Source organism: Anser anser, assembly GCF_964211835.1.
Source record: "Anser anser genome assembly, chromosome: 31".
Lineage (NCBI taxonomy): Eukaryota > Metazoa > Chordata > Aves > Anseriformes > Anatidae > Anser > Anser anser.
Genome location: NC_139752.1, coordinates 897991 through 965672, shown reverse-complemented (window position 1 = coordinate 965672; position 67682 = coordinate 897991). Strand labels below are relative to the sequence as shown.

General features: G+C 55.5%; 6 protein-coding genes across 9 annotated transcripts in view; 3 read left to right on the top strand and 3 right to left on the bottom strand.

The window, feature by feature from the left end:
• RPS5 (ribosomal protein S5) overlaps positions 1 to 945 on the top strand; it is a 2112-nt gene extending 1167 nt beyond the window's left edge. Inside the window, exons 2-6 of the mRNA XM_083814624.1 lie at positions 1 to 16; positions 108 to 317; positions 394 to 522; positions 638 to 736; positions 830 to 945. The exon at positions 1 to 16 is cut by the window's left edge and continues 90 nt beyond it. Of these exons, the coding sequence (XP_083670750.1) occupies positions 1 to 16; positions 108 to 317; positions 394 to 522; positions 638 to 736; positions 830 to 898 (523 nt within the window). The 3' untranslated portion in view covers positions 899 to 945. The remainder of the gene's footprint in view (positions 17 to 107; positions 318 to 393; positions 523 to 637; positions 737 to 829) is intronic.
• Positions 946 to 1369: 424 nt separating this feature from the next.
• RNF225 (ring finger protein 225) lies at positions 1370 to 3081 on the top strand. The gene is made up of 2 exons (XM_083814625.1): positions 1370 to 1584; positions 1787 to 3081. The coding sequence occupies exon 2, from the start codon at positions 1800 to 1802 to the stop codon at positions 2373 to 2375; it is 576 nt and encodes a 191-aa protein (XP_083670751.1). The 5' UTR covers positions 1370 to 1584; positions 1787 to 1799; the 3' UTR covers positions 2376 to 3081.
• Positions 3082 to 3200: 119 nt separating this feature from the next.
• Positions 3201 to 14212, bottom strand: GABBR1 (gamma-aminobutyric acid type B receptor subunit 1). Its single transcript, XM_083814611.1, is given in 19 exon segments — positions 3201 to 4272; positions 4798 to 4941; positions 5094 to 5222; positions 5303 to 5430; positions 5671 to 5764; positions 6024 to 6131; positions 6211 to 6327; positions 6877 to 7009; positions 7287 to 7437; positions 7547 to 7624; positions 8625 to 8688; positions 8893 to 9135; positions 9248 to 9439; positions 9989 to 10054; positions 10373 to 10474; positions 10920 to 11090; positions 11645 to 11779; positions 13284 to 13336; positions 13339 to 14212. Coding segments are annotated over 19 exon segments (2427 nt in total). The 5' UTR covers positions 13409 to 14212; the 3' UTR covers positions 3201 to 4023.
• A 13347-nt stretch (positions 14213 to 27559) lies between these two features.
• On the top strand, positions 27560 to 34182 carry LOC310888165 (uncharacterized protein). Its single transcript, XM_083814612.1, has 4 exons — positions 27560 to 27781; positions 27966 to 28763; positions 29370 to 31859; positions 32481 to 34182. The coding sequence occupies exons 1-3, from the start codon at positions 27736 to 27738 to the stop codon at positions 30188 to 30190; spliced, it is 1665 nt and encodes a 554-aa protein (XP_083670738.1). The 5' UTR covers positions 27560 to 27735; the 3' UTR covers positions 30191 to 31859; positions 32481 to 34182.
• A 1488-nt stretch (positions 34183 to 35670) lies between these two features.
• Positions 35671 to 43007, bottom strand: LOC310888166 (uncharacterized protein). 4 transcript variants are annotated; one of them, XR_014575844.1, is made up of 4 exons: positions 42728 to 43007; positions 40784 to 42527; positions 37772 to 38113; positions 35671 to 36862 (listed from the first exon to the last, which is right to left on the bottom strand). XR_014575844.1 is itself a non-coding variant. In XM_083814613.1 (2 exons), the coding sequence occupies exons 1-2, from the start codon at positions 42768 to 42770 to the stop codon at positions 40906 to 40908; spliced, it is 1665 nt and encodes a 554-aa protein (XP_083670739.1). In that variant the 5' UTR covers positions 42771 to 43007; the 3' UTR covers positions 39272 to 40905. The 4 variants fall into 4 exon arrangements, 1 of the variants encoding a protein (XP_083670739.1); XR_014575845.1 differs by having other exon boundaries at positions 35671 to 36792; XR_014575846.1 differs by lacking the exons at positions 35671 to 36862; positions 37772 to 38113 and adding an exon at positions 39272 to 40087.
• Positions 43008 to 65167: 22160 nt separating this feature from the next.
• On the bottom strand, positions 65168 to 67196 carry LOC310888182 (olfactory receptor 14C36-like; the record flags this gene model as incomplete). The annotated part of the gene is made up of 1 exon (XM_083814632.1): positions 65168 to 67196. Exon 1 carries the CDS (start codon positions 66092 to 66094, stop codon positions 65168 to 65170), a length of 927 nt encoding a protein of 308 aa, XP_083670758.1. The 5' UTR covers positions 66095 to 67196.
• Between the last annotated feature and the right edge of the window lie 486 nt (positions 67197 to 67682).

The window sequence follows — 67682 nt, the reverse complement described above, 5'->3', positions numbered from 1 at the left end:
CGACATCTCCCTCCAGGTAGTTTGGGGGGGGCGGGGGTTACACCTTGGGGGGTCCCCTGTGGTGTGTCAGGAAGGCGTCTGACCCCCCCCCCCCCTCCCCACTGCAGGACTACATCGCTGTCAAGGAGAAGTACGCCAAGTACCTGCCCCACAGCGCCGGGCGCTATGCGGCCAAGCGCTTCCGCAAGGCCCAGTGCCCCATCGTCGAGCGCCTCACCAACTCCATGATGATGCACGGCCGCAACAACGGCAAGAAGCTGATGACCGTGCGCATCGTCAAGCACGCCTTCGAGATCATCCACCTGCTCACCGGGGAGGTGCGGGGCTGCTGGGTTTTGGGCCGGGACGGGTTATAGGAGTGCAGTGGCTAATTTTTACCCCCCCACCCCGCAGAACCCCCTGCAAGTCCTGGTGAACGCCATCATCAACAGCGGCCCCCGCGAGGACTCGACCCGCATCGGCCGCGCCGGCACCGTGCGGAGACAGGCTGTGGATGTGTCCCCGCTGCGCCGCGTCAACCAGGTGCCCCCTTTTGTGGAAACCCTGAGCTGTGGGGACCCCCGCCCCCCCTCCTTGTGCCTGCATTGTCACTGTCCCTGATGTCCCCCCTTTTCCTCCCCCCCCCCCCCCCCCGCAGGCCATCTGGCTGCTGTGCACGGGTGCCCGCGAGGCCGCTTTCCGCAACATCAAGACCATCGCGGAGTGCCTGGCCGACGAGCTCATCAACGCTGCCAAGGTGAGGGAAGGGGACGGGGCCGTCACCAGGCGGTGGCAGGACGTCCTCACTGTCCCGACATGTCGTGACTTCTCACATTTCCCCCCCCGCCAGGGCTCTTCCAACTCGTACGCCATCAAGAAGAAGGACGAACTGGAGCGTGTGGCCAAGTCCAACCGTTAAAGAGCCGCCGTTGTCATGCCCGAAATAAAGTTGGCTTCTACTTTGTGCCCCTCCGCTCCTCCCTGTGTCGTGGGGATGGGGGGGGGGGGTGCTGTTTGTGTTTTGTTTTTTTTTTTTTGTCCTCTTCCACACACAAAAGGGGTGCCTGGGGGGGCTCCTTTTTGGTGCTGAACCCCAGCAGAGCATGGGGGTGTCCCGTAAGGTCCCCCGTGTCCGCTAGCCACCCAGTTGTCCCCAGCTCACCTTGGCACCTCGTAGCGTTGGGATTTCCTTATTCCTAGACACGATTGGGGGTTGGTGGCTGTGTCCCCGTGCCCAGAATTCCCTCTGTGCCCCGTTTTTCCCTTGATTCCACGGCAGGGGGTGGAGGAAACAGCGCTGAGGGAAGGCGGAAGACATAAAACCAGGACAGGGACAGGGGGTGACAGAGACAGCAGGCTTTCCCGTGAGGAAACCAGTCCCTTGGGGTGACAAAGTGGTGCGGGACAGCTGCCAAAACCCACAGGTCGCACCCAAAACCAGGTGTGGTGCCGACCGGGACCTGCAGGGCCACCGTGGCTGTTGGGACCGTTCCCCTGGTGGCAGGGTGACGCGGGAGGCGTGCCGCTGTCCCTTCTGGTCTGGCTGCACCGAGCTGAGCGGGCGTGTGCTGCGTCCCCCACGGGGGCTGGCACCCCTGGGGGCAGGTGAGGAGGGGCTGCGGGGGGGGGAGGTGTTGGGTATTTTTGTGTTTTTTCGGGATCTGTTGGCACCCCAAATTGAGTCTGGGGTATTTTTGGGGTGATGCCCTCCCTGGGTATTTTTGGTCCCTGACCCTGTGTCCTCACGTCCTTATTGCCACCTTGTAACCCCCCCCCTCCCCCTCCCGGCTGTTTCCCCCCTCTCCAGGGACGTCGCTGCCATGCCGAGCCCCCCGGGAGACCCTGAGGGGCCCCCTCGGGACTGTGTCATCTGCTTCGCCCCCTACGACCGCCTCTTCAAGCTGCCCAAAGCGCTGGCCTGCGGCCACGTCTTCTGCCTCGAGTGCTTGGCCAGGGTCAGCATTGCAGCCCCCGGCGCCCCCTTGCTCTGCCCTGTCTGCCGACGCCCTACAGCCGTGCCCCCCCGCCGCGGGCCCCCCGCTTTGCCCACCTGCTCCGACCTCCTGCCCCCCGACCTCCCCGCCACCCCCGGTGGCTTCGTCCGCTTCGATCGCCCCAAGGGGCTCCTGCTCTACGCCCCCCATCCTGGCCGGCTGCCCACGGTGACCCTCAGCCTGGAGGTGGGGGGGTCCGAGCCTCCCCCAGCCCCTCCGGGGGGGCAGAGTGGGGTGCGGTGGCCCCTCTTCAAGGCGGTGGCCGTCGCCGTTGCCCTGATGGTGGCGGGGGGCTTGGTGCTCTGCGGGATCTTCCTCTTCTTCCTCCTGCCCGCGGCATGCGAGGGGGGCAGCCCGGTGACAAACAGCACCTGGGGGCAACCAGGGTGGCCCCCCTACTAACGGGAACCCCCCTGTGGCGACATCAGCAGCCCCCTCCCCATTTTATGGGGCGGGGATGTCTTGGGGTTCCCCCCTTGGTGGGGATGGGTTCCTTGCAGACCCCCCCCCCCAAACTCATACTCTTGGCCAAATGTGGCTCTGGGTTTTTTTTGGGGGGGGCACCTCAAGATTTGGGGATGTGGGGGGGAGGGGGGACAACACACCAGCCCCCTTTCCCCTTTATTAAATTTTTTTCCCCAATACCGCGTCCTGATGCCTCTTCTGTAACAGCAGTGAGTGTGATCCCAAGGCCACCTCCCCCCAAAAAACAAAGCCAGGACCTTCTGTTTGTAAGGGGCGGGGGGCAACCAGGAGCTGCAAATCACCAGTTTGGCTTAAATTGAGGAGGGGGACGCCCAAATCTGTGCCGTGTGGGGGGTGTTTTAGGGCCAGGAGGGTGGCAGGGTGCCCAATTTCCACCTCCCACTGTGCCTGGCAGCGCCGCCAACTCCCCGGTCCCTATCGGAGCCGTCCCCGGCGCGGCTGTGTGTATTTTGGGGGCGGGAGGGGTGAACCCGAACCAAAATAAAAGCAAAAAACAAATAAGAGGGGAGGGGAACCTCCATTTTAGGGGGGGGGGTGGCACGGTGCTAGCCGTCACCTTGAGGGTTTGTGCCCTGTGAGGGCGGTATCGGTTCTGGGATCAACCGCATCCCTCTGCTTTATCATCACCCCAAATCCCAAGGGGCAGAGGGCTTAGGGACATTTTGGGGAGGGTCTCGGGGGGGGGGAGAGGGGGGGCACATGGAGGTGTCAGGATATTTTAAGGCTCAGCAATGCAACAGAGACCATGAGAAGAACCAGGGTCCGGTTGTCCACTACAGTGCGACCGTACATCCGAGGAACCAGACCCCGCCGTGCGCAACGTCCCACGGGACCGAGACCCCCCCCCACAGTGCGTTGGGGGGAGGGGGGTGCAGACCCTATTAGGAGGGTGGGCATGGACACCCCCCCCCCACCTCCCCTTGCTCGTGCCATGACCCGCCACGCCGGTCGCTACAAGCGGAGGAAGTCGCGCGCTATGCCTACGAGTAACTACGCTCAGTCGTAAGCTACAACCCGACGGAAAAAGTAGAGGGGAGGGAAGCCACTGCCTCCACATCCCCCCGAGGGGGGGGGCATGGTGCTGCCTCTCCCCACCTCGATTCCGGCCCTGGGTGGCGATGGGAGGGGGTCGGACGGACAGACAGATGCCTGCTGCCCCGCCAGCCTCGCCGGGAGGCTGCGTCATGCGTTGGCGGGGGAGGCTGGGGAGGGGGAGGAGGAGGAGGGTGATGAGGCCGCTGGACCAGGAGGGGAGCAGGGGATGCTTGGAGGGGGAAAGCGCGGTGGTGTAACCCATTCTGCGCCCACCCCTCCCCTAATTAATGAACCGCACTCCCCCTTCCCCATAATTTTGCCTCCTGACCACAAACGGAGGCAGGCAGCAAGCGGGGGCCGCAACTGCCCGGGGTTAAGACAAAAGGGAAAAATGCCTTAAAAACAATAACAATTATAAGGCCAAGAGGCTCCGCCCTCCCTCCCCAGCCCCACCCTGCTTAGCCCAGCCCTGTTTGGCCGCACCCTTCTTAGCCCCACATCCCAGCTCTTAGCCTCGCCCCCCGGAGGGTCACTTGTAGAGGAGGTGGACCCGGCTGCCGTCGCAGTTGCCCCGTCCCAGTTTGTCGGCTTGCTCCGAGACCAGGCAGCGCACCAGGGGCAGGCTGGGCTGGTAGAAGGGCGCCGGGGCTGGGGCGGCCCCTAGCCCCGGGGCAAAATGGTTGTCGGCCTCCCGGGATGGGTTGGAGGAGCGGCGGCGGGAGCGGAGCTGCTGGCGGTCCTGGAGCTGCTGGCGGAGCTCAGACACCCGCTCCTCCTTCTGCAGGGGGGGAAAAGGGGGGGCGGGTCAGGACTTGGTAAACAGCCCCTGACCCTAAGGGATGGGGGGAGCACCCCAGGGGTGATGCACCGTGGGTGGGTGCAGCTGTAGGGTGGCAAAACCCCGACATAATACATTTAGGAGGTGTCCAACCTTTATGGGGTATCCAACTGTTATGGGGTATCCCCAACACCATGACATTTTTATGGGGTGTCCCACCTTTCTGGAGCATTCAACCTCTATGCGGAGTCCCCAGCACCCCAATACTACAACACCTTTATGGGGTGTCCCACCTTTATGGGGTATTCAGCCTTTACGGGGCATTCAACCTGTACAGGGAATCCCCAACACCCCCATGCTATGACATCTTTATGGGGTGTCCCACCTTTATGGGGCATTCAACCTTTATGGGATGTCCCCAACACTCCAATGCTACAAAACCCCTAACGAGGTGACCCAACACCCCGATGCTACAACACCCGTGGGGTGCTGCACATCCCCCAATGCATTTTGGGGTGCACTCACCTCGGCGATGATCTTCTCCAGCTCCCGGTTCTCCTTCTCCAGCAGCCGGGACTTCTCTTCCTCGTTGTTGTTGGTGGAGGAGCCCGTCTTCATCGTGTCCTGCTGCTCCGACTGCCACTCGCCCCGGGTGATGAGACGCCGCATCTGTGGGGCCCCCGACTTTCAGATCCTCACCCCAAAACCTAACACCCTCATCCTACGGCCAGAGGAGGAACCTCACAAGATGGCCGTCCCCTCTCTGGTGGTCTTTTGGAGGAAACCCCAGACCCCCCCAGTGCCCCCGTCCTCGCTGGCACCTTGGGCACAAAGAGGACGACCAAGGTGATGTAGGAGGAGAAGACAACAGCCAACGAGGCAAAGGCGAAGGCCGCATCCTGCTGGCTGCTGAGGATCATGGTGACGGGCGCGGTGATGAGGCAGAGGACCTGCGGGTGATATTTTGGGGGTCACCCCATGAGATATGGGGCGAAAGGACCCCCCCACGGCCCTTCTTCCCCAAGCTTACCGCCACATTGTAGATGGCCATGCCCACGGCACGGTGGTCGTTGATCTTCTCGGTGGACACACTCTTGGTCTCATATGCCAGAAAGATGCCCAGCAGCAGGAGCAGCCCCTTGAAGCCATAAAATATCCCTGGCCAGGGGGAATACAGGGTAAAAAGGGGGGGGGGGGTCACACATCGGTGTTCAAACAGGGAATGGGGGACCCCCCTACCTGCCCCCCATTGGGCCTCCTTTAGGACCTCTACAATGCTCTTGCGCCCCCAACCCTCCTTGTACCCCCAGTCTTGCTTGGAACCCCTTCCCCCTACCATCACCAAATTCCTGCCTGCCCCCCCCCCCCCAAACCTCTCCCCGACGCCCCCGTGCCCACCGAGCCACGTGTTCATCTTGGTGGAGCTGCAGTGCTCCAGCTGGGGCAGGATGGAGACGTCCGTGTCCGTCTTGGGCTCCTCCTTGGTGAACTCCTGGGGTGGCAAGGGCGGGAGGGGGCACATGGGTGGGGAAGCCTTTGCTGTGGGACCCCCTCTGCACCTCCCAGCAGCATCCCGATGCCATCGCTCCCCCTCCAGTGCTGTGAACTTCCCTCCAGCAGTGTCCTGGTGCTGTGAGCATCCCCCCCGCCACCGCGAGCATCCCCCCAACAATACCCCGCTGCTTTGAGCATCCACCCGCTGCCGTGAACACCCCCCCAGCAGTGCCCTCAGCACCCCCCCACCCCCCCACCTCAATGGTGCGGTGCAGGGGGTCTACGATCTGCCAGATGATCAGCGTCACCACGTCCAGCCCCACGAGCAGCCCCACGGTGGCATACAGCTTCCATGGCTCCAGGGTCTGCTTTGGGGGCACAGGGGCACACAGGGTAAGCATAGCACCACGGCAATCCCCCCCCCCTCCTCCAGACCCCACTCACCTTCCGCTTCTCCTTCTTCTCCTCCTTCTTGGTGAAGACGGTGTGGACCCACCAGATCTTGGTGAACATGCTGCCGTAAGCCAGGCTGAACCCCAGCCCGAGCAGCCACAGCCGGGCCTGCGGAGGGTGTGCGGTGACCCCATTGCCTGGCTGTGCTTAGACAGTGTCCTCCCCTTCCAGCTGTCCCCATCCCATGGTTGTAGCCACAACCATTCCCCCTCCAGCTGTGCCCATCCCATGGTTCCATTTCTGACCATTCCCCCTTCAACTGTCCCTATCCCATGGTTGTGTCCCTGGTTAACCCCCCTTCCAGCTGTCCCCATCCCACAGTCGTATGCCAGCCATTCTCTCTCCAACTGTGCCCATCCCATGGTTCTACCCCTGGTTATTCCCCTTCCAGCTGTCCCCATCCTCTGGTTCTATCTCCAACCATTCCCTCTCCAACTGACCCCATTCCATGGCTGCATCCCCGCTTATTCCCCTTCCAGCTGTCCCCATCCCATGGTTCTATCTCCAACAGTTCCTCTTCCAGCTGTCCCCATCCCACAGTTGTACCCAAAACTCCCCCTCCAGCTGTCCCAATCCCATAACTGTACCCACAACCATTCCCCCTCCATCTGTCCCCCTCCCCTGGCCATCCCTCTCCACCTGTCCCTGAGCCCCTACCTGGCAGACAAAGGGGAAGAGCCCCGGCCCAATGTGGTATCCATCCAGCCCCAGGGGGAAGACGGCAGCAAGTGCTAGTGTGCAGCCCACGGCTGTCATGTTGTTCAGGTAGGGCTGGGAGTTCTGGATGTACCTGGAAGACACACACAATGGGGACACGGGTGTCACGATCGTGCCGAGCTGACCCCAACAGGACACGAGAAACTGAGGCATGAAGGGAGGTCAATGGATGCTGGGCACTGTGTACTACAGCCTCAGCATCACCCGAAGCAACACAGGAAGATGAGATTCCTACCAAGAGCAACCTCCCGTTGCCGTAGGAAGCACATGAGAGCACCCAAACGCCGGGAAAACGGTGACATTTGGGCTGATTCTCGGCCATCGGCCTTGGGGTAGGGGGTGTCACTGACCGGACGTGCCCATTGTAGATGTTGAAGGCCAAGCAGATGATGGCCAAGAGGATGCCCAGCGAAGCCAGCACTGAGACGGAGATGAAGAGCTTCTGGGACAGGAACCGAAAGGTGGTGATGACCTTGGTGTAGTCAGCTGGTGGAGCACCTCCTGCAGAGCCCATGGCACAATTAGGGGGCACGGAGGGGCCCTTCCCCATGGCAGGAGCCCCATGGGTGCCCCCCCAAGCCCCCCCACATCCTCTCACCACCCCTCTCACCGATCCACTTGTCGTTGTTGTACCAGGACAGGTTGTCCTTGGTGCTGTCGTAGTAGCCGATCTTCTTGTAGACACCTCCTGCAAGGGCAGTGGGGGTGGGTCAGGCGGGAGGTGCAACGACCCCATTGGGATCGTTGACGTTGGAAGGCACCCCTGGATCCACCTGGCCCACCCAGAGCTGGGTGCTCGGGACTATGTGCTGGTGGCTTTTGAAGATGAGGATGGAGACCCAATAACTTCTCTGGGGTGCCAGTGCTTGGTCACCTGCACCATGGCAGAGTGTTTCCTGATGTTCAGCTGGAGCATCCTGTCATCCTTCCGTGACTCTCTCCAGTGTGGCCAGGTCTCTCTTGTACTGGGGAGCCCAGAATTGGACCCAGTACCACAGGTGTGGCCGACCAGTACTGATCAGACTGGAAGGATCACCTCCCTTGACCTGCTGACAATGCTTCACCTACTGCAGTCCAGGACACCGTTACCCTTGCTTGCAGCAAGGGCACATCACTGGCTCCTGTTCCACTTGGTGTCCCCACCAGGTCCCAGGACATACTGATGACTGACCTCCACCTGGACTTGGTGCCACTGATCACCACCCTCTGGATGGTTCAGCCAGCTCCCAATCCACCTCACCATCTGCCCATCCATCAACAGCTTCTCTAGGATCCTATGACAGTGCTGAAAGCCTTCCTAAAGTCCACCTGGACAATATCCATCGCTCTCCCTTCAACTACCAGAGCAGCAGGAGGTGGTCAAGTTGGCCAAGCATGACATCCCCTTGTTGAATCCACGCTGACCGCTCCTGGTGACCTTCTTTGTCCTTTCCTGTCCCCCCTACCTCCTGACCACCTCCCTCCATCACACGCATGAGCGGTTGCATGCTAAGGCTTTGTGTCCTGTTGGCCAAAAGGGTTGTTGTGGTGTCCAACCTGGGGCACCAGTTCGTTGTTGTATGATATTTTTTGTGCCAACAAAAGGGTTTGTTGTGTGCAACAGATGCAACGTTGCCTGCTACGAGCATCTCGTGATAAAGGGAACACATGGGACATGGTGACCGTGTTGCACACCTGCGTTCACTCACCTTGAAGCTGCTCGATGAGTGTCCAGGCCATGCGGGACCCGCTGGCATCAAAGACAACGTGGCCCTGTGGGACAAGCATCAGGACACGGACCTGTCAGGCAGCAGGACCATGCGCCCAGCGGGTGCTAGGAGGCAAAGTTTTCACCCATCTGGCACTTTTTGGGGGTGTTTCAGGGGACACCCTCAAAGGTTAAGGAGCTGGGGACATGGGACACCTTGGTGGGGAGAAGGTGGACAGGGTTGGGGGGTGCTCTGGGGTGTAACGCACCGAGACGCCCTCAAAAGCGGAGGAGTTGAGGGCCCGGTAGATCTCATCAGTGATGTTCTTGTTGTTGTAGTTGAAGTCCTCCAGGCGCAGCCCCTTCTTGACCAGCTCCGCTGAGGTCTTGTTGAGGGCCAGGGCCAGTGCCCAGATGGCATCGTAGGCCAGCGGTGCCTCCTGGAAGCCGCCCGTCTCCTCTGGGTTCTTGCCCAGCCTCTTCTGCAGCTTCTCGATGAACTCCTGAGACGTCTGTGACAGGGACAAGGAGGTGGCCATGTGGCAGGTGCGATGGAGAAGACCCTTGCGGTCCAAGCTATCTGCCTGCCCTCCCCGCTGGGATGTGTCCCCCCCAGCCCCGTACCATGTTGGAGATACTGCGGGTGTTCTCCGGGTTGAGCATGACAATCTCGGTTGTGACGTGCCCCTCCACGGCCTCAGCCATCTCCGCCTCGGTGCAGTTGATGGCCGGGTCCTTGATGCGGAACCAGTTGTCGGCATACCAGCCGATGAGGAACCAGACGTACTTCTTGCCGTACAGCTTCTCCTTGTAGACCTGGGCAGGCCGCGGGGCAGCTGCTTTCATCCCGTCACCCTTTGCTCATCTAGCACCCTTCTTCCCACCTCGTTCATCCATCCAGACATCAGTCCATACACACCCTCTCCGTCCAACCAGACCTTTGTCCATCCTGACCTTTGTCCATCCATCCTGATGTTTGTCCATCTATACCTCTGCCCATCATTCCAGACCTCTGACCATCCACACCCCATCCATCCATCCAGACCTTCGTCCACCCACTCTTCACCCTATGCCTCCACTCAATCATCTCTCTTCCCACCATCCCACTTGCCCACCCACCCATTTGTCCACCCATCTGTCTGTCCACCTGTCCTACCACACTCACATCTCCCCACGCTTCCACCCATCCATCCCACCACCACCTTTCTGCCCTCTCACCCACGCGCCCCACTGCCCTTTTCTCCATCCCACCATCCATCACCCTACATCCACCCTCCTCCACTCCACGTGCTCTCCATCCTCCCTCACGCCCCACTGGTGCCTGCCCCACTGGTGTCCCCCCCTTTCCACCCATGCGCCCCTCACCTCGCAGAAGACCTTACGCGCCTCCGTCTCGTAGAAGAGTCCCACAATGATACGGGCATCCTGGCGCTGCAGGGAGACAACTCACCCTGGGGTGGGACTTCTGCTCCCGGGGCTTATGCAAACCCAACCCCACCCACCCTCATTTGCATAACTTTGCATAGGAAGGTGTAGCTGGCAGTTAAAACTCAGTGTTGCCCGTCATGGACATGGCTCCTCATCCGGGTGGAGGAGATGCAGGTTCACAACCCCACCTTGACCTGGATGCTTGGGCATCCTGGGGTGGCTCTGCTCCCTTTTTGGGGTTCGGGGCATGACTCCAGAAGCACCCTGGTGGTTTCGGGCACCGGAAGGAGGACTTTGGGGATGCAGGCAAGGTGGGCTCACCTTGAGGTTGCGCACAGGTGCGGCGGGGTCAGAGAAGAAGCTCTGGCGGAAGGTGATCTCCAGGCCGGCTTCCTTCACCCGCTGGTCCAGGTCATCAAGGGTCTGGCGGGGGGGCCGGCAGGGTGGGGAGCAGGCAGACAGGGGGCAGGCAGATGGGGTGGGGGGGGGGTCAGAAGGGAAAGAGAGTGCAGAGTGAGCCCGGGGAGGGCGGAGGGGCACCAAGCAAGGGATTGGGGTTAGGTTGGGTTGGGTCGGGTCAGGTCAGGTCAAGTTGAGTTGGGTCGAGTTCGGTCAGGTCAGGCCGAGTCGGGATGAGTTGGGTCAGGCCGAGTTGGGATGAGTTGGGTCAGGCCGAGTCGCGATGAGTTGGGTCAGGCCGAGTCGGGATGAGTTGGATGGGGTCGGGTTGTGTTGGGTTGGGTCAGGTCACGAACCATGGGGCCATCAGGATGGGGGCAAGCAGCGGTGCAGCAGATTTTGGGGATGTTGTGGAGGGCGTGGCAGCAGGGTCGAAGCAGGTTTGAGGGGGGGTCTCCAGCATGCGTACCGAGGTGAAGACCTCCGTGGTCTGCTGGATGGTGGCGATCTTGGTCCAGCCCCACTTCTTGAAGAGCTGGACGCGCGTGGGGTTGTGCAGAGTGGCCGAGGGGTGGGTACGGAAGAAAGTGGGGAAGCGCTGGCGGTTGGAGAGGGCAGGGGAGCTTGAGCCGTAGGAGAGCTGTGAGGGGAGGGGGGAGAGTAGAGGGGGGTCGTGAGACCCCCAAAAAGTCAAAAGCAACAAGCACACACGAAGCAACAACCAGAAGGCAACAAGCACACACATAACAACCTGAAAGCAACAAGCACATATACAAAAACAAGCTGAAAGCAACAACTGTGCACACAGCAACACCCCAAAAGCAACAACACGTGTAGCAACAACCCAAAAGCAACAACCACACACACAGCAACAACCCAAAAGCAACAACCATGCACGTAAGAGCAACCTGACAGCAAGAAGCACACGCAGAGCAACAATCACGCACATAGCAGCACTCGCACACATCCTTGGCAGGCAGTGGCTGCAGCCGTGCATGCAATACAACAACGCGTTGCTGCGTGCAATGCGACACACGTGCATGACCACTGCTGAGCACCAGTGCAACCACGCCACATCCGTCCCCAGCAGCATCGGGGAGATCAGCACCCTGTGTTTCCCCCCGCCAGGACCCCATGTTTCCCCCCCCAGGACCCCAGGTGTGCCCCCCCAGGACCCTGGGTGTTGCCCCTCACCACAATCAGGTTCCACATGCGGGCGGCTTCGGCCACAAGTGTGGAGACGCTGCTGCAGCCGGGCATGAGGATGATCTTGATGGGATCATTGTAGAGCAGCTCGTAGAGGTACTTGGTGGCCTGGCCTGGGTCACACTGGGGGGGGGGGGGGGCGGGGCACAAGGATCAAGCAGCTGCTGGACCCCACCCCCCTTCCTCACCGCCTGTTTTTCCCATCCCAGTTCCCCCAGTTTAACCCATCCCATCGCCCCCATTCCCCTCCTGGTGGTGGGGTTGGATCCGCTTCCCCATTGACCCTATATAAAAGGGAAGGGGGGAGGGGGGGTCCAGGTTCCCACGGGGGGGGCCCCCTGATGCTCCGGCTCTGTCCCTGGGGGGGCTGTGAATAATTCAGGGCACGGAGGCGCTGTTGCCACGGCAACCCAGCGGCAGACCCAGCAGCATCTGCTGCCGTGGCAACCGGGCTGGACCAGCGGGGGGGGGGGGGGGGGGGGGGGGGCAGGGGGGGGAAGATGCAGGAAAAAGGGGGAGGGGGATGGGGACAGAAAGGGGGAACGGGGGGGTGCAGGACAGACGGACACTGGGATAAGGGACAGATGGATGGGGTTGGGGACGTGAGAGGGACCCCCACTGCTTCCCCTTGCTAGGGGGCAGGTTTATGCCCGTGGCCCCCCCAGCACATCCAAGCCTCCCACCAGTGCCCCAAATACCCTGGCCTCATCCTAGCCGCCTGCCCAACCCTTGCCTCAGTCCCTCTGCCCTTGCCCTGTATATCTGTGGTGTCATTGCCACCCTGCTCCATATATCTGCCCCCCCCCCCCCCCCCATTTATCTGCCTCGTCCTTGTCGCCCTGCCATATATATTCTGTCCCATCTCAGTCACCCCATCCCATGTCCCTGCCCTATAGCTCTGCCCCATCCTGGCCACCCTGCCCCGTGTCCCTGCCCCATCCTGCTGTCCCTATAACCTGCCCTATAGCTTTGCCCCCAACCCTGCCACCCCCTGCTGTCCCCATTCCTGTCCCTCACCATGTCCCCTGTCCCCCCCACTGTCCCCATCCCCATCCCTTTCCCCACTGCCCCTCACCATGTCCATATCCCCATCCCAACTGCCTCACCATGTCCTTTATCCCCCAACTGCTCCCCATCTCCACCCCACCACGTCCCTGTCCCCACCACCCCCAGCATGTCTTTTACCCTCCCTCTGCTCCCATCCCCACCATCCCCTGCTGCCCCCCATCCCCACCACCCCTCACCACGTCCCCATCCCTGTCCCCATCCCATTGCCCCTCACCCTGTCCCCATCCCCACTGCCCCCCATGTCCCTGTCTCCTCACCCCTCACCATGTCCCCCATCTCTGTCCCCATCCCCATTGCCCCTCACCATGTCCCCATCCCTGTCCCTATCCCCATCACCCCTCTCCATGTTTCCATTCCCACTCCCCCCCATTGCCCCCACCATGTCCCCATCCCCGTCCCCACTGCCCCTCACCCCCTCCCCATCCCCACTGCCCCCAATCCCCATTGCCCCATCCCCATTGCCCCATCCCCACCACCCCTCCCCACATCCCCATCCCCACTTCCCCCCACCCCCCCCCATACCGCCCTACCCCCCCTACCCCCACCGCCCCCTCCCCACCTTGCTGTCGTGGTGGATGAGGCGCAGCTCGTAGTCGGGCAGGATGTCCCTCGGCTGTTGACGTCCTCCAGCGCCATGCGGACGGCGGGCAGGCACGCTTGCCCCCCCGGCCACCCCCCGCTCATGGGGAAGAGCGCCCCGACGTGCACGGCCTTCTTGCCTGTCCCCCCCGGCGGGGCGCGACACCAGCAGGGCGCTGAGCACCAGCAGCCAGCGCGGAGAGCCGGGGGGGGCCGCGGGGACACTCGCCATGGCGGGTCAGGGCGAGGGGGGAGGCAGGCTGGCCATGGCGGGGGGTGCTGGGGGAGGCGGATGGCAGCGGCGGTGGGGGGGGGACGGAGGCACCGGAGGAATGGCAAAGAGGGTTTTGGGGGGGGGGGAGAGTGGAGGGGTGGCAAGGGAAGAGGGGTGGAGAGGGGAAAGAAGGAAGGATGGAGCGGGGAGGAGGGTGCAGAGCAGAAAGGAGGGTGCAGAGCAGAGAAGGATGCAAAGCAGAAAAGAGGATGCAAAGCAGGAAAGGAGGATGCAAAGCAAAAAAGGGGATGGATGCAAAGCAGAAAAGGAGGATGGATGCAAAGCAGAAAAGAATGCAAAGCAGGAAAGGAGGGTGCAAAGCCGAAAAGGAGGATAGATGCAAAGCTGAAAAGGATGCAAAGCAAAAAGGAGGATGGATGCAAAGCAGAAAAGGAGGATGCAAGGCAAAACGGAGGAGGCAAAGCAGAAAAAGAGGACGGTTGCAAAGCAGAAAGGATACAAAACAGAAAGGAGGATGGATGCAAAGCCGAAAAGGGGGATGCCAAACAGAAAAACGGAAGGCTGGAGGGCAGGGGGACGAAAGGACGGGGGAGGACAGAGGGATGGAGGCTGGAGAGCGGCGAGGCAGACGGAGGCGAGCGGAAGGACGGACGGACGGAGGGGCTGGGGGTGCCGGGGGGGGGGGGGGGGGCTGGAGGGAAAAAAAAGGGACGGGGAGCGGAGAGGCAGAGGGACGGAGCCGGAGGGACGGAGGAAAGCGGGGATGGAGGATGCTGGGGGGGGGGGGGGGCGGGAGGCGGGGGCGGATGGGTGATGGAGGACGGGGAGGGAGGGAGATGAGGCGGAGGCTGCGGGGGGCGCAGAGGGAGGCTGGGAGAAGGAGGAGGAGGCGGAGAGGGGCGGCTCCCGCCCCTTCGCCCCCCTTTGCAGGGCGGGGGGGGCTTCGGGGGGGGGGTTCCATAGGGATGGGGGGGGCTCCCGATTCCCCGGCCCCCCCCCCGGATGAGGAGAGGGGTACGTGGGGGGAGAGGGGGCCCTGAGGATGTTGCCCCCCCCGGTGCCACGAAGCCCTGGGGAGCTGCTGGGGGGCTGGGGTTGCCCCCACCCAGGGCAGAGGGGACCCGGGGTTTGGGGGGAGGGGGGGGGCACACGGGGCCATACTCACCTGAGAGAGGGCGACGAACTGTGGGGGAGGGGGAACTGAGTCACAGAGAGACCCCCCCATGGGGACCAGGACTCCCCAGGGACATGAACCCCCACCCCAGAGACCCCCCAACCCCATGGGCACCCCATGGGGTCCTGAACCCCCACCACAGAGACCCCACAGGGACCTGAACCCCTACTGCAGAGACCCCCAAAGCCCAGGGGCACCCCATAAGGACCTGAATCCCCATCCCAAAGACCCTGCAGGGGCCTTATCCCGTACTGTAGAGACCCCATAAGGACCTTAACCTCCATCCCAGAGAAACCCAACCCCACAGGCACTCCGCAGGGACCTGAACCCCCATCCCAGAGACCCCATAGGGGCCTGAACCCCTACTGCAGAGACCCCCCAAAGCCCATGGACACCCAAAGGGACCTGAATCCCCATCTCAAAGACCCTACAGGGACCTGAACCCTCACCTCAGAGGCCCCTCAACCCCATAGGCACCTCACAGAGACCTGAACTTCCACCCCAGAGACCCCTCAAACCCCATGAACACCCCACAGGGTCCTGGAACCCCATCCCAGAATCCCCACAGACACCTGAACCCCCACCCCAGAGATCCCCAAACCCCATGGACACTCACGCTCGCAGACGGGTTTCGGGGTGCTCCAACGCCCCAGCTTGGTGCAGTTGCTGCGGGCGCTGCCCAGCAGGCGGAACCCGGGGTTGCAGCTGTACTCGGTCCACGTCCCCTCCACCGGCACCCGCTCCATCGCCCGTGCCACCGCCTGCCCGTTCTCCAGGCTCAGGTGCATTTTGGGGCAAGTCCGCACTAAAACAGGGGTGCAAAGCCTCAGCCCCGTGTCTTTTCCCCATAAAAACCCTGATTCTTTTTTTTTTCTTTGGGGGGTGGAGGCTCACAGCAGCGGCTGGGGTGTCCCATGGCGGTCCAGGTGCCGTTGCGCTGGCACTTGCGCACCTTGGGCCCCACGATCTCACGGTCAGGGCGGCAGACGTACTCAATCTCATAGTCGAAGGGGAGGAAGCGGACGCTCTGGACCTCCTCCGGGGTCAGCCCCCGGTAGCGGATGCCCCCGTCCCGCGGCGGGTGGATGATCTCGCAGCCTGCGGCGGGGACGAGACGGAGGACGCGGCCGAGGAGGCGGCAGGGACGCGGCGGAGGAGGATGCGGCGGAGGAGGACGTGGTAGGGACGTGCTGGAGGACATGGTGGAGGACGCGGTGGGGATGTAGTGGGGGACATGGTGGAGGAGGACATGGTAGGGAAGTATTGGAGGACGTGGTGGAGGATGTGGTAGAAGAGAACATGTCGGGTATGTAGTGGGGGACATGGTAGAGGAGGACGTGGTGAGGATGTGCGTGAGGACATGGTTGAAGAGGACATGGTAGGGATGTGCTGGAGCACGTGGTGGGGATGTAGTGGGGGACATGGTGGAGGACACAGTGGAGGAGGACATGGCAAGGATGTGCTGGAGGACACGGTGGAGGATGTGGTAGAGGAGGACATGGTAGGGAAGTACTGGAAGACATGGTGGAGGATGCGGTGGGGATGTAGTGGGGACATGGTGGAGGAGGACGTAGTGAGGATGTGCTGGAGCAAATGGTTGATGAGGACATGGTAGGGATGTGCTGGAGGACGTGGTGGGGATGTAGTGGGGGACACGGTGGAGGACACAGTGGAGGACATGATGGGGATGTGCTGGAGGACGTGGTAGAAGTGGACATGGTAGGGAAGTACTGGAGGACATGGTAGAGGACGACATGGTGGGGATATGCTGGAGGACATGGTGGAGGACGTGGTGGAGGAGGACATGGTAGGGATGTAGCGGAGGATGTGGTGGAGGATGTGGTAGGGACGTACTGGAGGACATGGTGGAGGACGCGGTGGGGATGTAGTGGGGGACATGGTGGAGGACATGGTAGAAGAGGACATGGTTGTGATGTGCTGGAGGACGCGGTGGAGGAGGACGTGGTTGGGATATGGAGGAGGACAGGGTGGAGGACACGGCAGAGGACACAGCAAAGGAAGACACGGTCGGGATGTGGTGGAGGACGTGGTGGGGACGTGGAGGAGGACACATTGGAGGATGTGGTTGAAGACCCGGTGGGGGACACCATGGAGGTTACTGGGGACATTGTAGGGACACTGTGGAGGACGTGGTAGAGGACACCATGGGGATGTGGTGGAGGACGTGGTAGAGGACGTGGCGGAGGACACCATGGGCACGTGGTAGAGGATGTGGTGGGCACACCACGGGGATTGTTGGGAATACGGCGGGGACATGCTGGAGACGTGATGGAGGCAGTGGAGGACGCAGCGGTGGAGGACGCAGCAGAGGACACGTTGGCCTCCCACCTACCTTCAGTCAGGTTGACGCGTACAGCCGCCTGGCTGCGCGCCGCACTCAGCGCCAGCAGCACCAGCAGCACCTGCAGGGGCAGTGGCCCCACACTTAGGGGGCACATATGGGGCCGGGGGGGGGATATAGGGGGATATAGGGGGGCACGTGGGGACACCGTGGGCATCCGTGTCCCCCACCTCCCCCCAGGTCGGCCGCTCGGGCCCCTTACCCTGCCGTGGGGCAGGATCCATCCCGTCCCCTCCATGCTGGCCACCGGTGGGGACGTCACCGCTGCTGTCACCTGCGAGGACAGCCCCTATAGAGCCTGCCCCACACATTCCGCAGCCCCTGTAGAGCACTCCCCCCCTGCCTTGAGACCCTTATGTAGGGTACATCCCCTATAGGGTAACATCCCCTATATAGGGTATGTCCCACCCGCCCTTCATCCCCTATAAATTATGCCCCACATGCCCTGCATCCCCTATATACAGTGCCACCCTATAGATTACACCTTGCATGCCCTGCATCCCCTATAAATTATGCCCCTTGTGCTCTACAACCCCTATATATTACATCCCCTCTACAGCATCCCCACATGCCCTGCATCCCTTATAGAGCACACCCCCTATAGAGCACACCCCCTATAGAGCACACCCCCTATAGAGCACACCCCACGTGCCCTGCATCCCCTAGAGAGCGCTCCCCATAAGCCTTTGTATCCCCTATATAAAGTACCTCAACTACAAATCACACCCTACACGCCCCGTGTCCCCTACAGGTTATATACCCTACAACAGAGCACGCCCCATGTGCCCCGCGTCCCCTATGCAGAGAGCATCCCCTATAGGGCACACCACGCCGCACATGCCCGCAGACAAAACAGATCGTCCCCTATGGAGCACGCCCTGCTGCGCGCGTGCGCACGCACAAGCGCAGCGTCCCCTGTAGAGCGCCGCCCCGGGGCACGCACGCGCTGAGCCCCTATAGAGCATGCCCCGGGGCTCTATAAGGGCTGCAGCCACACGCAGCATCCCCTACGGAGAGCCTACGGCACACGCAGGCTCTCCCCAACCTATAGGTACCCATACACGTGGCCCTATAGGTCCCCAAGGGCTGCTGGTGCACCCCACAAATCCTAGAGGTGCACGTGCAAAGTGCAAACTGCAGCCTGCCTGTGCATGGTGCAAGCTGCAGCCTCTTTGTACGTGGGAAGTGCAAGCTGCACCCTGTGTGCATGTGCAAAGTGCAAACTGCACCCTGCTTATGTATGCAAAGTGCAAGCTGCACCCCACTTGCACGTGCAGAGTGCAAGGTGCACCCCCTTTGCACATGCAGAGTGCAAGGTGCACCCTGCTTGCACATGCATGGTGCAAGATGCACCCCCTTTGTACAAGCATGGTGCAAGCTGCACCCCACGTGCACATGCACTGTGCAAGCTGTACCCCACTTGCACATGCATAGTGCAAGCTGCACCCCTCTTGCACATGCACTGTGCAAGCTGCACCCCATTAATGCACGGTCAGTGCAAGCTATACCTCACTTGCACATGCAAGGTGCACACCACACCCCGTTTGCACACACACAGTGCACACCACACCCCGCTTGCACACACACCCTGCGCACCACACCCCGCTTGCACACGCAGGTCGTACCCCGCCTCCACGTGCACGCGCCTGTGCAAGCTGCACCCGCACCGGCTCCTCCCTGCGTGCAGTGCGGTGCAAGCCCCACCCGGGCAACCGCCCCGCTTGCACGCCCGCTTTGCACGCCCGGCCTGCACAAAGGAGCCTGCCCTGAAGCTGGGGGTGTGATGCCTGAGGGGGGGGGGGGGGGCTTCCCCTGAGCGTCCCGTCCCCCCCCCCAGCAGCATCGCTAGGCCCTGGGGTAATTAAGCCGGGCACTAATGAGGGCTGACGCTAACTAAGCCAGTTGCTTGGATACTGCTGAGCTCAGGCCCTGCAGGCCCCCCCTCCCCGGACCCTCGGTCACCCCCCCCTTTATTGTCGTCCCCCCCCCCCCGGGTGGGGGGGGTCCTGGGATAGGGGGGGCTAAAATTGGGGGGGAGGTCTATGAAAATGGCGGGGGTCCTGGATGGGGGGGCTGAATATGGGGGGGGGCTGAAAATAGAAGCGGGGGGGTCTTCGAAAAAGGGGGGGGGTCCTGAAAATGGGGGGGGCCTGGAAAAGGGAGGGGGCTCTGGAAATAGGGGGGGGGTCTCTGAAATAGAGGGGGAGGGTCCCTGGATGTCGGGGGGGGTCCCTGAAAAAGGGGGGCTCTTTAAAAATAGGGGGGGTCCCTGGATGTGGGAGGGAGTTGGATGGGGGGGGGCTGAATAAAGGGAGGGGGTCCTGAAAATGGGGGGGGGTCCTGGATATACCGGGGGGGCTTGGATACAGGGAGGGGGTCCCAGGCCTGGAGGGGGGTCAGAGGCCGCAGAATAGGTGAGAGTTTATTGGGGGGGGGGGGGGTCCCGGTTTGGGGGGGGCACAGGAAGGGGGGGGTGTCCAAGCTGGATTGGAGGGGGGGCAGCACACAATGGGGTGCAAGGCTCCAGGAAGGCGGGGGGGGGGGGGGGATCCCAGCCTGGGGGGCTTCGCTTACAAAGGGTTTTTTTGAGGGGGGGGGAATTGGGGTGTGTGTAATGCGGGGAGCCCCCCCGTGCCCCCCCCCCCCCTTTTTTACCCCCTCCCATGGCCTTACCTGGGTCGTCCGGGCTGGCGGAGCCGGAGCGGAGCCTGTGCAAGGTATGGGGGGGGAGGGGGGGGGAGGCACGGAAATTGGGGTGGGGGGGGCGGGAGGTTTTGGGGGGGTCGAGAGATTTGGGGAGGGGGTGGCGAAAATTTGGGGGGGGGGAAATTGGGGTGGGGGATTTGGGGAGGGGGGGAATTTGGGGCGGGGGAATTTGGGGGGTTGGAAATGGGGGGGGGAAATTCGGGTGGGGGGTGCGAATTTGGGGGGTTTGGGAATTTGGGGGGGGGGGGCGCCTGAAATTGGAGGGGTGAAAATTTGGGGAGGGGGGTGCGAATTTGGAGGGGGGGGGTTAAATTGGGGGGGGGGGATTTAGGGGAGGGGAGCGGCAATTTGGGGAGGGTCCGGAGATTTTCTGGGTGGGGGCGGTCCGGAATCGCGGGGGGGGGCCGGGGGAGGGGGTCCGGGAGCTTGGCTCGAGGGTGGGGGGGGGGGGTCACGGGGGGCCGGAGGAGCCCCCCCGGAGGCCGGGGCAGGAGCGGGGCTGCCGCGGCTCCCGGCGGCGCGGGGGCGGTGCCCGGGGGGGGCCCAGGTGGGCGGGGGCGGGAGGGGGGCGGAGCCTGCGGGGGGGCGGGGCCGAGGGGTCCGGGGGGGGGGAGGACACCGGACCCCCCCCCGCCCCCCCAAGCCCCCCCCCGGCAGCCGCAGCAGCGGCCGGAGGCGGAGCGGGGGGGGGGCGTTTTGGGGGGGCTTCGTGGGGATGGGGGCTGGGGGGGGGGGGGCTGCGTGTCCGTGGGGTTGCGTGGGGGGGTGGGGTGGGGGGGGGGTTTGGGGGGGCTGCGTGGGGTGTCGGGGGCTGCGTTTGGGGGCGTCCGAGGAGGGGGGGGTTGGGGGTGGGGGTGGGGGTGTGCGTGGGGGGGTTGCGGGGGTGTGAGGGGGGGGGCGCTGGGTGTGCTCGTGGGGCCGTGGCGCCGTGGGGCTGTGCGCGGTCACATGCGTGTGCCACGGCCACGTGTGCGCGGGGTCACGCGGGTGCGGGCGTGTGTCACGCGTTCCTTGCACACGCGCTGAGGTGCACGCACCCCACCTCCTTGCACAAGTCCTTGGCCCATGATTCCCTGCACACGCTCTCAGCGCCTTGCACACCTGCCCAGCTCCTTGCACACGTACTCAGCACCTTGCACACACACCCACCTCCTTGCACAGGTACTCAGGGCCTTGCACACTCTCCCAGCTCCTTGCACACTCACCCAGCCCCTTGCACAAGCACTCAGCACCTTGCAATCTCACCCAGCTCCTTGCACTCATATGCAGGGCCTTGCACATGTACTCAGGGCCTAGCACACTCACCCAGCCCCTTGCACACGTACTCAGGGCCTAGCACACTCACCCAGCTCCTTGCACACCCACCCAGCTCCTTGCACACGTGCCCAGCTCCCAATCCCCACACATTCCCCCCCCCCCTGCTGTCCCTGACACACGCGCTCATCCCCATTAACCCGGGGGGGGGGGGCACATCCTGCCCACGGGATGACGCAGCCGGGGAGCTGAACCCTGCTGGCCCCACACTTGGGGGGGGGGCACCCACCTTCCCCCAGTCCTGGCTGTGGGTGCAGGATGTGGCCGGGTGCAGCCGCGGGGGGGGGGGGGGGGCGGTGCTGTTGGGCACCCATCCTGCTGGGTGCTGTGCAGGGTGCGCAGCTCCCATCCTGGGGCACCCCGCGCTCAGCACCCATCCTGCTGGATGGAACTCGGGGACCCCCCCCCCCCCCCCCAAATTCCCATTTTGGCCGGATTCGGGGGATTTTTGAGCGCTCAAAAAAAGGGCTGTTTTCACCCCAAAGAGTGGGAGAGGAGAAGCTATTTCATCCCTCAGAAGGAAATAAAAATTTGGGGACAATTCACCCGCTTTTGGGGCGTTTCTTCCCTTTCTCACCCCCCCCCCACCCCCCCTCGCAGCTCTGTGTCCATTTGGGGCAGAATTGCCTCAAAACCCGGGGTTTTGGTCAACCAGAAAGTGCCAAAATTGGGACCCTGGGGCCGGAGGCCTTTTAATTAAATTAAATTTTAATTTTAATTTTGGTTAATTTCCTTATTTCTTTATTTTCGGGGGGTTCTGTTTATTTGTTTAATTTGCATTTGATTTTTTTTAAAAACACTTTTAAATTTTTTATTTGGTAATTTCTTTACTATTATTTTTAAATAATTTGTTTATTTTTTTTTTGTGGTTTTCTCTTTGCCTTTTAAATTTGTTATTTCTTTAATTTTGGGTGTTTCATCTTATTATTTTTTTAATTTGGGGGATTTAATTTTCATTTTTATTTTATTTTTATTATTTTATTTATTTTATTTTATTTTTACATTTTGTTTTAATTTACATTTTTTAAAATTTTTATTTTTATTATGTTTTTACATTTTGTTTTCGGTTTTTATTTTTTTTCTTTTTCTTTTTCTTTTTGTTTTATCTTCGTTTTTTTTTCATTTATATTTTTCATCGTTTAATATTTGGGGGAGTTATTTTTTGACTACTTTTATTATTTCTGAATTTCCTTCTTTTTATTTTTTTCTATGTTTCTAAAATTAAATTTAAAGAAATAACCAATAATTTAATTTAATAATTTAATTTCCTTATTCCGTTTCTCTCCCCCGCTGGGGGCGCGGAGCCCCGGCCCCCCCCGGCCCCGCCGCCTTGGTGCAGACCGGCCGCGCCTGCACGGCCGCGGGAAGGGGCCGGGAGAGCCCAACCGGGAGGCGCGGGGGGGGAGGGCGGGCCTGCGGCTCGGGGCTCCCTGCAGGTACCGGGTGGGTGGAGCCGGGGGGGGCAATGAAGGTAATGGGGGGGCCCCGATGGACCCCATAGGTAATGAGGGGGCTGGGCAGTGCCCCATAGTTAATGCGGGGGGTACCAAATAACCCCCCATAGGTAATTGGGGGGGCTGGGCAGTGCCCCATAGTTAATGGGGGGGGGTCCCAAATAGGTCCCCATAGGTAATGGGTGGTCTGGGCAGTGCCCCGTTTTTATTTGGGGGGGTCTGGGCAAGATTTGGAAATAATGGGGGAGTCCAGGGTAGCTGCTGCTAGAATTTGGGGGGCACTTGGTAGTTCCCTGTTGGTAACTGGGGGGGGGGTCTGGGCAGTGTCCCCTAGTTAATGGCGGGGCTCCTCCCCCCCCCAATTCAGGGGGAGTCTGGGAGCTGCCCAGGCAGGCTTGGTGATGGGTGACACCATGGGGGGGGGGACATCAAGTAGGGGACACCAAGGGAGACTGTCATCATAGGTTGGGTGACACCATGGGTTGGGTGACACCATGGATTGGATGACACCAAGGGGATAGGTGACATCATGGGTTGACACCAAGGGGTGGGGGACACCAAAGGAGAATGACACCATGGGTTGGGTGACACCAAGGGGTGGGTGACACTGTGGGAATGGGTGATACCAAGGGAATGGGTGACACCATGGTGTGGATCAGTCACCCAATCTTTTGCTCGTGGAGGCCCAATCCTTTGCTTGTGGAGGCCCAATCCTTTATTTGTGGAGGCCCAATCCTTTGCTTGTGGAGGCCCAATCCTTTATTTGTGGAGGTCCAGCCCTTTGCCCGTGGAGGTCCAGTGCTTTTCTTCTGGAGGTCCAATGCTTTGCCCATGGAGGCCCAATTCTTTGCTCATGGAGATTCAATCCTTTGCTCGTGGAGGTCCAATCCTCCATCCTGCTCTGCTCACACAAGTCAGGGCGATGGCTTTGTTTCTCCCAACAGGCACTCAGAGCACCCAAGCGGAGCACAACCAAGCGCCAGAGGAGGACTTGGAGACTGATACACCAGAGTGGAGTCTGGTGAGGCAGGAGGCCGGTGCAGAGGATGCCCACAAAGCCACCAGCCAAGCAGAAGAAGCCAGCAGAAGCCACACTGATGCTCCGAGTGCGGCAAGACCTTCTGTTGGAGAAACAGCCTGAGGTGACACCAGCGGAGCCACACCGGGGAACGACCCTACAAGCGCCTGGATTGCGGGAGGACCTTCGGCCAGTTCTCCGACCTGGTCACCCCCCTCCGCACCCACAAGGAAGAGCGGCTGTACGAGTGCTGTACTGTGGTGAGGAGCAGGGTGTGTGTGGGGAGGACGATGTGCCACGGATCGTGGGGTCATAGAATGGGGTGGGTTGGGAGGACCCTTAAAGATCACACCTTTCACATGATGAGGCTGTTCCGGGTGCGTCTCCCACCTTGGAGATGCTCCAGGCCACCTGGACGTGGACATCCTGATGCTGGTTGAGCTGGGAGCAGATGGAGGTGCCTTCCAACCCCAACATCTCGTGTGATTCTGTGCTCAAAGCCCCGTCCAACCTTGAGCTCTTCCAGCATTGAGGCCACCCATTGGCTTCCTTGGGCAACCTGTCACGGTGTCCCACCGCCAAGGGGGAGGAATTTCGGGGATGTGGTGCCCCCCCCTTGGTCTCCTGTGAGGCTGGTGACCTCAGGAGGGCAATTTGGACATGTCTGGGGGATGCTGATGCCCCTTGAAGGTGTTTCTTGGGGTAGAACGAGGGTTTTTGGGTCTTAAGTATGGATGTGGCCATGTAGGAGATTGCCCTAGGTGCCTTTGGTGGGAGGCAGGGGTCTTGCATTGCCCATGGGACCATCACACCCAAGACCCTCCCAGCATCTCCGTAGGGTCCGTGCAGAGAAGAATGGGTGTACGGAGGAAACGCTGCCTAGTAAACAGAAGCACTCTGTATTTTATTTTCTCTATAAAATAATGCTGAAAATAATTTTCCATCCAGCCTTTCAGATTCATGTACTGTTCACTTCCCAGCTTTACTCCAAGTCCTGCTTGACACTCTCACTTCCCTCCAACATAGCGTCCTCCTCTTTCCACTCAGCGCAAAAAACATCACTCTGTTTCGACACAAATATTCACTTTCACGTGTTTTGCTGCAGAATTTTTCTCCTGGCGGCCCCGTGCTGATGTGGATTTGGTTTGTGAGTGCTGATAACGTGGGGATGGCTCAGCTATTGCCCGATGGTGTTTGCACAATGTCATTAAATGAGAGAGGATGGGGTCTAGGGGGTCTTTCCCTTCTCCCCAATGACCACCTCGATCCAAACCCTTCCCAATTCTGAACTCTAAATGCTGGAGACAAACCTTGCTGGAGGATCCCCTTAAATCCCAAAAACGTCTCCCAAGCTCTTTGATTATGGCAGTTCTGTTTATTCCACGTTCAGCTCCACGCAAGAAATTTGGAGCATCCCTCCGTTACAAAGATCCCACTTCCCCCCACCCCCCCCCCAAAAAAAAAAAAAAAAAAAAAAGCTCCGCGGAGGTCGGTTTTCCCCCTTTCTTAACCCAAAAGCGAGAAAGCGCTGTTGGGATGCTCACCCAAGGGATGCTCCCCAGGGATCTTTGTGCACGGGATAAAGCAAAGCGGGGAGGATGCCTGGCCCCCTCTGTACCCTCCCCCCCGTGCCCGCAGTGCTGCTCGGGGCCGGTTGCAGCCCGGTTGCTGCTGCGGGGGCACAGGAAGGGGCTGGGACAAGGGCGAGCGGCGGAGGACGACGGGGACCGGTGAGGGGGTGGTGGAGACTGGGGGGAGCCCCCATCCCTGGGGGCAAGCAGAGGGGTTGCCCCCCTCCACCCCAAACCCATTTCGCACCCTTTTACCCCTTTTTCCCCTCCTTTGCCCCCTTTTTCCTTCTTCCGCCCCCCTTGTCCCTTCCTTTGCCCCCTTTTCCCTCCGTTTTTTCCCTTTTCCCACCCTTTTCCCCTCCTTTTCCCCTCTTTTTCCCCTTTTCCTCCCTTTTCCCCTCCTTTTCCTTCCCTTTTCCACCCTTACCTTCCTTTTCCCTCTTTTTCTCTCCTTTTCCCCTCTTTCCCCCCTTTCCCTCTCTATTTTTTTTACCCTTTTCCCTACCTTTTCCCCCCTTTCTTCTGCTTTTCCCCTCCTTTTACCTTTTTTCCTTTCTCCCCTTCCCCTCCTTTTCCCCTTTTACCCCTTTTCCCTCACTTTCCCCTCCTTTTTTACCCAGTTTCCCCCCATTTTTCCTCCTTTTCCCCTCCTTGTTCCCCCCTTTTCCTTCGCTTTTCCTCTCTTCTCCCCCTTTTCACCCCTCTTTCCTTCCCTTTCCCTTCCCTTTCCCTTCCCTTTCCCCCTTCCCCTCCTTTTCCTCCTTTTCCTTCCCTTTTCCCATCCTATTCACCATTTCCCCTCCTCTCTCCCTCTCTTTTCCTCCTTTCCTCCCCTTCCCCCCTATTTTTCTCCCTTGCCCCCCCATTTTACTCCTTTTTCCCCCCTTTCCCCCCTTTCTCCCTTTTTTCAGTGGATGCTGATGTCCCAAATCAAGCAGCAAATGTGGGGCTGAGCCCCAGGAGTTTTTTTTTTTTTTTTTTGGGGGGGGGGGGAGGGGAGAGCCCATGCAGGAGCAACACCAGGTGGTGGAGCAGGGCTTGAGGTCCAGGTGTGGGGCAGGCCCTCCACCCCACACCTTCTCCATGTGGAGCTGGATGGCCAAGCCCTCCTGCAGGATTTCCACAGAATCACAGAATTTTAGGTCGGAAAAAACCTCTAAGATCATCAAATCCAACTTTTTAGTGGGCACAGCTGCAGGCAGGGTTCTCATCCCCACAGCTATGGGGAGGACGAGCAAGAAGGGAAAGGGAAATCCCAAAGACTAGGTGGAACAAGAAATGGCAGAAGATGAGGATGAGGACGAGGAGGAGGAGGAGGATGAGGACAAGGATGAGGAGCCAACACAAGTCCCATCTTAGTGACCTCGTTGGGCATTTTGGGGCCAGAAAGACTGATTTCAGTGATGTTCTCCTTGTCTTGGCTTCAGGCTGAGGTTAAACCTCATGGGCGCTGTTAGTTCGTGAAATCTCAAGCATTTAGGGGATTTTCTTCTTGCTCCCCGGCAGAAGCCAGGTTTTGTACCTTCTGTAGTGAGCAAAGAGGGGAACATTATTTCTTTGTCTTTTTCCTCCTTCTTTTTTTTTTTTCCTCTTTCTCTTATTTTTGCCTTAACTGCCTTATGTATTCTTATATTTAATAAAATCCTGATGAGTTTCCTTGCCAATTACCCACTCTGGCCCTTCCAGGGAAGGGGAGGAGATGCAGCCTGTGGGTCAGGGAATTGCTTTATCCCACCCGTGCACCCCATGCTGGTGTGCAACCCAAGCCCATCTCTGGGTAAAACATCCAAGAACAAGTCAACCAGCTTTAGAAATCACGATGACAAAATTCCCAGCTCGAAACCAGCCTTACCCCGTGCTCTGGCTATCCTAAAGAACATCTCCATGAGAGCAAATCTCTGTCAGTACCAGCATTTCCTCACCTGCAAACCCAGGGGGATTTCTTCTCCTGTTTCATCCCAATAAACTGAACTCAAGGTTTAATTTCCACAAGCCCAACCACATTTTGGCTTCTCCAATTGAGGCCTCCTGTTATTTTGCTTTTGGTTTCATGGAATTTGGTATCACCCCCCCTTGCCCTGACATCCCTTGTGAGCCTCTTTTAAAAGCAAAATATCACGAAATCCAGCCCGAACAGCAAATTCAATTTGCAGACACCAATGCAAACCCCGTGTGAGATGCAAGCTGTCACTTAAATTCATTTCTTTACCAAAATTTTCAGGAAGCCCCGATGGGGGCTGCACACTGAAGGATTCTCCCCCCTGGAGCTGCTCTCCCGCCTGGCTTTGTGCATGGGATAAAGCAAAGCAGGGAGGATGCCCGGCCCCCCCGCAGCCCCCTCATGACCGCAGCCCCCTCTGCAGCACTGCTCGGGGCCAGTTGCAGCCCGGTTGGGTGTGCAGAGACACAGGAAGGGGCTGGGACAAGGGCGAGCGGAGGCTGCAGCGGGGGAGGGTGGAGAGCTGGGGAGAGGGGGTCTGGGGGTGCAAAGCAGGGGGGTGGCGGAACAGGGTTGGGGTCCTCCAGGACTCCCTGACCCCCCATCCCATTGGGAACGGGTTGGTTTCATGCATCCCCCCTCCGCCACGCGTTTGCATCATGAACGGCGTGTCGGGGCGGGTGTGGAGCGAAGCACACCTTGCAGGTGGGTTGAGCCCCCCCCTAAAAAAAAAAAAAAATTTAAGGGGGTGGAGGGGTGAGGACGGAGGGGATGGGGTGGGGGAAGCTGTGGCATGGCAGGCTTGGGGAGGGATTCAGTGAGCGCCTGGAAGGATGTGTGTCGCAGGAGCGGGCACGGCTGCATCAAGGTCTTCTCTCTGTTGCCGCAGGGATGGGAAGGATGAGCAAGAAGGAAAATGGGAAGGCGAGGCACACAGTGCATGTGCAGGTGGGGGAAGACATCGTGGTGATAGAAGATGATGAGGAGGAGCTGGGGCACGGCGAAGGCTCAGAAAGCTGGGAAGGACACGAAGCCAGGCAGGGGTTGCAAGAAGGCGAGCAGGGAAGCACAGGTGGTGAAAGAAAGCCACGGGTGAAAGCCAAACGCAGGAAGGGAGCATATAAATGCAACGAGTGCGGGACAACGTTCAACTGGAGGCATAACTTGGTCCGTCACCAGCGCCTGCACACGGGCGAGCGGCCCTACAAGTGCTCTGAGTGTGGGAAGGGCTTCAACGACAGCTCCCCGCTGCTCATCCACGAGATGCTCCACCGGGGAGAGAAGCCCTACAAGTGCCTGAGCTGCGGGAAGAAATTCATCCAGAGCTCCCACCTCATCGCCCACCAGTCTGTGCACACTGAAGAGAAGCCCTATGTGTGCCCCGACTGCGGGAAGCGCTTCGCCCGCCACCAATACCTCATCATGCACCGCCGCGTCCACACAGGTGAGAGGCCCTACGAGTGCCGGGACTGCGGGAAGAGCTTCCGCAAGAGCTCCGACCTTGTCCGCCACAAGACGGTGCACACGGGTGAGAAACCCTACAAGTGCCCTGTGTGCGGGAAGGGTTTCACCCAGAACTTCCGCTGTAACGCGCATAAAAAGGTCCATCTTGTGGAGAAGGTTGACCATCAGGATTCTCCATTGCAGGACACCCAGCAGAGCAGCTCTGAGACCACGGCCTCACCAGGTAACCACCCTTTACTCAAAATATGTGTTTTCTCCTCCAAATTTCTCCCTTCCCTGGATAAACCTTTCCTGCATCCTGGTCATGAATTGTGGGAAGAGGGAGAATGGAACCATGCACAGAAAATGGTTCCCATGCTGTTATCCTAAGGTCCCGCACGTACCCATGAGCAAAGCTCCATTCCCCATAATGGGTCTATCCTTGAGAACCTCTGTGGGTTGAGCTGGGGCTGTGCATGAGGTGGGAAGGTGAATGGGGTGGGAATTTCAATGGGATGAGAAGATCAATGGCATGGGTAGGTGCATGGGGTGGGAAGGTGAATGTGATGGTAAGGTCAATGGGATGGGAAAGTCAATGGGATGGGAAGGTCAGTGGGATGGGAAAGTCAATGGGATAGGAAGGTCAGTGGGATGGGAAGGTGAATGGGATGAGAAGGTCAGTGGGATGGGAAGGTCAATGGAGGGGGAAGGTCAATGGGATGGGAAGGTCAATGGGGTGGGTAAGGTCAATGGGACGGGAAGGTTAATGGAATGTGAAGGTCAATGGGATGTGGAGACCCTTGATTTTCTGTGGGCCAACTCCCATCTCGTTCCTGTTCTCCACCAACAGGTGCTGGTGGCCACAAAGAGGAGAAGCCCCAACCAGTTGACTCCCAGCAGGCAGAAGCAAATGGCCCCAGCGTGAGGACGGAGGAAGGGGCTGCGTGCCAGGATCCCAAGCAGGATGAGGCCCTAAAAGAGCAGGCAGAAGTGGAGCCATGCCCTGGGCAAGGGCAGGAGGAGCTGGATGCTCCTGAAGGCACTTTGGAGGATCCCAAGGAGTCAGGCGGCCATCCAAGTATCCGTGTTGAAGGGCGGACGTACGAGTGTGCCAACTGCAGGAAAACCTTTGACTGTAGCAACAGCCTGAGCCAACACCAGCAGCTGCACGTGGTGGAGCAGCCCCACAAGTGTCCCGAGTGTGGGAAAAGCTTTGATGACAGCTCTGACCTCGCTTCCCACCAGCTGGAGAAGTGCTGCAAGTGTCCCGACAGCGGGATAAAACTCGGTGACAGCACCAAGCTCCGAAAGCAGAGCTTGGTGCACAAACCCGAGAAATTCTATCTCTGCTCTGACTGTGGGAAGTGCTTCAGTCGCCGCTCCAACCTCAACCAGCACAAGAAGCTCCACACTGGGGAGAGACCCCACAAATGCCCTGAGTGCGGGCTGAGCTTCACCAACACCTCACACCTTATCGTTCACTATCGGATCCACACCGGGGAGAGACCCTACAGGTGCCATGAGTGTGGGAAGGGCTTCACTATGAGCACCAAATGCCTGAAGCACGAGAGGACCCACACGGGAGAAACTCCCTACAGGTGCTCCAAGTGTGGGAATTGCTACAGGACCAAGATCTCCCTGATGTCCCACATGAGGATGCACATGCATTAGGATGCGAGAGGAGCAGATTGTGCTCTGCAAGGAGAATTTGCTATAAGGACAAGCTTTGGGGGATGCTCCAGCACCATTTGGGACAGGGTTCTTCTTCCCCAAGCCTCCCAGAAGCAGAGAAATGGGGCCAAAGGCAAAGCTCAGGGAGTCCCCCTCAGAAAGCATCCTCCCTGCTGCGTCTCCTCTTGTTTGCAGCGGGTCTGTGTGGCTCCCGAAGCCTTTGCAGGGCTGGGAGACCTGCAGGGAGATCAGCACGCTGGAAATCTTTATCAAAGCTGTCCTCCTGGCAACAGCGATGCTATTCCCCAGGGTTGCTGGCAGTCACGCTGGTCCTCCCACGTGAGACAGAGGAGGCAGGGACGCCCAGTGAGACAGCTGCAGCAGAAGGATCACATTCATTGTCTGATCAAGCCGACCTTGTTGGGCATTTCTGGGCCAAAAAAAAAAAAAAAAGCAGATTGCAAGTCAAATTCTCCTCCCCCCCCCCCCTCATTTTCAGGCTGGGCTTAATGCTCACGAGCAGTGCTCAAGCATTCAGTGATAGAGGAATTGTTGAAATCTCAGGCAGTGGGGGGGATTTTCTTGCTCCATGGCGGGAGGGGGATGCCATTTTTGTACCCTCTTGGTACCAAGCAAAGGGTCGAATGTTCTTCTTTTCACTATCATTGTTTTATGTTTAGATTTTATTTTTTTCACTTAATAAAATCCTGATGGGTTTCCTTGTGAAGCGTGGGCAGCACAGGCTCTGCATGGGGATGGAGCTGGACCACTCTGACCCTTTTTGGGGGTGCAGAGGGAAGGAGCTGCAGCCTCTGGGGTTGGGGAATTGCTTGGGGAAGCAGCCCAGGGCTTGGGGTGGGCAACTTCATGCAAACCCACACTGATTTCTTCCCTGTTTTCCTAAGAAACTGAACCAAATCCCCCTGAAGTGTAACTTCCTAGAAGCACCCTGTCTAATTTTGACTGGGGGGTTGGGGAAAGGATATGGCCTAAGCAATAAATTTGTGTTTGTGGGGGGGTGATCCAGCAAGGTCTTTGAGCCCCTTCCCATCTTTTCCCCCTGTAAGGGTTTCGTTTGAGGTTGCAGCTCCTCCGTCACTCGCTTCATCCTGCACCTTGGGTGCACAGGGCTGCTTGGCCAAACCTTCCTTTGGTGTTTTAGCAGGGTTGCATGCACATCATGGCTGTGGGGTCCCTGAAGGTATGGGGAGGACGAGCAAGAAGGAAGAGAGAAATCCTGAGAAGGTCCAGGAGAAGGTGGGACAAGGCATGGGGGTGATATGGGGTGATGGAGAGGAGCTGGGGCATGATGGAGCCTCGGAGAACCAGAGCAGGGAAAAGGGGAAGGGATGGGGAGAAAGCGTCAACCAAGGGGGAAGCCCAGGCAGCATTAGGGAAACTGAGCCCCAGACACCAGTTTTCTCCCAGAAAAAGGTTTATGGATGTGCTGACTGTGGGCCCTCATTCAGCTGGAGGAGAAACTGGACCTGAAACCAGCACCTGCACATGGGGTAATGGCCCTACAAGTGCCCTGAGTGCAGGAAGGGTTTCAGCATGAGCTCCTGCTGCATCGTGCATCAGTGAGTCCATAGCGGGGAAGAGGCTGAGAAGCTGAAATTTCCATTGCAGGACACCCAGCAGAACAGCTCTGAGACCACGGCCTCACTAGGTAACCGTCCTTTACTCAAAATCGGTGTTTTCTCCTCCAAATTTCTCCCTTCCCTGGATAAGCCTTTCCTGCATCATGGTCACGAATTGTGGGAAGAGGGAGAATGAGGCCACGCACAGAAAATGGTTCCCAAGCTGCTTTCCTAAGGTCCCACATGTAACCATGAGGCATCTGGAGCTTTGTGCTGTTCCCCAACCCTTGAGGATCCCTCAGGGTCTGTCCTTGACAAACCTCTGTGGGTTGAATTGGGTAAAAGCTGTTCATGGGATGGGAAGGTCAAAGATGTAGGAAGATCAATGGGATGGGGAAGGTGCATGGGATGGGCAGACCAATATGGGAGGGAAGGTCAGTGGGATAGGAAGGTGCATGGGATAAGAAGGCCAATGGGATGAAAATATCAATGGGATGGGAAGGTCAATGGAGGGGGAAGTTCAATGTGGGAGGCGGTCAGTGGGGTGGGGAAGGTCAATGGGATGGGGAAGGTCTATAGGATCGGAAGGTGCACGGGGTAGGAAGGCCAATGGGGTAGGAAGGCCAATGGGATGGGAAGGTCAATGGGATGTGGAGACCCTTGATTTTCTGTGGGCCAACTCCCATCTCGTTCCTGTTCTCCACCAACAGGTGCTGGTGGCCACAAAGAGGAGAAGCCCCAACCAGTTGACTCCCAGCAGGCAGAAGCAAATGGCCCCAGCGTGAGGACGGAGGAAGGGGCTGCGTGCCAGGATCCCAAGCAGGATGAGGCCCTAAAAGAGCAGGCAGAAGTGGAGCCATGCCCTGGGCAAGGGCAGGAGGAGCTGGATGCTCCTGGAGACACTTTGGAGGATCCCAGGAAGACCGATGTCCTTAAAAATGTCTGTGCTGAAGGGCGGACGTGTGAGAGTGCCAACTGCAGGAAAACCTTCCACTGGAGGAACAACCTGATCCAACACCAGCAGCACCTGCACACAGGTGAGCGGCCCTACAAGTGTCCCGAGTGTGAGAATAGCTTCAATGACAGCTCCAACCTCATGTCCCACCAGCGGATCCACTGGTCAGAGTGGCCACATGTGTGCTTCAGCTGCAGGAAAAACTTCAACCAGAGCCCTGTGCTTGTCCAGCACAGCAGGCTGCTTATGTGTGAGAAACCTTATCTCTGCTTGGACTGTGGGAAGAGCTTCACCCAGAGCACCGGCCTTATTATTTGTTGGTGAATCCATACCGGGGAGAGACCCTACAGCTGCCTGGACTGCAGGAAGAGCTTCTGTAGTAGCTCCGACCTCGTGCAGCACCAGCGGACCCTCAGCGGGGAGAGACCCTATAAATGTCCTGACTATGGGAAGGGCTCCAAGTGCCTCACTCACCAGAGGAGCCACATGGGAGAAGCTCCCTATAAGTGCTCAGTGTGTGGGAAGACCTACAAAGCAAAGGTGTGCCACGAGAAACTGCATGTGGAGGAGAAAGTGTTGTGCAAGAATGGGGTCAGCCCATCCGGAGCTGGTGAGGACCTAAAAGTCCAACCTTAAACCACTAGTACTTCATAAGGAAAGGAACCCGCTCTTCTTCAGGTAACATTTGTGGGGTCTGGATTGCACCCAGACCTGCCACCACCTCCTGGCCTCTTCCTCTTTGGTTGTACATCAGCACAAAAAAAGCAGCTGAGGGCTCCACCAGCGATGCTGTTGATGTAAGAAAATCCTGCCTTGGTTGAGGGATACAGATTTCCCAGACCGCAGTTTCAGCTGCTTTTCTTCTTCCTATATTTGTAAAGAACAGCTGAATTCCCTAAAACATTGGCTAGGGAAGGGGTCAACAGGTAGGATGAGGAAAAGCACATTTTTACCTTACTAAGAATTAAAGTTTTTAAAGATTTTTTTTCCTCCTATTTAAGTGTTCTTTCCCATTTTTTTTTTTCACCTTTCACGTTTGTTCATGGCAGGTTCACCTAACTTTGTTCCATCGCACAGGTTTGAACACCAAATCCTTGCACCACTCTGTCCTGGGTTCCTGCCCCTCTGCGGCGAGGACCCAGCACTCCCACAGTGTGTTGAATATTCATAGTGATTTATTTCAAGCTGGGTTTAGTCAGAGCCATGCAAAGTGGGTGGAAAAGCCCTTATTTTTGGTCTATGCATATAAAACCCCCTCTCTGATTGGTATCTTCAGGACAAAGCCTGGGCAGAAATTCTGATTTCCCCTAAAAGAGTTTGCTGTGTGCACACCTCATGATTTTCCACCTCCTTTTCTTAAGGAATTACTCATCAAAAGTCAGTTTGCTAACTGCTAGGCTGTTCAGGAGCAACTGAAACTCATCTTTAAAAATAATAAAACCGTTTTTTAGTCCCGTTAAATCTCCACTTGGGCTTTTATTTATTATTATTATTATTATTATTTTTTTGCAACAGAACATCTCTAGGGTTATGCGTGGGTGTTTGTGCTTAGCAGGTGATTCCCAGATGCCACCACCAGCCTCGGCTTTTCTCAAAGCAAGTGAAAGCTAGTGAGCAATCGAGAAAAAAAACAGTATTTCAACCATTTGCTAAACCATCTGCCATCACTGAAGAAGAGTCAGGAGACATCCCGCCACCCACCGCCGAGTTGTTGGCAGCAGATGTGGCAGCACAGAGCAGCTCTATGGGGAGCAACTTGATGGGGGAGCACACGGGGGTGAGATGAAGGGTGAGCCCAGCACCCTTGGCTATGCACACTCGCACCTTCTCACCTTGATTTCTTTTGGGAGGAATCCGGATGGATAGGTGTTTTTGGGCTGCTAGATACTCAGCTGATGGGGGACGACATGGAGCTGAGCTCAGCACGGCTGACTGATCTATGAGAGAGTTTCTGGGTATTTTTTTTTTGGCTCAGATGGAGCCGTCCTTTGTGAATCCCACGTGCTTGGTTTGAGGCCAAGTCTTCTGCTGTGAGGTCTCGGTGCGAGATGCATCAGGGAAAAAGCAAGCATTGATGAGGCAGGGCTGGATTTGCTAAAATCTGGTGCCTGGGCAGCGTGCAAAAAGCATGGAAAACAGCAAAAGTGTGCGGATGCCATCTCCGTGGGTGCAGAAATGCACCTGGTTCACAGCCCCATTAATTTCCCCATGCTTGATTTCCCCATATTACCCCCGATATTAAGGTCTCAGAGACCTGGCAGGTCATCAGCACGCTCCGTTAGCCCTCACATCCTCGTGGCAGACAAATGGCTGCTCCAAGCCATTTCCCATGGCTAATTAAAAGGTTTTAATAGCAGCATGGAGGCACTGGGGTCATTCCTAACATGCACACCAGCACCGAAGCCCTTCCTGCATTTGGAAGCCCTGGAATTCATCCCCTCTGAAGATTTCCCGGTGTGCAGCAGGATCTGGCCTTCCCCTGAAGCTTTTCCCATCAGAAAAAGCTTTTCCACTCTTTTTTTTTTTTTTTTTTTTTTCACTAGAACATCACCACGAGAGCTTTGGGTGATGCTTTTTCTTCGGGTTGGGCAGTTACTCCTAAGTAAAGCAAGGGGAGCAGGGCAGGATCAGCCCTGAGCATTGGGAGGTCCATGGGCAGGAGATGAGCTAGGAAGGCAGCCCATGAATAGGGTCCATGGCCATGCACGGATCCTCCTCCAAACCAGCTGGGAAAAGGAACAAGGAACGTGGAAAAATGGGAGGTGGGAAGAACCTGAAGCTCCTCAGGAGAGATTTTGATTCCTGGAGGGAGAGGCAACCGCAGAGGGGATTTTTCTTATGTAGGCAGCCCTGCCTGGAAGGGGAGGGATATAGAGGGTTTTACATGCAGGTTTGAAGTTTCGACAGGAAAGTGGAAGAAGGTATTGTGGCAGTAGAAAAGCCCGAGTGTATTTCAGGCAGAAATGGTGGCGGTTGGGAGGTTTTGGGAAATCAGGACCTCCAAAACCAGCTAAGGTGTTTTGTTTCAACCAGCACTTGACACACAGACAGTGGAAAATCCAAAATATTTTAATGCTAATGTGCAAAAGGGAAAGAATCACTACTCGGGAACGATCTCAGCAGCGAGCCCATCTACCTCCAGGTCCTATGCTCACCACCATCCACCCATCAGGCCCTCCCTGGCCACAGCACCTTCCTCCTCTCCATCTCCCCATAGGACATGGCCCCACCAGCCCCTCAGTGAGCCCATCTCACGTGTGCAGCTTCAGATGGGACCTCAAGGAGACGTTGGCCTTGTAGTGCTTGCCGCACACTGAGCACCCGTAGGGGGCTTCCCCTGTGTGGGTGGTTGGTGTTGCATCAGCTTGGAGCTCCGTGTGAAACCCTTCCCACAGTCGGGGCATTTGTAGGGCCGTTCGCCTGTATGGAGGCTCTCGTGTTGGATGAGGTCGGAGCTCCTCCGGAATCTTTTACTGCAATCCTGGCAGGAGTAGGGTCTCTCCCCAGTGTGGATGCTCTGGTGCATGGTGAGGTTTTGCCTCTGGGTGAAGCGTTTCCCACAGCTGAAGCAGACATAGGGTTTTTCCCCGTGTGGATCCGGTGGTGGGCCAGGAGGCTGGTGTTCTGGCTGAAGCACTTCCTGCAGTCCAAGCACTCATAGGGTTTCTCCCCCTGGTGGAGCTTCTGATGGGAGATGAGGTTCGAATGGTCGCTGAAGCTCCTCCAGCACTCGGAACACTTGTAGGGATGCTCCCCGATGTGTGTCCTCAGGTGCCGGCTCAGGTTGTTCTTCTGATTGAAGGTTTTCCCACACTTGCTGCACCCGCACGCTTTGTCCTTGCGGCACATCCTGGCCTCGATCCCGGTTTTCTGGGAACGGATTTCACCGGGGTTATCCTGCACCTTCCTGGCACGGTTTCGCTTCGGTCTTTGTGGCCTGGGTTCCTCCTCTGGGTCTTCTCCTAGCTTGGCACTCGGGCAAACGGCCACCTCGGTCCTCCTCAGCACCATGTCGTGCCGGTGCTCTCCTCGGTCTCACCCCTTTGGGGTGAGTCTTCCAAATCCCCCTGCTCCATTGGGATTGTCCGCAAGAGAGGGAGGAGAAGCTGGTGAGGAGTCGCAGCAGGGGAAGGAGAGCTTGGAAAGGGGGAAACGGGAGGGAAGATTTTGGGAAACAGCAGGCACGTGAATAACCCAGACATTTCCCTGAGTGGGGTGGGGGGGGTGGGGGGTGGGAAGAAAAAAGAAAGCCAAGAAAAATCAAGGAGATTTGGTCCTTTTGGAGGCTTTCAGAGCTACGTGCATCCCTGTAGGGTTTTGGGGGTCTCTGAGCATTAGGATCACCCTGGTTTTGCCACCCAGTAAGACCAGAGCCACTCACCTCTCCTGCACTGGTCTGGGGCTATAAAACCCCATAAAAGTTGCCCATGTCCCATTGAAACCAGGGTCTGCCTGGTGGAGTCATGGTTGCTGTTTCCCCCAACGGGGTGGGGATGAACCCCATCCCCCATCCCCAAAAGCAGCCACCTGGGATGGGGAGAAGTCCCCAAGGCTTTGAGCAGCAGGGGATGACACACCAGGGTGTCCCCAAGGGGGGGTGTCTCCAGCTGCCCTGGGCTTGAAGTCTTTAATCAATGGGGCCGGACCCCCAGATTTGGTGACACAGTGGGGACAATGCCCCCCAATACAGTGGGTACACTGCACCCATGGGTGTGGGTGGTAAACAAGGAGCGTGTGGGTGAGAAGGATGGATGCTGGGTGCTGGAGACAGCCTGGGGTGCAGGGGAGGGTGGGTCTGGCTGAACCTGGACCAGAGTGGGTTATTTGTGGGCCTGCTTCTTCTCCCGACATCACGTTTTGGGGCTTTGGACTTGTGTAGCGAGGATCTGCGTGATATTCCCACCCAGCTGGATTCGGGCGACTCTTCTGCCAGCCCCTCCATCTGGTGACACGCATCCTTCCCCCAAATCCTCCCGGAGCATCACAGAAAAGGGAAAAGAGCTGGGAAAAAAAATACAGGAGGAGAGGCCGGTGCAGCCACGGTACCTGCAAGCTCCAGCTCGGGGCTTGTCTTTGTTTGAGCCCAGGGCTGCACATTTCTCTTCCCAGCTTCTCACTTTGTCCCAGCCCCTTCCTGTGCCTCTGTGCAGGCAGCCGGGCTGCAACCACCCCCAGGCCCCACTGTCCCCTTGCCCTGAGTTATCCTAAGGGCAGATCCCGGACCAAATCCTACAGGAGCCGGGGCACGGTGCAGTTTTCCCCTTGCTGGAAGGGCAGGATTAGCATCTGCAGCTTTGCTTGGCAGCCCAGAATCTCTCTGTGCCTGAAACAAAGGCGACAGCAGAGCCCAAGAGCTCGGTTCCTCCTCCCAGCATCACTGGAGCATCTCTGAAAGAGAAAGGTGTCAATAATTTGTTGTTTTGTCAATAATTATTTGGGGTGGGGTGGGGGGTTGAAGGGATGCTTGCACCCGACTGCCCTGCCCTGGTTCCTTGTGCTGAGCCAAAATCCAGGCTGCGCATCTCTGGGGCTCTTTTGAGCAGCTTCCCCCCCCTCCCAAATTCCTCCCCCTTTGTCTCCAGATCTCTGAATTTCAGGACATTTACTGGAGGAGATGGGAATTTACTGAGTTTACTGGAGGTGAAGAGGGAAGGGAGAGGGTTGTTAGAGGAAAACACATCACGACAGATTCGACCCCATGCCCCAGGGTCCAACTGGTAACAAGGTTTAAAATGCAGTCAGTAGGCACATATACACGTGTGTATATACATATATGTGTCTGGTCACACAGAGCATCCACACCAACACAGACAGCACCACTGGCCTCATCCTGCTCCTTCTGAGCTGGATGGAGTGGGTTTGGGGGAACCTATATCTGTATGGATATAGTTACAGGGGAATATCACACCCAAAGACATGCTGAGGGGCTCAGCGCATTTTGCTTTTTCTACCTGCAAGGTTTCTGTTTGCTTTTCATGCTAGAAAAGAGGAAAAATCTATCTACTTTTGTACTTTGAAGATGGTTTTGGAATAGCTGCATTATTATTATTATTTTCCTTACACTCCGCAAGGGCTGGTGGCTCCTATGGGGCTCTTCCTTGGGTGGCTTTGCTTCAGCAAAGTGACAAGTGTAGGATTTGGGGTGAAATTAATGAAACTGTAACATCCCGTGAGGTGTTGAATGACACTTTGCAGTGAGTCCTGTTTTTTTTTTTTTTCCCCCCTAGATAATGAGCTATTTTGTCAAATAAAATTGTGGTTTTGTTCTCTAGTTACTGCATCTAGCTTTTCTTCAGAAAAAAATGCAGCTCAGATTATAAAGTGCAATTCTTGTTTGGAAGCTTTGGCATGGAAACCAGAGTTAGCAGACCTGTTGGCTGGCTGCTGGAGGTACCATGATAGATGAGCAAAAGAGTTATTGTGGCTAAACGAGTCCCTGCTCATTAGCAGAGCCATGAATTCTCCCCACAGCCAGGCTCTGGGGGCTTGAGGCAGCCCTGCTGAGTTATAGTTTTGGGATATGGTAAAAGACACCAGACCAACAGCTTTAGGAACAAACTATTTATTTCAAAATAACAGCATGAGAAACAGTCGCATAATTTTCTGGCTTGAAACAACAGAAAATCCAATAATTTATTAATGCCGGGCTAAAATTAATATCTGGGCATGCAAAGACTTACATGACCGTGGTTATCAGGGCTTCATTGGCTGAGTGACTTGGACCTTTCTCTACTGTTCAATTAGGGAGAAATTCATACGGATAGGGGCGATATGTAGTAGAGAGTATAGTTGGCAGTGCTTGATAAGTGGTAATTGGGGCAGTGCAGTTAAAATCACAAATAGGTTGGGTAGTAAACTTATGGAAGCACAGAAGAACACTTGTAGTATGGCTACACAGAGTCAATACACCCAAAACAATCCAAAGACTGTAAACATACGCAACGTCGTCTCGGTGGGATCGCTGGGACACAACGGGGATGGATTCCCCCAAGCGAATTAAGGCACAGATCAGGGGTTTGACGGGATTTCCTTTCACACCCAAACTCTTGACTTGGGAATGCAATCTTCAGCATCTACCAGTCACCATCCTTTCCTTCCCTGCTGGTGATCCATGGGATAACAGACCATGGGTCCAGCTTGGTGGGAACCCAAAGAAGGGGTCGATAACCTCAGCATCTCATACGGTTCTAAGTCATTGCAAGCAAAGTTTGCCAAGTGTCACTGGGCTTGTTGATGGCATTCAGTATCAGCAGCATTGTCTCAGGCACCTCCATGAATTTCAGCAGGTGTCACCTTCTCTTACGGTTTCAGCTTGCACCCACTGTTGGGTTTGAAGGCAGCTCAAAGCCAAGGAAACGTTCCCTTGACATTTAGAGATAACACACGGTCACCATGGTCTATACATTCTCATAAAGGGTTAACCTTTATGACCCCATTCCCAACTTAAATGATGATTGTAAGCAAATGAGACAATTGCACAGCAAGGTAGTTGTTGTGTCTAGCTTATTGGCCAGGACTTCAGCATCAATACTATAAAGCACTCCTGTGCCTGTCCCCAGATACACCATAAAGTCCCCAAATACCCTGTAAAATCTTTGTATGGGCATAAGCTGAGCGGAATTAGAGTGTGATAACAGAGCCATCCTTGGCCAGCAGGAGGCAAGAAGTTTCAGTCTGGATGCACTAATTAACAGTGCCAGCTCTACACATTTAAAGGACAAATTGTGATCCAAAAGTAGAGGTTACATATGATTTTTCTGGACCAACTTTGGTAACGATGGGAGTGAAGCTGAGAGTGAGTTGGGCAGGAGGGGTCAGTTTGGGAAGGGGAGTAGGAGAGGGACTCAGGGATAAAGGAATAGGAATAGGAACTAAGGGTAAACAAAAACTTAAAATACAAGAGTGGTCGCAGCCTTAACCCAAAGGCTTGTTGACAGGGTGAGAAAAAATAAGGGTCATGCTACAAAAGGGTGGCATGGTCATGCTGTAACCAGTAACTGGTTAATTCTGGGCTCCAGTTAACATCTGGGTGAGCAGGATGTACCCTACAGTGCTTACCGGGCTGGCAGCATACAGGTCAAGGCTTCTTGGGATGAGTGACTTGTGGCAGCCAGTGGGCTTGAGGTGGTTGAGATTCCTGGATCAGTCCCTGTGCCATTGCTGAGTGCCGCTTGGAATTGCTATGGGGCCATTGCATGCCATGCAGTACCAGCCGCGCTCCTCGTGTGGATCTTCTGGTGCCGGGTAAGGTGGGAAGCTTGGCGGAAGGCTTTGGCGCAGGTGGGGCAGGTGTAGGGTTTCTCTCCTGTGTGGGTTCGCTGGTGGGTGACGAGGAGAAAGTTGGAGTGGAAGCTCTTCTCGCAGTCGGGGCATCTGTAAAGCCTGTCCTTGGTATGGAACCGCTGGTGCTTCAGGAGAGCGGAGATGATGCTGAAGCATTCCCCACAGCCGGGACACTTATAAGGTCTCACCTCAGCATGGCTCCTCCGGTGCCTCCGCAATGTGGAGCCGTCAGTGTAGCCCTTCCCGCAGTCGGGACATTTGAAGGGTCTCTCCCTTGTGTGGACCCACTGGTGTTTCCCTAGGGCCGTGCTGTGGCTGAAGGTCTTCTCGCACTTGGGGCATTTGTAGGGTCGTTCTCCAGTGTGGCTCACCTGGTGGACCATCAGGGCTGACTTCATATTGAAGATCTTACCGCAGCGGGAGCATTTGTAGCGTCTCTTCCTTGCTCCCTGAGCTGTGCTGAGTGTCGACTTCTTCTCCCCAGTGTGGAGCCTCCTATGTTTGATGAGGCCAGAGCTGTCGGTGTAGCTCTGCCCGCAGTCGGTGCATTTGTATGGCCTCTCCCCGGTGTGGCACCGCCGGTGCCTCGTCAGGTGGGAGCTCAGGCGGAATGTTTTCTCACAGCTGAGGCACTTGTAGGGTTTCTCCCCGGTGTGGATTCTCCGGTGGGCCGCGAGGTCTGAGCTCATGATGAAGCCCTTCCCGCACTCGGGACACTTGTAGGGTTTCTCCCCAGTGTGGGTCCGCTGGTGGACGATTAGGATGGATCTCCGGCTGAAACCCTTCCTGCACTCTGGACATTTGAAGGGCTTCTCTCCCGTGTGGATCCGCTGGTGGATGGCCAGATACCTCCTCATGCTGAAGTGCTTCCCGCAGGCGGGACACTGGAAGGGGTTGTCCATGCTGTGGGTGGCTTGGTGGGCCAGCAGGTATGAGTTCACACGAAAAGCCTTCCCACACACCAAGCACGTGTAGGGTTTCTCCCCGGTGTGAACCTTCCGGTGGGTGCTGAGGGTGGAGCTGAGGCGGAAACTCTTCCCGCAGACTGAGCACTTGTAGGGTTTTTCCCCCGTGTGGATCCGCTGGTGCTTGTTGAGGGACGACCCCACTCGGAAACCCTTCCCGCACTCATGGCATGTGAAGGGCTTCTCCCCGGTGTGGATCCTCTGGTGGGGGACGAGGAATGACCTCCTGCTGAAGGTCTTCCCACAGTCCGGACACCCGTAGGAGGCTCTGTGTGCTGTGCCTCCCGGCCTCCTGGCCTCACTGATGTTATAGGATCTCCCCACCGTGGGATCCCTCTGGCAGCCTTTTGGGCTTCCACCCGCCCTTGATGACCGGTGGCCACGGGGCTCCAGCCTCGCTTCACCACTTGGTTCCTTGGAGCTTTGCCGTGGTTGGCGCTGTGGGGTTGAGTTTGCCTTCTGGGCTAAGTTCCTCTTGGATTGTCCAGAACACAGCCCTGCTCCGTTCGGTGTCTCTGTTTTTTCCCCCTTCTCATCCTCCAGGCCATTGTCAGCTGTAGGGATGAAGACAGAGATGCAAAAAACCCGTTCTACAAAGTTTGGCCATGGATCCCAAGCACCTTTAGGGCTCCCTCTCCCAAATCCAGCCTGCCCCATAGCCCCGGGTGGTGCCACTGCATCAAGGAGTGGTGACAACAATGGGCAATGCCTTGGGGTCAAGGCTCCATCATTTCCCCCCCTTCTTGCTACCCACCTGCCTGAGGGGCTTCTGGCTGGTGCCTCCTCTTCCTCCCCATCCAGAGCGCTCTGAGAGAGAAAATCCGGGGGAGGAAGCACGCACGCTGCTGGGCTCCCACCTTCAGCTTCAGGGGATGTGGGGGCTGCAGGGAGCTGGGTCTGAGCTCTGGGGGTCCTGGGGTGCTCGGTGGGGGTTCCCCACTGCCCACTGGCCCCAGAGGGGGCAGCTCCCGATGAGAGCCTTCCTCCTCCTCCCCCTCCTCCCCCCCCCCTTTTCTCCTCCTCCTCCTCCTCTTCTCTTCCTTCTCCTCCCCTCCCTTTCACTCCTCCTCCTCCACCCTCCCACTCCTCCTCTTTCTCCTCCCTCCCTCCCACTCTTCCCCCTCCTTCTCCTCCTCCTCCTCCCTCCTCCCCCTTCTCCTCCCCCTTCTCCTCCTCCTTCTCTTCCTCCTCCTCCTCCTTCTCTTCCTCTCCCTCCCTCCCTTCCTCTCCTCCTACCTCTCCTTCTCCCCCTCTTTTTCCCCATCCTCCTCCTCCTCCTTCTCCACCTGGGGCCGAGATAAAAATAGCTCCATAAGGAAAGGAGAAGCGGAAGAAAGAAATTAGGAAAAAAAAAAAACAGAAAAAAATGTTGTGAAGGCCACTCACTATTTCCCATGGGTAAATGTGTGCCCGGGCAGCTCTCGAACAAACTTTGTCCCCCCAGACCCCTTCCTTTCTGTTTAAAGGCTGAGAACGATATCTCTGTGGTTAGCTTAAGCCTTTTTGTGTCCCCTCGTGCAGATGAAAATCAAAGGAGACCTTGACACAGTGCAAACAGCCTGTCCACACGTTATCAGCATTGATTTACCCCAGCACTGCGCCATGGGGCTGCTGGAAGAAAATTAACTCCATCCCAGCTGGACCCCCGGTGCACCACCCCTGATGCCCCCCATCAGCAGCAGCCCCAAAACAGCGGGAAGGTTTTTTTGGGGAACAGTAGGACTGTGGGGTTTTGAGGTGTGCAGGAGACACAAATTGGTTGCGTCTCTAATATTTACAGCTCCTGGGTTGTGCACATACACGTGGGTGCACCCAGGCATGCACAGAAGCACATGTGCATGTGCTTCCCAGCATTTTTTCTCTGCAAAAGCGTGACCTAGGTGTTAATGCATCACTTTTGGCTGTGCATTTTTATTGCACCAATGCATCCTGCTGCTGCTGTGCTGCTGGCAGGCACGAGGATGTGTGTAAAGCACTCGCTGCAGGGCACAAGGTTTCCAGCACTGCAGGAAATCCACAGGCTCATGCACTTTCAGGAATAACAAAATATTCTGGTTCCTCCTCAGCTTCAAAGAGAATAATCTGGTTCTTCTGCTCTCAAAGAGAATATTGTGGTTAATCCGAGGTCTGAGGCTCTGTGATAGCTGCAGGCATCTTCATGCAGCTCAGCTGCCTGGGATGGGTCATGATTCGATCTCTCTTCTCCATTTGCTAACCCAGCAGCTCCTTTCATCCCTTGCTCTTAGCCTGGATCCTTGCTCACCAGGGAAAAGGGATTATAGGATACTTAGGATATTCCTAAATAGGAGGTGGCAAAGGGAAACTCTTCCCTGCAATGCACAGAGGGCTCTGAGGACCCTCATCCGAAATCTGATGTTATACAGGATGTGGAGGTGGATGTAGCCCTAAATGCAGGATAAGATGGAGTCAAGGGTGAAAACCAGGAGGAAATCAGCAATGCAGAAATGTTGTGTGTGTCTTGGTGCATTTATCCCCCTTCCAGCACTTTTTAAGCCTGCTGATTAATCTGGTACAAGGCTTGGGAAAGCAGTTCTGTGGCTCGTGGAGATGATCTGCAAGCAGAAAACCCTAGCTGAAGGTTTTTACTGAGGAGTACTTGCTTCTTGCTGCCTGGAAGAAGGCATGTTTGGCACACAACCTCATCACCCATCCTAAATATGCCACACATTGGATGTGCTCCTTGCCTGATGCTTTGATCAGAGCAGCTGGCAGGCACCGAGTCTTGCTTGGCTGAGATTAAACATAGACAGAAGTGTGGATGAAAGCAAAGCAAGCAAACGAGGGAAGGCTGACATGAGAAATGAAACTACCACTCGCTTTGGCTGGCTGTAAGAATTTAACCCTCCTGGAGTGGCATTTTCCCAATTTCTTGCACGAAGCACAAGGGGAGGTCACAGGGAATGGAGCAAGGTTTGTTCAGACAGTTCAAATCATTTGGAGCAGTTGGCCGTGCTCGGACTCGTGCCCTTTTCTGCAAGTGTGTTTGCTTTAGCAGGAGCTCAGAGCTAGTCCCCTGCTATTTGCTGTTGTTCTGAACTTGTCACTACTTTTAAATGCTTTCTGTTGCCTGCTGCCCCCAAACGAAACCACAGCTTGTGTCTGTGTATGCCTCCTGCTTTGAGGAAGGAGAAATGCCAGCAGAAAAGATGTTTGCAAAGGTGATGCCAGCAATAGGAGAGGGCATATGGGGGGAAAAATAATTGTTTTTTTAAAGAGAATTAAAAATCACAGCTGAAAACCTATATTTATATAAATATATATATAACACCTTGGTTGCTTTTTGCTCCTAAATGCAGCCTCCCTAGTTTCAGCACGTGCTGGGAGTGGGAGCAATGTACACCCTGCAGCATGAAGGTTTTGGGGTGCAACAGGCGCCCCGATGTGTGATTGCCTTGCGGGATGCCCCTGCGCTGGGGCAGGATTCCCCTCTGCTCTGCTGGGTTGGGTGGGCAGAAATGATGCTCCGGAGGGGGATCTGGATGCAGAAGAGTCGGTTTGAGCTCGGATGTTTTGGTTTTGACCTTGGGAGGGTGTCTTTGAGGCTCCTGTGAGCCGTGGGTTTGCAGATCTCAGGTTCAGCTCCACCCTTTGTGCTCAGAAAGCAGGAAGCAGAGAGCAATCTTGGTGAGCTGGGGAAGCTGGCAGGAGCTTGCCTATGCCCTCACAGCCTCTGGGATTTTCTGACCCCCCCTCCTTCTTAGGCCCCAGCAAGCTGCAAAGGGGGCAGGACTGCAGTCCCAAGCAGCGATACTTCCTCCACCCTGGGGAGCAGCGGTCTGGATGGTTTCAGGAGAGGTACAGCAGGGTTCTGGGCCTTGGAGGACCCCCAGTTCCTATGTAGGATTGGGGGGGGGTGGGAGGGTGTTCAAGCAGCTATGGGGGGCTTGGGGATCCCCAGCAATAGGGGACCCCAGGCTGGCCTGAATCTGGGATGAGTTATTTTCATTCTGCAACCAATTAGGTCCTGGCCCGTGGCATCCATCACAGGTCACCCTCCTCCTAGGTGTCCCCCCCACCCCCCAAAAAAATGTGACCCCTATTTGGCAGCTTTACCTGCTATCACCACATCCCGGAGACACACAGGAGTGAGAAGAAAGCTTTTCTTCTCTCTATCCCCCACCCTCTTAAAGATTATTTCAATTGCAGGTTTTCCCCCTTGTTTTAAGGAGCATCATAAGCCGGAGAAAATGGCTTCTTTTTTTTTTTTTTTTTCTCCCCCCAAAAACTCCCTTCCAAGGGAGAAGGGAGACCTTGCAGAAATGTGAGAGCAGTGCTCAGTCTGTGGGACCAGGAACACTGTGGACACCATTTTTTTTTTCCCCTTGGGTGGTGGGAATGGTGCCCATGGAGGAGGAGCTACCTGACCTCCTTGTCAGCACAGCTTGGACACAAATCTCACTGGCCCAACCCAACTGTTTTTTATTTTATTTTACTTTATTATTATTATTTTTTTTAACGATTGCCTCATTCTGCAGGTTCTTGCAAACAAGTTTCCTCTAGGAAAACCTTTTCATATTGATGTTCTTTGCACCATGCTCAGCTCATTTCACTGCTTTATATATACATATTTTTTTGCTGTTCAGCTCTCCCTAGTGAAGATGGATGTGAAGATGTTGATTTGCTCCTGCCTCCCTTGCAGCAGCTCTGTCCTGGCTTGTGTCACAATTTTCTTCTTTGGTTTTCAGGTTAGCAAGCTGGATCGTGGTAACGATCTCTTTCTGCCACTTACACAGAGCCTGTCATTTGCTATATATATATGAATATATATATATCTTCTTTTTTTTCTTGGGGGGGGGGCTTCTTAATACTACAAAAAAGTGATATATGCTGAAAAGTTGCCTGTGGGAGCAGTTTGTTACTGAGATATTAAGAAACCACTGGTGCTTCCAGCCCTGCTCTGTAACTCAGGGCTTCTGACCCCAACCCAATATGGTTTAAACCTTCCATTGAGGTCATTTAGGAGGCAATAGTGACAATCATAGGATCACTTAGGTTGGAGCAGACCTTCAGGATCACTGAGTCATCAACATGACCTCCTGAGTCCCATCACTAAACCACGTCCCCTAGTGCCATGTCCACATATCTCCTAAATAGCCCCAGGGATGGGGGAGAAGAAGCTGTGGGCCTTATTGAAAGCTCATTTTAAAAACTAGGTGGGATAAATAGCAAATTGTGTGTGTTTGTGGGGTGTGGGGGGACACAACTCTGGGGAACATAACTTGAAATGATGCTGGTTTGGGGGATCCACTATCATCCACGAGTAGGGTGCCCCCTCCATACGGGGAAGGAGGGTAGAGGGTGTAGAGAAGTGAGCAGCCCCAAAGAGGAGACCCCAAGCTCTGTCTTTTATTGTTCCTGTGCCCCCAAACTTGTCCTTTCTCCCTCTGTTATGTCTGCTCCACCGTTTGTGGAGTTTTCATCTGGCTGCTTCGTCTCACATCAGCAAATGCTGGTGTTTTCATCTCAGCAGGCTTAACCCCATCTATTTAGGCTGCTTTCCAGACCCACTGTTCATGGCAGATGTATGCTGGGTGCCCCAGTCCTTGCACCCACCATGATGCTGCCTTATGCTTGATTGCTGATTGCCCCCAGACGTGCCACCACCACCCCAACCAGAACCCTTTAAACCTGTCGTTTGCAGCCCAGTTCCAAGTCCTGGGGTCCGATCACCTCAACATGGCTGTCGTGGGAGGGGATGTCATGTTGCTCTGTCACCTCTCCCCCAGGCTGAACACAGAGCAAATGGAGGTGAGGTGTTTCTGCTCCCAATTTTCCATCTACGTGCACCTCTACCACAGCACACAGGGTGTCCTAAGAGCACGCTGTTGAAACCTAGAGGCAAAATAAAGACATTTTCTGGAATCTAGTGGCCTCCAGTGGCCTCGCAGGGCTTTCTAGTGCAATCTCAGGAACACTGTGAGCCGTCTCTGGTCCTCTGCTGTATTCTAGATCACCCATAGGTCTACCAGAGCCACCCAGTGCCCTCTAGCTCCCCTGGAAAGCCTCCCAGTGACCCCCAGTGTCCTTTAGGATGCCTCAGAGGCCTCCCAAGGCACTCTAGGGTGTCCTACGAGCCTGCTGTTGCACGCTAGATGCAAAATAAGGAGTCTTCCTGGAATCTAGTGGCCTCTGGAGGCCTCACAGGGCTCTCTAGTGCACTCTCGGGCACACTGGAGGCCTCTTGTCGTCCTCCACTGCACTCTAGATCCTCTGTAGTTCTACCAGAGCCACCCAGTGCCCTCTAGCTCCCCCGGAAAGCCTCCCAGTGACCTCCAGTGTCCTCTAGGATGCTCTAGAGGCCTCCCAGGGCACTCTCAGATGCCCTACAAGCCTCTTCTTGCACACTAGAGGCAAAATAAGGACACTTCCTGGAATCTAGTGGCCTCGACTGGCGTCGCAACGCTCTCTAGTGCACTGTCAAGCGCACTGGAGGCCTCCTCTCATCCTCTGCTGCACTCTAGATCCTCCACAGGTCTACCAGGGCCACCCAGTGCCCTCTAGCTCCCCTGGAAAGCCTCCCAGTGACCTCCAGTGTCCTCTAGGATGCTCTAGAGGCCTCCCAAGGCACTCTAGGTTGTCTAAAGAGCCTGTTATTGCAACCTAGAGGCAAAATAAGGACACTTCCTGGAATCTCGTGGCCTTTGGAGGCCTCAGAGGGCTCTCTAGTTCACTCTCAGGCACAGTGGAGGCCTCCTGTGGTCCTCTGCTGCACTCTAGATTCTCTGCAGGTCTATGAGGCCCACCCAGTGCCCTCTAGCTCCCCTGGAAAGCCTCCCAGTAATCTCCAGTTTCCTCTAGAATGACCTAGAGGCCTCCCAAGGCACTCTAGGGTGCCCTACGAACCTCGTCTTGTACACTAGAGCCAAAATATGGACTCTTCCTTGAATCTAGTGGTCTCCAGCGGCCTCACAGGGCTCTCTAGTACACTATCATGCACACTGGAGGACTCCTCTCATCCTCTGCTGCACTCTAGATCCTCCACTGGTCTACCAGGGCCACCCAGTGACCTCTAGCTCCCCTGGAAAGCTTTGCAGTGACCCCCAGTGTCCTCTAGGATGACCTAGAGGCCTTCTGGGGCACTCTAAGGTGTCCTACGGGCCTTGTCTTGCACCATAGAGGCAAAATATGGACTCTTCCTGGAATCCAGAGGTCTCTGGAGGCCTCGCAGGGCTCTCTAGTGCACTCTCAAGCACACTGGAGGCCTCCTGTGGTCCTCCCTTGCACTCTAGATCCTCCACAGGTCTACCAGGGCTGCCCAATGCCCTCTAGCTCCCCCGGAAAGCCTCCCAGTGACCCCCAGTGTCCTCTAGGATGCTCTAGAGGCCTCCCAGGGCACTCTAGGGTGTCTTACGAGCCTGCTGTTGAAACCTAGAGGCAAAATAAGGACACTTCCTGTAATCTAGTGGCCTAACCCTTATTATGACTATAAAAAAAGTACGTCACCAATTCCTCTCATCAAAAAGTGCTCCCAACGTAAGCATTTGATTAGACCTGAACTCCCTTGGGAAGCCTTTACACAACCCCACACACAAAGGCTCTGCGCTTTCTCTCTTTCCAAACAACCCTAACTGTAGCCCTAACCCTAACACCAATTACGACTCTAAAAAACACGTATGTCGCCAATTTCTCCCATTAAAAAGTGCTCCGAACGGAAGTCTTTGGGTAGACCTGAACTCCCTTTGGGAGCCTTTATGCAACCCCTCACACAACAGGACTCTGTGCTGTTACGGTTTAACCCGGCCGGCAGCTAAGCACCACACAGCCATTCGCTCTCTCTCTCCCCTCCCTCTCTGGGATGGCGGGAGAGAATTAGAAAGAAATGAAAACCTGTGGGTTGACATAAAGACAGTTTATTAGGACAGGAAAGAAAGGACAATAATAATAATAATAATAATAATAATAATAATAATATGTACAAAACAAGTGATGCACAATGCAATCGCTCACCTCCCACTGACTGATGCCCAGCCTATCCCCGAGCAGCTGGTCCCCCCACCCTGTCCAGCCACCCCATATTAATTGTTCAGTATGACGTCAGATGGTGTGGAATACCCCTTTGGCCAGTTTGGGTCAGCTGTCCTGGGTCTGTCCCTTCCCAGCTCCTGCTGCACCCCCAGCCTGCGTGCTGGCAGGATAGTGTGAGAAGCCGAAAAGTCCTTGGCTTAGTGTAAGCACTGCTCTGCAACAATTAAAACATCAGTGTGTTATCAGTATTATTCTCATCCTAAATCCCAAACACAGCACCATACCAGCTAGTAGGAGGAAAATTAACACTATCCTAGCTGAAACCAGGACACCTTGACAAACTAACAAGGCTAAGGATGTACCCAAGGCATTGTTACGAGAAATACTACTGAGATTTGGGGTTCCTGTGGTAATTTCATCAGATCATTTCATCACTTCATTGCAAAGGTCATTCAACAAGTCAGTAAGCTTCTGGGAGTAGATTGGCAACTACATACCTTATATAACCCTCAACTGAGTGGTCAGGTAGAGAAAATGAACCACCTAATTAACCTACAGATTGTAAAATTAGGACATGAGGCCAGTTTGTCCTCGCCTCAGTCATTGCCTTTAGCACTTCTGAGAACCAGGACTAAGCCCAGGACCAAGGAGAGGTTGAGTTCTTTTGAAATAATTTACAGAAGGCACTATACGGTACAGTTTGGAATATCAACTCAGACCGGCAGCGAGATATTGACAGATTATATAATAAGCCTGCAGAAACAGCTCCAAGAAGTAGAGAAATTAGTCTTGGGAACTAGAGCTCGTGGGTTAGACAGACCAGTGCATAATATTGAACCCAGAGATTATGTATATGTTAGATCTTTTGCAGATACACCTTTGTGACTGAAGTGGGAGGGTCCCTTCCAAGTACTACTGACCTCTCGCATGGCTATAAAGATCAAGGAACAAGCATCCTGGATTCACCATACCAGAGTCAAGAAGGCCACTAAACCACAACCGTATCCTGGGATGCATCAAGCACGGCATTGCTAGTCGGTCAAGGGAAATGATTGTCCCACTCTACTCTGCACTGGTGCAGCCTCACCTCAAGTACTGTGTGCAGTTCTGGGCACCACAGTACAAAAAGGACATTAAACTGTTGGAGGTTGTCCAGAGGAGGGTGATCAAGATGGTGAAGGGCCTAGAGGGGAAGACATATAAGGAGCGGCTGAGGTCACTGGGCCTGTTCAGCCTGGAAAAGAGGAGGCTGAGGGGGGAACCTCATCGCAGTCTACAACTTCCTCGCGAGGGGGAGTGGAGAGGCAGGTGACCTATTCTCTGTAATCACCAGTGATAGGACCCGCGGGAACGGTGTTAAGCTGAGGCAGGGGAAGTTTAGGCTGGACATCAGGAAGAGGTTCTTCACCGAGAGGGTGGTTGCGCACTGGAACAGGCTCCCCAGTGAAGTAGTCACTGCACCAAGCCTGTCTGAATTTAAGAAGCGATTGGACAGTGCACTTAGTCACATGGTCTAAAATTTTGGGTAGACCTGTGCAGTGCCAGGAGTTGGACTTGATGATCCTTATGGGTCCCTTCCAACTCGAGATATTCTATTCTATTCTATTCTATTCTATTCTATTCTATTCTATTCTATTCTATTCTATTCTATTCTATTCTATTCTATTCTATTCTATTCTATGATTTGTACAATGGAGGTCAACACCTTCTGGACCTTTATGACTTCATTTATGAAGACATTAGTTTGGTTCTTTGTAATTACAGCTTTAATTAGCATGTCTGATGCGGCTGTTGATGCTAACATGTATGATTCACTTGTGAAAAGCATTGTAAAATATACTAATATTAGTGATTGTTGGGTATGTGGACAAGCTGGCGACTTTACCTCCCCACTCCTTGGAGTCCCAGTAACTGGACTGAATTGGACCCGTATGCATTGCATGATATCTCTTATATTTGCAAGACAGAGAACCGTACTATGGAACAAGTAACTTACCAGATGGTACTGATAAACTCCACTGTCCCATTTATCAAATACAGTGCCTCCAACCCGAATTTGGGCTGAGTGGAAATTGGTCAGAAATCATGTTAGCAAAAGAGTTAAATAGGCCAAACGTAAATACTCAGCAAATTATACAAAGAAAGGGAGGACAGAAGAAGAATGGAAATGGGCAGATTGCTTATTTAGTAGAAGTACGTATAATGACTCTTTAGCAGTAAATGCAACCTGTAATCTCCCAGACGGATATTGGTGGCTTTGTGGAGATTTAAAAGATAGGAAGCAGTTACCTAGAAATTGGACTGGGGATTGTATTATGGGTCACTTAGCCCCGCCTCCCCCCTCCCCCCCCCTTGCAGATGCTCCAAAGAGACTTGAAAGGAATAGTACGAGGCACATGGAGAAAATTTAATAAACAAACCTCTACCAACCCCCTAGTCAGATACAATGCAGGTATCACAGCTTTGTTAGGTCTCTAATTCCTTCATTAGCTGTGTATCTGTTAGAAAGGGTCATAGTGAATATTTTGGCTGAGATGGAAATAATAGCAAATTCTACCGCTGATGCTCTCTTTCTCCTGGACAAAGAACTACAGTCCTTGAAAGGAGTAGTAATGCAGAACAGGAAGGCCCTCAATATCATAACAGCCGATGTAGGAGGAGTCTGTACTTTAATCAATATCAGTTGTTGCACCTATGTTGATGAATCTAGGGAAATAGAGACCAACATTCAGAAAATTTGGGAACATGCCAAAGTTCTCCATCAAGTATCTCAGGATGGATCTACCTGGACTCCAGGTAGATGGATGGATCTACCACGACTCCAAGAGTTGTGGGATAAATTAACCTCATGGTTGCCCAATTTCACCTGGCTAAAACAATTATTTGTATTATTAATTTTATTAATCATCTTAGGAATTCTGATATATCTGTTGCTAAAGTGTTTTATTTTTTGTAGTAAGAATGCCCTAACTGACTATGAATCCTGGAAAAAGCATCAACTTTGTCAGAAGATAGAATCAGGAAAATACTTTAGGAAGTGCTTAGAAAAAAAAAAGTATTTTGTAGAAATAGCTAAAAGAATTTACTAACGGTTTAGAAAAGAGGGGAGAGGGACTGAAGTCAGAAATAGATGTCAATGGGTTAACTGTAGAACTATAGCAGATCTACATAAGTCACACAGTGCTGATTTTGCAAGTTTTAGCTAACACTGTGTGCTGGGTCTGGCTGGGATGGAGTTATCTTTCCCAGCAGCAGCCCATACAGTGCTGTGCTCTGCACTTGGAGATAGAACAGCAGTGGTATCACACCAGTGTTGTGTTTATTGCTGCACAATACTGGCACTGCATCAGGACTCCCTCCAAGCCCCCAAGAGCCAGTAGGCTGGGGGTGGGTAAGTGATAGGGAGGGGACATGACCAGGGCAGCTGACCTAAACCGACCAAAGGGATATTCCATGCCATATGGTGTCACACTCAGCAATAAAAGGTGGGAAAGGGGAAGGGGGGGGGGGGGGGGGGTGACCTCTTGTTGTGGAAGCGTCTGTCCTCCTGAACAACTGCTACGCATATTGAGACCCTGCTTCCCAGGACATGGCCAACCATCGCTCACTGATGGGAAGTAGAGAGTAACTGCTTTTCTCTCTCTGTGCTTCCGTGTGGCCTTTGCTTTTTTTTTTTTTTTCTTTGCCTTTTTTTTTCCCCTCTCCCTTTTCCCTTTAATTAAATCATCCTTATCTCAAACCTTGAGCTCTTTGTGTCATATTTTCTCCCCCTTCCTCTTTGAGGAGGGGGAGTGTGAGAGCGGCCGTGGTGGAACTCAGCTGTCCACCTGAGTAAAACCACCATACACTAACACAGATATATTTTGTAAATCAACCATAAGGACAGGACTGAGATGGGAAGAGTGTTGTCAGACACAAGGACAGGACCGAAACAGGAAGTATGTTGTATATTGACCACAAGGACAGGATGACCCTAAAGGTAACCAGCAAGAACTGACTTGGACTGCTAAAGTTTGTAAAGGAGAGGAAGGGTCAAAAGTTTAGCAGTGAGGAAGACTTCTGGCCTTCATCAAAAGACCACCAGAGTATGCTGGATGACCACCCGAGGACTATAGAGTACATGCAAATAGGAGCGGGAACCTATGTTAATGATTCTTTGGATACCTAATGAATATGCAAGAGACTTATGTGGGGGGGGGGGAGAAGTGAAATGAATATGTATAAATCTCATCAATATAAGCACCCTGGTAGTAACCGTTGGTGTGCAAGCTAGGAGGAGTGATCCACCTTGCACCCAGTGCTGCAGTAAGCATACCTGCTTTATAACTCTCCTTGAGCTGTGATGTTTGTTTCCGAGCATCACAAGAAAAGCAAAGGAAAACAAAGCAAAGCTGGGCCAGAAAAACCAAGGAAAGCAGGGCCAGGAAAGGCAAAGCAGAGCCAGGAAAAGCAAAGCAAAGCAGGGCCAGGGAAGGCAAAGCAAAGCAAGGCAAAGCAAAGCAAAGCAAAGTAGCACAAGGAAAAGCAAAGAATTGCCAGGAAAGACAAAGCAAATGAAACCAAAACAAAGCAATTTGAGGCAAAGCAAAGCAGGGGCAAGAACAGCAAAGGAAAGTAGAGAAGGAAAAGCAAAACTGTGACAGGAAGAGGAAAAACAAAGAGAAGTGAAGCAAATGTAAGCAGCTGGCAGCCAGCCCTCCTGCTGGTTCCAAGTGTCTGTTGGGGAAATACTGGAGGGCCCTCATGCCGGGTAGAGCTGGTGGCCAGAGTTGGACAGTGGCTGTACCCTGTTCGCACGCTCCCTGGATTGCTTCACACCTCTTAGTCCACCGTGACAGGAGGCAAGAACCATGTCTTGCTTTAGCTGGTTTAATATTTATTTATTTATTTATGCATTTATTGTTGCCTTTCTTCCACTGTAGTTGTGGGAATTATGTAGTTACTTATCGTCGTTGAAAACCTCACCCAAAACCATCCGGAGAAGAATAGCTGTGGGGCCCACCTGGCGGCTCACCGCACAGCTGGGGCCACAAGATAGATCTTGCTGGGTGGCCAGACCTGCTGCCCCCATCCGCCAGCTCTGAGGGGACAGTTGCCGGGCTGTGGGGAGGCCAAGTTGTGCATCTATACTTACGTGTTCATAAATATATCAATTGACTCATTGGCAAAATCGGTGGGACAGTCTGTGAAAGAAGCCTAGCACAGCAGAGCAGAGCAATGCAAAGGAAAGCAAAGCAAGCCAAAGAAAAGCCCTTCTAGGAAAAGAAAAGCGGCATCAGGAAAAGTAAAGTCAAGCAGGGCCAGGAAAAGCAAAGCATAGCAGGGGCAGGAGAAGCAAAGCAAAGCAAAACAGTGCTGCGAAAAGAAAATGTGTAGTTACTTAGTGTCGTTCAAAATCACACCCCCCCACCCGCCCCAGACGAATAGGGGCCCGTTGCCGGGCTTTGGGGAGGTGGGCGTTTGAGAAGGCGAGGGTGCGGCCATGGCCCCTGGTTGCCTCAGGCCACCGGTTGCTCTGACGTCAGAGGCTCTTGCTCAGCTGCAAGCGGCTTGCGACCTGTGCGACTCAGTGTGGCTGGCTGCCTGGCCAGTTTGCTTTAGCTGCTTATCATTATATAAATATTAAAAAAGTAAATATATAGTAATTAAAAATTAATAAAAATAAAAATATTAAATTAATAATTAAAAACAATGTAATTAAATGTTAATAAAAATAACAATAATAGAAATAGTAATAATAAGAATAATTTATGCTGCCTGTTTCCCGCTTTAGGAATTGAGTAGTTACTTATTGTCATTCTCACCCCCCACGTTCCCCAGACGAATCGGAATGGGACCCACCTGGCGGCTCACTGGGCAGTGGGGGCTGTGGAATAGACCTGGGGTGTGGCCAGACCCCCTGTCCCCGCCTGCCAGCTCTGAGGGGACAGTTGCTGGGCTGTGGGGAGTCCAACCTGTGTGACCTAGCGTGTCTCTGTGTGTGTAAATGCATCCACCGACCCATCGGCAAAATTGGTGGGACACTCTGCCAAAGAAGGCTAGCACAGCAAAGAAGAAAACAGCAAAGCAAACCACAGCCTTGCAAGACAAAGCAAAGCAAAGCAGCACAAGGAAAAGCAAAATAGCACCATGAAAAGCAATGCAAAGTGGTGCAAGGAAAAGAAAAAGTAAAGCAGAGCAGTGCAGTGAAAAGCCAAATGTAGTTACATAGTGTCGATTGAAAATGCACCCCCCCAGCCGTCCCAGATGAATTGGGGCCAGTTGCTGGGCTATGGAGAGGTGGGCAGGGAGCCTGCGCCGGTGCTGTTCGAGGAGGCTAGGAGGGTGTGGCAGCGGCCCCCAGCTGCCTTGGGCCACTGGCCACTCTGACGTCATGGGCTCTTGCTTGGACACTAGCAGCTCACCGACCTGTTGGACTGATGGTGTATGTATGTGGAAATGTATCGATTGACCCATTGGCAAAATGGGTGGGACAGTCCGCAAATGAAGCCTAGCACAGCAGAGCAGAGCAGAGTAATGCAGTGCAAGGAAAAGCAAAGCAGAGGAAAGCAAAACAAAGCACTGCCAGAAAAAGCACGCCAAAGGGTGGAAACCGGCTACGTTGCAGTGGCGCCGGGTAGACCTGGCGGCCGGTTTCTGATAGCGGTTCTGGCTCTGACAGACCCGTCCCCCCCTCCTAGTCCGCCGCCCTTCGAGCCCGAGGCCCCGGCTGCCTCGGGCTGCCGCTCACTCTCACCTCAGGGGCTCTCACTTGGACACTAGTGGCTCGACAACATGCGCAACTCAGTGGTTTGTATGTCCCCGTGCTTGCATGTGGATGCGTGTCTGTGGCAACTCGGCCATCGGGCGATGGGAAAAACGATTCCTCAGTAGCTCAGTCCAAATACAAAGCAAAGGAAAGCTAAGCAAAGCCAGGCAGCTGGCGGACGGCCCTCCTGCTGGCTCCGCGGCAGTGGTGGCGGGTAGACCTGGCGGCAGGAGTCAGGTAGCACTTCTCCGTGTGCCTGCTCCCCTGCCTCCACCCCACCTCGTAGTCCACCGTGACAGGAGTCGAGGCCTGTGGCTTGCTTTGGTCGGTGGGTTGCGTTTTTAGCAGTTTCGATTTGCCGACGGCAACTCGGAGGTCTGGGTCTCTTGGTCAATGGTGTGTGGCTCACTACCTGCGAGACTGAGCACACGCATGCAAATGCATCCATCAGTCGGTCGGTAAAGCGATTCCCGAGTGGGTCCGTCCACACGAAAAACATTGAAAAGACCCGAAAACACCTGGAAAGGCGCGAAAAGGTTCGAAAAGGCCTGTATGAAGAGCGAAGAAAGGCAGATCGACGGTGTTAGGTCCCGGCCGGCAGGTCTTCCCCACCTTGGGCGTTGCGGGCGCCAAATATACCCGTTGCGGACGGCAGCCGTTAGGTCTTCCCGTCTCCTCCTGCGGCCGCCAGGTCTACCCGGCGGCGGTCGCCATACTTGCATAGCCCGTGGCGACCGCGAGGTGTCGCTGCCGGGCCGGCTGTGAGAACGGCATCGGGGTCTAGCCGGCACCGACGGACGCGCGCGCGCGCACGCGTTTCGAAAGGCATCTACCTGTCGGTCGGTCAAACGATTCCCGAGTGGGTCCGTCCACACGAAAAGCATCGAAAAGTCCCGGAAAGTCCAGAAAAGGCCCGAAAAGGCCCGGAAAGGCGTGTATGAAAAGCGAAGAAAGGCAGACCGACAGTGTTCGGTTCCGGCCGGCAGGTCTCCCCGCCTCCTCCTGCGGTTGCCAGGTCTACTGTATCCTCCTGTGGTCGGCAGGTCTACTCGTGTGCTCGTACGGTCAGCGGAGGTGATGCTCGCCCGCCCTGTGGTTGCAGCTCGCTGTGCTGTCCGTCGGCCCGCGGTCACGTCCCCTCTCTCAGTAGCCGGCATCGGCGTGAGGAGAGGGGCAGTCGTTCAGGGTCGTGTCAGTGTCGGTTGGGAGCCGCGGTTCTGTCAGGGAGCGCCTTTGGAAGGGGCTGCGTGGAGTGGCCCCGGCCTCTCTGTGCGCGCGTGGCGGTGCCAAAAAGGCAGACAACTTAGTGGTGAATCACTTGGCTCGTGCGTTGATGAATAATGCAGCTACCTGCAAGAATTAATATGAATTGCAGGACACATTGATCATCGACACTTCAAAAGCACTTTGTGGCCCTGGGTTCCTCCCAGGGCTACGCCTGTCTGAGCGTCGCTTGACTATCGCCTATCTCCCGGGGCACATTCCGTGTGTCCGGTTGGCTCATGGAGAAAGGGGAGCAAGCTGTGGTGTGTGGCATCATCTGCTTGGCATGGTGGGTCGGGTGGCGGTGTGTTTTTTTCTCGATTCGCGACCTCAGGTCAGACGTGGCAACCCGCTGAATTTAAGCATATTAGTCAGTGGAGGAAAAGAAACTAACGAGGATTCCCTCAGTAACAGCGAGTGAAGAGGGAAGAGCCCAGCACCGAATCCCCGCCCTGTGGTGGGGCGCGGGAAGTGTGGCGTATGGAAGCCCCCATCCCTGGCGCCGCTCTCGGGGGGCCCAAGTCCTTCTGATGGAGGCCCATCCCGCTGACGGTGTGAGGCCGGTAGCGGCCCCCCGGCATGCCAGGCCCGGGGCTTCTCGGAGTCGGGTTGCTTGGGAATGCAGCCCAAAGCGGGTGGTAAACTCCATCTAAGGCTAAATACGGGCACGAGACCAATAGCCAACAAGTACTGTAAGGGAAAGCTGAAAAGAACTTTGAAGAGAGAATTCAAGAGGGCGTGAAACCGTTAAGAGGTAAACGGGTGGGGTCCGTGCAGTCTGCCTGGAGGATTCCACCCAGCGGGCAGAGGCCAGTGGGCGTGGGCACCGTCAGATCCCCGCGTCCGCCTCCCCTCTGTCCCCCCTTCGCTGGGGTGGGCGGTCGGGGGGGGCGGTCATGCCAGGGACTGTCCCGCCCGTCTGGCATCTGGCCCCTGTCAGGTACATTTCATCCGTGGCGATGCGCCGCGATCGGCTCCGGGTTGGCTGGGAAGGCCTCCGGCGGGCAGGTAGCCCGTGGCCGCGCAAGCGGCGGTGGGTGTTAGAGCCGCCGGGCCCGGACGTGTCGCCAAATCCCAGGGCTGAGGGAGAGGACCACTGCCATGCCCTCCATCAGGGCTGCGCGGGGTGGGGGGCCAGCTGGGCCTGCCGGCCCCTGGCACCGCTGTCGATGGGGGTGGACTGCGGTCAGTGCGCCCTGACCACGCGGTGCCACCGGGCCGGGCGCAGCCATGCCAGTGCACCCGGGGTCTGCAGTGACATCGGCTACCCACCCGAGCCCGTGGCGCAATGAAGGTGAGGGCCGGCACGCGCCGACTGAGGTGGGATCCCGGGGCGCTCGTGCGTTGGGCCCCAGGCACACCACTGGCCCGTCTCACCTGCACCGCCAGGGAGGTGGAGCGTGAGCATCCGTGCTAGGACCCGAAAGATGGTGAACTATGTCTGGGCAGGGCGAAGCCAGAGGAAACTCTGGTGGAGGTCCGTAGCGGTCTTGACGTGCAAATTGGTCGTCCGACCTGGGCATAGGGGCGAAAGACTAATCGAACCATCTAGTAGCTGGTTCCCTACGAAGTTTCCCTCAGGATAGCTGGCACGCAGGCGGGGGCAGTTTTACCCAGTAAAGCAAATGATTAGAGGTCTTGGGGCCGAAACGATCTCAACCTATTCTCAAACTTTCAATGGGTAAGACACCCAGCTCGCTGGCGTTGGAGCCGGGCCGTGGAATGCGAGCGCTCAGTGGGCCACTTTTGGTAAGCAGAACTGGCGCTGCGGGATGAACCGAACGCTGGGTTAAGGTGCCCGATGCCGATGCTCATCAGAGCCCAGAAAAGGTGTTGGTTGATCCAGACAGCAGGACGGTGGCCATGGAAGTTGGAAGCCGCTAAGAAGTGTGTAACAACTCACCTGCTGAATCAACTAGCCCTGAAAATGGATGGCGCTGGAGCATCGGGTCCATACCCGGCTGTCGCCGGCGGTGCGGAGCCTCGAGGGCTAGGCCGCGACGAGTAGGAGGGCCACTGTGGTGCGCCTGGAAGCCTGGGGCGCGGGCCCGGGTGGAGCCGCCGCAGGTGCAGATCTTGGTGGTAGTAGCAACTATTCAAACGAGAGCTTTGAAGGCCGAAGTGGAGCAGGGTTCCATGTGAACAGCAGTTGAACATGGGTCAGTCGGTCCTAAGCAAAAGGCATGTACAAGGCCCCAGGATGTATTTGGTGTTGAGTCCATGGACCTCTGATGCTGAGAGGAGATAGCACAGGCTGCACAAGAAGGGAAGGTCAGAAGAAATGCTGAAGTTTCTGGGAGTGTTAATTGGTCCCACTGGGGACCATTACCACCACAGCTCCCCTGTGGACTTGTTAGAGAAGAAAATGGGAGGCAGTGATGACGGGCAGGCAAAGGCAAAGTAAAGCCGTCCCTGATGCTAAAGAAACCTTGATGTGTTTTATCAATGCAAATACCAAGGCCTGACACCCAGCCTCTGGGAAGAGAGCTTCTGTCCCTCACACTACTCTTCAAAGGGCGGTGGGATACAGGGTGTGTGATGGGAACAAAATGACAACAGTACAACACCACTGCACAGGGCTGCAAGACGGCCACATGGTTCCAGTGCCAGGAGCACAATGTGTCATCTCATAGGCCCCAGTGGCAGAGACAAAAGCCATAGCCAAGGGGACAAAGACCTCTGTTCTGTCAGGGTCTTCCAGCCCTGGATATCTCCCCACAGGTTGTCCTAGCCTGTTGCATGCCTGAACTCTTTTCCCTGCAGCCTGGAGACATCCAACCTGCTTCCCCACCACAGCATCTCCCTACCTATACTAAGGACTCCTCGTCCTCACTGTCTTTTACCTGAAACACAAAGCCATGGGCTGAACCAGACTCCCTCTGAGTCACCACAGCACTGCCCTTGGAGTGGTATTTCTTCCTCCTCATCACCACTCTGGACCTCCAAAACAGCAGATTGTAGTGGCTTTCCTTTCTCATGCTCTTTCTCCCTCCCCAGCATGTGCGATCATCTCTGAAAGCAGTTTTCCAGCTCTCAGAAGCTCCTACAAGAGTGCTCTGAGCCTGTGCTTCACCAGGCCTAGGAAGCTCAGGTCTCTCAAGCTCCACACACATAACCTCTCACCCTGTCTTGGCACACCTCCTGTGAACCCTCTCAATTCCTCCCTATTCCTTCAGAAAAGGAGCCCCACACTGGGAAGCCCTCTTCCAGTTAGGGCCACACCAGTGTGGAGTCATAGAAGATATTAAGTCCCTTGCCTGGGTGGACACACTCCTCCTAGAGCATCCCAATGTGGACATGACCATATCCGTATTTAGCACTGCCGGCTCATATGGCATCCCTGCATCCCTGGTTGTGCCCAGGCTCTTTTCCTCCTGATTGCTCTTCCTGCAGTCCGATCCAAGCCTGCTATGATGTATGGGGTAGTTCTGACCCTGATGCAGAACATGAGAAGATGGGAAAGACAGGCTCTCTTCTCCTTGGAAAACAGAATGAGATTCATTTGCCAAATCCCAGAGTTTCACAACGTCCTCTGCAAGGAAAACTTACCCTTGATGGATGAGTCTCAGGTTAGGAACCACATAAAGAAACTGGGCATCCTGAAGTCCATGGGCCCTGATGGGATTCCCCCGTGAGTGCTGAGTGTGGTGGAGGAGCTCTTTCCCCAGCTCAACTGTAGTTCAAAGTTCACTCCTGTTATATCATTGCTCTTTTAATGTGCAAAAGATGTAACAGGTGAGTATGAAAAGACACTCCCTGATTTTGTCTAGGACCCTGCAACCTACATCATAGGTTAATCTGGGAAATACCAGAACTGCACATTAAGGAAGGTACTGGAACAGATCCTGGTCATGGAGGTCATCTTCAAGCATGTGGAGGATAAGGTGATCAGGAGTAGTCGGCATGGATTCCTCAAGGGGAAATCATGCTTAACCAATTGGATAGCCTATGATGAGATGACTAGCTGGGTAGGTGAGGGGAGAGCGCTGGATGTGGTATATCTTGAAAGACTTTGACACTGTTTTCCATAAGATCCTCATAGACAAGTTCAGGAAATGTGGCCTAGATGAGTGGACAGTGAGGTGGACTGACAACTGGGTGGGTGGCAGAGCTCAGAGGGTTGTGCTCAGTGGTGCGGTCTAGTTGGAGGCCTGTAGCTAACGGTGTCCCCCAGGGTTCAATACTGGGTCCAGTCTTGTTCAGCTTGTTCATCAATGACCTCCTTTTCTTTTGGCTCTATATCAAGATCTGCCTTTGTCCCAGCAGCTGCAGAGCCTTCCGAGGGGCTGGGGCTGTGGTGGCTATGCCCAGAGCTCTACCGCAGCCTGTGGCAAGGTGACCATGAGCGTGGTGACCATGAGCCCTGCCTGCCCTACTCCTGCCATGCTCCGTCAGGCAGCTGCAGCAGAGGGGACCCACAGCCAGCCCCTGGCTGGGCTCTGTCACCCGCCTCTCCAGTGCCATCACTGCTGCCTTGGGGTGCTCTGTGATGCACTGGGTGACTTCACAAGGCCTGCCAGCCAACACATCTCCTGCAGGGCATTCAGGCTGCACAGCAGCAGGGACCTCACCACTGCCCTTCCAGCCCCCTCCCCTCGGCCCTGGTCTTGTCTCTGCTGGCAGGAGCAGCCTTGGGAGGTGCTTCCTGGCTTCCCCTCGCCTCCTGCCAGCTGCTGCCCACTCAGGCTTCAGGCACAAATGTGGCCCTGCACCAACACCACAGCTTGTGCTGCCTTTGCTGCCTCGCCCTGTCTGCTCCCTCAGCTCCTAGTCTCTGCCAGGCCCTATGTTCCACAGCCAAACGCATCCCTTTGCTGTCACCACCCTCTCCACAGCCCAGCGGGATGGCAGAGCCAGGGCAGGACATGGTACAGTTAGGCCCTGTAGTGCCCATGCAGAATGCTTGTGGCAAAGTGGGAGCTGAGAATGGGCTCTGTGGTGTGGAGAAGACGCCATGGGGAAAAGGTGAGGTTAAATAGCAGCTTTGCAAGGGGGGTTCTCCATCTTGGTGTGGCAAGGGAGGCTTCTGGCCACAAAGACGCAAGGGATGGGTCAGCCATAACTTCTCTGGGACACCTGTTCCAGTGATCACCACCCCCAAATGAAAGAATGCCTTCCTTATATCTAATTTAAAAGTACCTTCTTTTGGTTTTAAAACATTATCCATTGTCTCATTACTATACTCCCTGAGGCCCCCTTTAGGTATAGGAAGGCCACTATAGGGTCTCTCCAAGCTGAATAGAACCAGCTTTCTCAGCCTGTCTTAACTGAAAGGGTGCCCCAGACTTTCAGTCATCTTTTTGACCTTTTCTAGACTCTAATACTTCCACTTAGCCTTGTTGAACCTCAGGAGGCCCTTCTCTCAAGCCTGTCCAGGTCCCTATGGATGGCATCCCTTCCCTCCCACATGTCAACTGCATCACTGAGCTTGGTGTCATCAGCAAACTCGCTGAGACTGCACTCAGTCACACCGTCCATGTCACTGACAAATGTTATAGCACCAATGCTATAGGCCCATCATAGAAGGCCACTGGATTTGTCATCCATGATCTGTCTTTAGTGAAGCCATGTTGTCTATCACCAACAGCCACCAGTCAGTTGTCACCACTAGTCCAGAAAGGCAGAGTAGTGTGAAATGGCAGAGGGGTACTTGCAATGAACCTGTGCAAGGAGCGTGACAGAAATCTCACAGGAACACTGGGGGTTGTTTCTAGAGACCCACCCAGAGAAATGTCAGGGCTCTATAAGATGCCCACATCTGAGCTGGCCTCGTGCACTGCTCATACACACACGGCTTTTCAGAGACATGAGTCCCTGCCTTGCACACACAGGCAGTGCACTGCAGTACTTGCAGTGTCCCTCTGGCTCCTGCAGCCACTGCCAGAGGCTGGGAGACACCTCAGACCTGTGGTGCATTGCCCTGCTCTGCCCTCTTCTGAGATGTCCCAAGGCATGAAGAAAGGGCACAGGGAGCTCGGGGGTTCAAGGAAGCACATCCCAGAGCTGCATTCAGGTCTTGTACTTTGGACTAGATGGTCTCTGAAGGTGCCTTCCCCCTGAACTGTTCTGTGCTATTCAGGCAGTTGCTCCATGGCTGTTACGCTAGAAAGAAGGGACCTGAAGATGCTGTCTGCCCACTGGCTTTCATGACCCCCCCCTAGAGATAGCAGATGGCCTTTGTGCTTGCTCGTGTTCCTCTCTCCACATACATATGAATTGCCTGCTGGCAGTAGCAGCAAAGGGTTTCTGTTCCCATGTCTCCCCTGCACATGGAGAAGGCCCTGCTCTTCTCCTGGGACATCCCATCTCCCAGGGAGCCTCTCTCAGGTGAGCATGTCTTTGCTGGCCTGGCCGGCCATTGCTGCAGCCCCTTGCCACGCTCTCCACCGCCCCAGCTGGTGGTGCTGCTCTGCAGAGCAAGGGGGCTGTGGTGCCCGGGGCATGGGGGTTCTGTGCATGGCCATGCTGGTCAGACTCAGGGGCAGAGCCCGCTGGTGGGGGCCCTGCCACTGACCGCCTCCCACAGCAGCTCTTCTGTGGCCCTGGAGTGCTCACAGGTGCCTGGCCTGGCAGAGCGAGGAGCCTCTTTGGGCTCTCTTCCTTGGGCACATTCGGATCTGACAGCAGCTCTAAAAGCAGACATGAGCTTTCAGTCACGGCCCTTTTAGGATGGAAATGCTGTTCTGGAGACCAGCTGTGTCACCCAAGTGCCCACTGCCTATCCCTGCCTGTGGTCCCAGCATAGCCACACAGCAGCACTGGCACCAAGCTATAGGAGCATCCAGGCCTTACACCACCAGCAGGGCTCAGAAGGAGAGGGTGGCAGTGGCAAGAGAGCACCTCTTGCATGGACCAGAGCTGGTGCTCCCTGGCTGTGCTGCTGGGCCTGACTCTTTTCCCCTCCACTTCTGCACATGGGCACTGCCTCTGCAGAACAAGAAAACATCTCAGAGGAAGCATATAAGACAAAAAGGCACTTTAATTTGTTTAAATACAAAAGAAAATGAAGAATTTCTTTGTGGTCTAATATTCTAAGGACAAAACTGGGAAAAAATATTCAGCATAAGATCACAGAAAACACAAAAAGGACACAACAACAAAACAACACAAAAACAGAGGTCAGGCTTGGCTGTAAACCAAGGAGTAGCAAGAGTAGCATTATGAGTGATTTGTGAAAAAAAATCAGACTGTTATGGCCTACGAAATATACACTGTCTTAATTTTCCACACGGCATCCTTGAGCTCCTGGTTCCTCATGCTGTAGATGAGGGGGTTCAATGCTGGAGGCACCACCAAGTACAGAAATGCCAGAACAAGATCAAGGGAAGGGGAGGAGACAGAGGGGGGCTTTAGGTGGGCAAACATAACAGTGCTGAGAAACAAGGAGACCACAGCCAGGTGAGGGAGGCATGTGGAAAAGGCTTTGTGCCGTCCCTGCTGGGAGGGGATCCTCAGCACGGCCCTAAAGATCTGCACGTAGGACAGAGCAATGAAAACAAAACACACCCACAATAGAAAAGCACTAACCGTAGTAATTCGAACTTCCCTTAGGTAGGAGTCTGAGCAGGAGAGCTTGAGGATCTGGGGGATTTCACAGAAGAACTGGTCCAGGGCATTGCCACGGCCAAGGGGTAATGAAAATGTATTGGCAGTGTGCAGCACAGCGTGAAGAAAGCCACTGCCCCAGGCAGCTGCTGCCATGGTGGCACAGGCTCTGCTGCCCAGGAGGGTCCCGTAGTGCAGGGGCTTGCAAATGGCAATGTAGCGGTCATAGGCCATGATGGTGAGAAGGGAAATCTCTGATGAATAGAAAAAGAGTATGAGAAAGACCTGTGCAGCACATCCTGCATAGGAAATGGCCCTAGTGTCCCAGAGAAAATTTGCAATGGCTTTGGGGAGAGATGTGGAGATGCCTCCCAGGTCGAGGAGGGCAAGGTTGAGGAGGAAGAAGTCCATGGGGGTGTGGAGGCGGTGGTTGCAGGCTACAGCGGTGAGGATGAGGCCGTTGCCCAGGAGGGCAGCCAGGTAGATGCCCAGGAAGAGCCCAAAGTGCAGGAGCTGCAGCTCCCGTGTGTCTGCGAATGCCAGCAGGAGGAACTCAGTGATGGAGCTGTTGTTACACATTTCTTGCGTCTGAGCAAGGGAGCCTGTCCAAAAGAAGAAATGACAGTGCAAAATTTAAGGACTTCTTTGACTAAAATCCATTGCATGTCTCAAAAAACACCACACAAACAACATACTGCCTCATTCATTTCAGGAAGAGCTTTCTGCAGCTGCTTGGCTTACCTTGGGTTGGTGCTCTGAGGGTGCCACAACAAGCAGGGGGCTCTGCTATGGGCTCTGCAGCAGTCAGTCCTGGTCTACAGCAACAGGTAAAAGAGAATCTGGACTGATCAGAGAGGTCCACTGGCCAGGGACATCTCCCCATTTTCAGGTCATGAGGAAAAGGTCAAATAATTCCTCAAGAAATAACAAAGGTGATGTTGGTACTGTCTAGGCTGAGGTGTATGAAGGGATTTTTTGAGATGCCTCATGGACATGCAGCAATGCTCAAGGAGCCTTGGTGTCTAATACAGATGTTATTTCTCCATTACCATCAGACTGTTTCAGCACATGGGCATGAAAATAGAAGAAGATTGTAAAAACTGCATTGCCGTCAGGTAGCTCTTGCCTTGCAATTCTGCTGGCGGTGGGTGGTGTGGCCATTCTACTTCAGCTTGGGGTGGTGTGGGGCTGTGAGCAGCCTGCCCCAGGCAGCAGGCTCTGGGCAGCAGTAGGACCCCGCCCAGCCCTGCCAGGGGGGCTCCTTCCACCTGCAGCTTCTCACCGCAGCCCCTGGGCAGCTTCCCAGGAAGGCTGAGTGCTGAGCCTGGCAGGCGACAGAGGCCCTGCCCCGGCACACAGCCCCTGGAGCACAGCAGGGACCCTGCTCTGCACCACAGCCTTGGTCAACCCTGTCTGCACCCCTGGCTGCACAGCCTGCAGCCAGCCTCAAGAGAAGGGAGCCCTCGGGCCCTGCACACTGACCCTGCAGCACACAAGCCCTGCATGCCCTTCAACTCCAACACCGAGCGTCCTCCTGACAGCTCCCATCAGCTGAGGGATGTGCCAGCTCCAGGAGAGCCTGGCAGGGTGTGCAGCAGCACTGCCCTGAACCCAGAGACATACCATGGGGCTGTGAAGATTTCTCCCCCAGTGAGCTCTCCTCTGCCTGCCCGCTCCACCCTCCCCCCCCCCCCCCTACGCCCAGGGTGCCTTGAACCTCTTTCCCCCTTCTCTCCTCTCCCCATGTCAGCTGCAGGCAGTGCCCCCAGCCCTGCTGCACCTTGCAGAGGAGTTGCTCCTGTGTGGCTGAAGCAGCTTCTCAAGTAGTCCAAGCCTAATGCAAACTCCAAAGCCTCTCTCAGTGTTAACGGTCCCACTGAGGGACAGTATTGACAAAGGCTCCCCATGGACTTGTTAGAGCAGAAAGGTGCAGGCAGTGATGATGGGGAGACCAAGGTGGCCCTGAGGCTGAGAAAACCTTGATGTGTCCCATGAAGTCCAACAGTCGGGCCCTGACCCCAGCCTCTGGGAAGGGAGATCCTGTCCCTCCAGTGGGGTTTAGGGCTCTTGCTGGGTCAGTTCAGTGTGGGGATGGGTAATGCCAAGTACAAAGCCACAGGTGGTCATCTCCTAGGCTCTTGGAAGGGGATAAGAAGGCATCGAGATC

Bases quoted from the DNA above. Each gene is read 5' to 3' on its own strand.
- RNF225 (XM_083814625.1), top strand. From the start codon at position 1,800: ATGCCGAGCCCCCCGGGAGACCCTGAGGGGCCCCCTCGGGACTGTGTC.
- LOC310888165 (XM_083814612.1), top strand. From the start codon at position 27,736: ATGAACGGCGTGTCGGGGCGGGTGTGGAGCGAAGCACACCTTGCAG. The intron at 27,782-27,965 runs GTGGGTTGAGCC...CTGTTGCCGCAG, and splicing joins GAGCGAAGCACACCTTGCAG to GGATGGGAAGGATGAGCAAG. The intron at 28,764-29,369 runs GTAACCACCCTT...CTCCACCAACAG, and splicing joins TGAGACCACGGCCTCACCAG to GTGCTGGTGGCCACAAAGAG.
- LOC310888166 (XM_083814613.1), bottom strand. From the start codon at position 42,770: ATGGGGAGGAAGAGGAGGCACCAGCCAGAAGCCCCTCAGGCAG. The intron at 42,528-42,727 runs GTGGGTAGCAAG...TCATCCCTACAG, and splicing joins GCCAGAAGCCCCTCAGGCAG to CTGACAATGGCCTGGAGGAT.